Source organism: Rhinolophus sinicus, chromosome 15, assembly GCF_057876585.1.
Source record: "Rhinolophus sinicus isolate RSI-liver-muscle chromosome 15, RSI-T2T, whole genome shotgun sequence".
Classification (NCBI taxonomy): Eukaryota; Metazoa; Chordata; class Mammalia; order Chiroptera; family Rhinolophidae; genus Rhinolophus; species Rhinolophus sinicus.
The window spans coordinates 25,855,000-25,915,222 of NC_142515.1; the positions used below are offsets into that span (position 1 = coordinate 25,855,000).

Below are 60,223 nucleotides of genomic sequence, written 5' to 3' on the forward strand. Positions count from 1 at the left end.
AGTATTTTAATAGCCTTTTCAAATAGTGTGGATATTCTTCTTTGATACTACAAAAAAACTGACATGTGGCAGTTCCTTAAATGTTGGTTGTAATGTAGACTCTGAATCCGTATCAGTAAACTTTTCTAACCAGTTACTTTAAAATCCATTGGTCTATCTTGTATTTTGAGTGGATCTTCAAATTATGTACAATTTTGACCTGTAGATTCCCTGAAAGGGACTTGGGGACCCTCGGGGAGACCTGATCACACTTGGAGAACCAATGAGGTAGGCAACAAAAAAGGAGAAAAATGTAGAATTTGATAACATACTTAACAAGTTTGATCTACGAGGTATGTAGGCCTTTGCTCACGACAAACCACTCATAAACATTATTTTAAACAAATGGTCCTCTCCATCAGCTGGGAGAAATGTGTGCCTGGACAGACTGCAGACGCTCCAAAATGGACAGATGCCCAGCATGCCAGGTGTTCTACCAGCTGCCTGGGCCCTGGAACAGCCTCGTCAGGAAGAGGCACCACATTAGAGTGCAGCCTCCTCCCTCTCGGGCTGCAGCACCAGGGTAACCGAAAGGCTGGCTTCAGAGGGAAAGCTTCCCTGAATGACTGCCCCGGGGTGCAGCCACCCGCTGGGTACCATTCCTGTGAAGGGCTTCCCTCCTCCATCTCATTGTGGCTTCCATATCAGGGAACGTCGGGGGTCCCCAAGGCAGAGTGGCCAGGTAAAGACTGCCCGTCCTCCTCTTCCAGGAGGTTTCCAGCCTGGCCCCTCTGCCCCGCAGAGCCCCTGGAGCTGCCAGGTACCCACTCACCCTGCTCTCGGACCATGTGCAGTTCTTACATAACCAGCCGCAGGAACAATGCCTCTCTCTGTCCAGCCCAGGCACTGGAACTCCAAGAACAGCACCGACGACCAGCTGCCCAGGGAACCAGCACCTTGTACAACCACCTGGGGAGCTCCAACATCAGCCCCCTCGCCAGTGCCCAAGGCCACACCTCCCCAGGAGTGCAGACCCTGCCAAACCTGGAGGGGGCCTGACGGGTGAGCTGGAGTGCAGAGATCAGAATTGCTGCTCAGTCCCAAGCCAGAGCCAGAGCCAAGGTATCTGAAGGAGCTTTCAGAACATACACCGCATTTTTACCCTAAAGTCACAGATCCCTTGGAGATCTAACATTCCTAGGTGCCTAATTATGTGCTGACACGGCACAGGGGGCTTTCTTTCCATGCATCATTTTGTTTGCCACTCACGATAACTGCCGAGGAAGATCCAGTTTACAAACGAGGAAGTGGAGGTTCAGAATGGCGAAGTACTTGCCCTCACTTGGTTTTGAACCTGGCTTTTTCTCTCTGCAGAGTCCAGGCTCTGGCACCATCACGACATTACACTGCCTGACACTACAAGGACCGGTCCTTCGCCTCCTGTGTGGTCATCAGCCGAGCCTTTTTGTGCTAGGGGCTGGGAGAGGAAAAAGGGGAAGGAAAGGTCCTCAGCCTGTTCTACCTGGACCCAACTGGGGCATCAAAAGATATTCTGTCCCACCCCCGAGTTCATCTGCTGAATTTTCTTCTGCCTCCTCTGCCTTGTATCTTCTCCTCACAACTATAGATCAGATGAACCAGGGCCTCCGTCTTTTGTATTTCTGTATCCCCATCTGTGTGTGTAGGTGCTCCATGTGGTGAATATTAAGAGGGTTGGTCCTTTGCCTCTTGTCACTACCACTGCAAGGACAGATCCATGGGAAGCCAGAAGCCCTGGAAACATTCATGAGAATTGGGAGGCAGGGAGTAAGGGCAGGAGTGGAGGGACGCCAGTGCCCCAGCTCTCCTGCGCCAGAGCACTGAAGCCTTCCTACAAGACACCTCCCCAGAGTACCCTCCCCAGCAAAGGCTGGGAGGCCAAGTCTCAGGTTAACCTCTCAAGCAGCCACCCACCCTGAAGCCTCTCGGCCAAATCTCCTCCCACAGGAGAGCCAATGGAAGGCAGGAACCAGACAGAAGGAAGAGCCCCCAAATATGGAGCTCCTGTAGTTAGTGGCCTCCTTTCTGAGACCTCCCTGAGGCATCTGAAATATCTTCCTCAATTTCTTCCTCTCAGCTACCAGAGAAGGTCCACTCTCCTCCCACTGCATTTCCTACCCTGGGTTGGAATTTATCGTAAGGCAGAGAAGTTAAACCCTGGCTTTTGGAGCCCAACACCCAGATTCGAATCCCAGCTCCTTCACCTACTAGCTATGTGACCAAGGACCAGTTACGTCACCTCTCTGAGCCCCCCATCGCCATTAAGCCTGCAGACTCAGAATCCAGACGTCCCAGTTGGATCTGGGCTCTGACTCTAGGACCAGACTACCTGGGTTCAAGTTCCGACACCAAAGCTTACTTAACCTTTCTTAACCCCTTTCAGTACCTTTATCTGTAAAGTGGGGGTATTAATAGTACCTACCCACCTTACAGCACTACTGTGTGAATCAAATGAGGTAATTGATGCAATGTGCTTAGAACGGACTTGGCACACAGTAAGCACTCAATAGTATTAGCTATCATTAGAAATAGCAGTTGATAAGGTTATAAAGTACTGTGCAGTATCTCTGGCACTTAGAAAGAACTCACTAAATACTAGTTATGGTTAGCTTCGCCCCACTAGGTTACGATATCCCTGGAGGTGGGTTTTGGGTCACATCCATCTCTGTCTCCCCAGCAGCCAGCAGGGTGTCCAGCTAGCACGGTGTCCAGTACCAAGGAAAAGCTCAAAAAATGCATGAGGACTGAAGGGTAAAGAACTGCTCGCCTGAACCAGCAGGATGTGGGCAGCCAGGAGCCTCCTGCCAGGAGAAGGGAGAATCGAGGTGTCAGGAAAGAGAAAACAGAGTGGAGGGGGAAAGGCCGAGACGGAAAGATAAGCAAGTGAAGTGAGTGAGAAAAGGAACAGGAGAGGCTGTGGAGAAGAGAGATAAGGAGGAAGGATGGAGAAGGCGAGGGTCGAGCAAAATGCCGAGAGAGGTGAGGGATCCCCGGGGAGAGGCGCAAGGCAAGACCGAGGCTGTGGCAGGGGAGCCGTGATCTGGAGAGGGGCGCACGAGCTGGCGCTGGGCATGAAGTGCGGGAGCCGGGTGGGAGGGGCCGAGGGGGCTCCACCCTGCCACCCTGCAGCTTTGGGGCGGAGGCCCGGCGTCCGGAGATTGGCTGGGGCACCGCGAGGCCGCAGCTGGAGACCAGAGGTGGGAGGCGCCAGGATCACTCTGTGCGCCCAGGAGCTGAGCGAAGCCTTCCACGCACTTGGACGACCTCGGGCGGCTGCGGCTACAGGGGAGCGTTGTGGCGGCGGGAGCACGCGGGGCAGCTGGGGGCGCCGCGCGGTGAGCGGCGGGGACTGCGCAGCGATGCGGGCGGCGGCGGAGGGCGCGCAGGCAGCCGCGCTGGCGCTGCTGCTGGGGGCGCTGCACTGGGCACCGGTGGGCGGCCAGGAGTACGACTACTACGGGTGGCAGACCCAGCCGCTGCACGGGCGCTCGTACTCCAAGCCGCCGCAGTGCCTCGACATCCCCGCGGACCTGCCTCTCTGCCACACGGTGGGCTACAAGCGCATGCGGCTGCCCAACCTCCTAGAGCACGAGAGCCTGGCGGAGGTGAAGCAGCAGGCTAGCAGCTGGCTGCCGCTGCTGGCCAAGCGCTGCCACTCGGACACGCAGGTCTTTCTCTGCTCACTCTTCGCGCCCGTCTGCCTCGACCAGCCCATCTACCCGTGTCGCTCACTGTGCGAGGCCGTGCGCGCCGGCTGCGCACCGCTCATGGAGGCCTACGGCTTCCCCTGGCCCGAGATGCTGCACTGCCACAAGTTCCCCCTGGACAACGACCTCTGCATCGCTGTGCAGTTCGGGCACCTGCCCGCCACCGCGCCTCCAGGTAGCGCCGCCACTGCAGCCCCCGCGCGCTCCGATGGCCCTGGGTGCCCATGAGCTGGGCCTGGGACGGGTGCCATTCCCCCAACCCCTTAGCACAGCTCTGGGAGCCCCCCAGAGGTGTCACCCCCTGTACACACACATCCCCCTCCTTCGCTCAGCCCTGAGCACCCCGGGGACTTGTTCCCACAGCCTCCCAGCCTTCCCACTCCCCCGTGGACTGCCAGAATAGTGCCTCCCTGCAGCCCTGGACATTCCCACTGGTTCTCCCCATTCCAACTCCGTTCCTAAAAACGCTCGGGGCTTCCCTCCTAGCGCCCACCTTCCCAAGCCACTGGAATCTCTGGGTGGCTCCAATGCTGTCCCCTCATCCTGGAGCATCTGGATCAATGCCTTATTGCTTCTCTTATTCCAAGAATGCCTGGGGTCGCTAAACAATGCCTTTCACCTCCCCAACAATCCCGGACCCCAAGTCACCAATGCAAGCATCCCCACCCCATGTTGGGACCTTAGGAAGGGAGGAGGGCTGAGGGAAGGAATGTAGTGAAAGACTGAGGGCTAAGTGCACTCCTGGGCTAGGATTTCCATCCCCCCATTAAGAGTGCCTCGGAACCCTAAATTCTCCCACTCTCTTCCCCAATTCCCCTGGCTGGGAGACCTTTCGGCAAAGCTCAGTGCAGAAGAAAGAACAGATTGCCTTAGGCGAGTTTCTTGTCTTTAAGCCTCAGTTTTCCCATCTGTAAAACAGGGGGGGGAAACCCAGATTCCTAAAACCTATGACATCCTAAGTGCCACCTCCCACCCACCCCGAAGTCCCATTATCCCTAATTCCTCCCTAGTCTCAGTCTCCCCTCACTATGCATCTCCCCACCCTTCCCCCATGTCTGCCAAACTACTTCCAAGCAGAGTAACCAGGAGCTGGGTACCAGGTAGGAGGATAAACGGTGGCACTGAGCAGTAAAGCTTTGCCTAAGCGGTTAACATAAGAGTCTAAGGAGCCCTGGATGCTGGGACTTCCCCAAAGGGCAGCACTGCTCTTATTTTTTCCTATCTGACCTGGCTCCCAAAAAGCAACTGGACACCAGTATGCCCACCCCCACCCCCCCCAGTGCTAACCTCACCCACAGTCTCAGCCCTACACACCATGCCCTCTCTGGAGAGTCTCCTGAGTCTCTCCTGAGAGTCTCTGTTGGGTGGGGGTCCTATGACTGGGGAGTGTTGGGAGAAGGGAACGCCCCACACACACACATACATCCTTGTGTTCGAAATGGGACTGGGAAGAAGGGGAGAGCCAGCTCAAGCAGAGACAGTGCAATCTCCAGCAGGGATTCCAGCTGGTTCCTTTTCTGGTTTTCTTAGAGCCCAACCAGCCTAGAAAGCAAGGAAACCCCAGGCTTGGACTCCTGCCTGTTGGGGTGCACACCTGGAGACAGAGGCACAAGACAGCAGAGGTCAGGTGCTGTGCAGTGGCCTCAGGACCAGAAGCAAAAGCAGCCTGAAGCGTTTGTGTGGACAACAGATAAAATTCAGAATGTCTCATATAAAAATTTTCCTTTGAAACATCAGAAGTTCTGGCAGGGCTAAGCTGCCCACTTTATAGGGGGGTGCTCCTCTACCACTGTCCCTACTCTGCCAGCATCACTTGTTTACCCTCCTTCCTGGACCCTGTGTTCCCAGAAAGACCCTGCAAACTAGCACTAGCCTGGGAGTCACCATCCTGAATTCTAAGCTCAGTTCTCACTAGGTTTGCAGACTTGGGTAGCCACTCTGGGCCTCGGTTTCCTTTTCTTTAAAATAAGAACAATAATACCTACTTCAGAGGCTGAGGACAAAACTTAGAAGACAGTGCACAGCATGATTGCAGCTTCCAGGGTCAGGGGCAACCGTGCCCACCTGGGCAGTTTGTCCCTGCACTACCTTGTCTGTTTTCATCCTCACAACTACTCAGTGAGCAGGTGGTGTTATCACTGCCATCATCCCATTTCCTGATGAGGAAGTGGAGCCTTGGCAGGGTGAGGTGGCTTGTCAGTGGGGGAGCCCATACCCGAAGTGGCTCTTTGGACTCGAATCCCCTCACCAGCCTCCCTCAACCCCACCCCTGCTTCTCTCTTCAGTGACCAAGATCTGCGCTCAGTGTGAGATGGAGCACAGTGCCGACGGCCTCATGGAGCAGATGTGCTCCAGTGATTTCGGTGAGTGTGGAGCCCACGCAGCCACTGCCCTCATGCTACCCCCAGCCTTTTCTCCATGATACGCACACATGAATACACGTGCCCACACCCATCACTGTCAACCCTAACCATTATTGCCTCGTGGTCCCCTTTTAGGATCTGATGATAACCATGAACCTTCTCTCCAGAGAAATGCACCTCTTTTTAACGTCATCTCAGGAGCTTCAGAAGCGCCTCGAGGCCTTGATCCATGGGCCTCAGAAACCATGCCTGGCAGGGCTCCTGCAGCTCTCCCTTGGCACTATCCACAGAGGGGCTTCCAGGGCTGGGTTCTCTTTGGGGGAAGCAAGCTTAGCCCCAAGACTGATGCAGGTAGCAGCGGGGGAGATGGGCTCTAAGACGGAAGTGCAGCCCTCTCGTCCCTGGGCATCTCTGCTGAGTCCCTGATGCCCTCTGGCCAGGGAGCTGTGGTCACCGCCCCACAGCTTCATCCTGGAGCCTCCCCATTCCTGGGGCAGCTGAGCCAAGTCCGGTCAGGCCCTGGCTCCTGCATGGACCACACAGCCCAGCATGTGATCTCTGCCAAGTCAGCTCCTGTTTTGTGTTTTGGCCTCCCTGTCTATAAAACGAAATCCTTACTTCAGCGGGTCTTGTATGTCATTGGTCTGTTTGGAAAGAGAATCCCACTATTGCCAGGTGTGTGTCCGAGAGAAAAAAAGACAGGAGGTAGGGGGAGAACAAGAGAGAGAATGAAAGGGATTTTATACCAATTTCCTTCCCTGGGGGACAAAGTTAGTCTCTGGCTTTTCCCTGGCTGCTTACAGAGAGGGGGGCCCAGAGGCCTAAAGAAGGGGGAGACCTGCCCAAGTGACTCCCTCCCAAACTCAGGACTCCCTGTCCCAAACTATATAGGCTCTCAGCAGTCACCCTGGAATGCCCTGGACAGTCACTCTCTGACCACTCTCACACTCACACGCCCACACACACCACAAACCTATTCTCATACACAAAACACAGCACCACACACACACTCCCACCCACACTACACAGTCTCACAGATTACAGTAGTAGTGTGTTCACACCAGTAGTGTGTTCACACCAGTAGTGTGTTGTGTGTTCACACCAGTAGTGTGTTCACACCAGTAGTGTGTTCACACCAGTAGTGTGCAGCACTTCCCAGCCCTGTGCTCAGTGATGCAGTGGGTCATGGTGGGGGGGATTTACCCCATGGAAACCAGCGCATGCTGCAGAGCAGGCCCCCTCCCCAGAGCCAGCTGTCAAACACCAGCTCACCACTGCTCCAACCACAGTCACACCATGCGTGCACAGACACACACACACACATGCCCCCCCATACACACTCACCATACACATACACACACATTCATATACACACACACTCATACCCACCCATATGCACTCCATACAATACACACACACATACACACTCATACCCACCCATATACACTCCATACAACACACACACACACACACACACACTCCTACCCACCCCATACACACTCCACACTCCACATACACACGCGCAGCCAAAAATCGCATTCAGAAGCATCTCCAGAAATCATGCAGTCCAGCCTCCCTCCATCACAAGGACCCCTCTCCACCAAACCCTGCCTCTAATTGATCACCCACCCGTCGTATTTCCCTCCCTGGAGAGCCCAACACCCCGCTCCCCATCCCTGCACTTGGTGTCGTGGAAAGGCCTGGGCTCTGGAGTCAGCCAGACTGCTATTCAATTCAGGCTCTAGAATCTGAGCAGGTCACAACCTCTCCAAACCTCCTTTCCCCACACCCCCTATACCTCCAGGATGAAACGTGACAATGTCCATGAAAGTCCAGCACATGACAGGAGCTTCATAAATATTAAAATGTACACATATAAGCTCCACCTCCCCAAGCCTCAGGCACAAGTACCAACTGTGGGGCCACCAGCATCCTGACCATTCTCACGCTGTCCTCTGTCCACCCCCCACATACAGTGGTCAAAATGCGCATCAAGGAGATTAAGATAGAGAATGGGGACCGGAAACTGATTGGAGCCCAGAAGAAGAAGAAGCTGCTCAAGCCGGGCCCCCTGAAGCGCAAGGACACCAAGAGGCTGGTGCTGCACATGAAGAACGGCGCGGGCTGCCCCTGCCCACAGCTGGACAGCCTGGCCGGCAGCTTCCTGGTCATGGGCCGCAAAGTGGACGGACAGCTGCTGCTCATGGCCGTCTACCGCTGGGACAAGAAGGATAAGGAGATGAAGTTCGCCGTCAAATTCATGTTCTCCTACCCCTGCTCCCTCTATTACCCCTTCTTCTATGGGGCCGCTGAGCCCCACTGAAGGGCACCCCTCCCGCCCCACCAGCCAGCTGTGTCCTCGCCCCTGGGGCACACTGTCACCTCCTGCCCCTGTGTCCTTGCCTCCAGTTCCAAGCTAACCTGGTCCCTGTGGGAAGGTGGTACCAGCACAGGCCCTAAGGGATGGGCATGGAGCCTGGGCTGTCCATGACCGAGGACTTCTGGGATGCGTGGGGACTTCCTCTCTTAGAAGCAGGGCTTTCTCACTTGGGGGGAAATCCCCAAGGTCTCAGAAAGTAGGAGGCAGGCAAGAGCAAGGGAAGGGTAGAGGGGCTCTGAGCCACCTGGGTAGTTTCTGGAGTGGACTGTGGTGTCAGCTCCCCTCTGCTGGTGGGAGGGCCTTGCCTGGGAGAGGGAAGTCTTGATATGAGGCTGCGCTACTTGGGGAACAGTTCTCCACCCCCACTGCCCCTTCATGTGTCCTCTCGTGGCCCCCAAAGGAAAGACATGAAGGCCACGGCGCCCTGCAGCCACATCTCCCCACTGCCCCCCCTCTGCCTGGTTCCCTTCCCCCTGGACTGGACAGAAGCCCAGCCCAGACCCCTTCCCACAGACTTGCTTCTCGGGGTTCATTCTTCAGCCCTAGTGTGTCCTTTGACCCTAATGACAAGTAAATTATTGCTACTGCTACGAGGCCATTGGTACTAGACTGGTGCAGGTAGGGGTTGGTTTTAATTTTGTAAGTTTTTAGTTAAATAAAACAACAGTTGGTTTTGACCAGGTGATTTCTTTGTCAGCCAGTTCCCCAGAGGTGGCGAGAGGGAGGTTCAGACAGGACTTTTAGAAAGAGCCCTTGTCGTAGCCCACAGCCTGTGCACACAGACATATGCAGAATGCCTAAGAAGAGCAATGCCTGTGTTTTCACAGAACCCCCCAAGAGCACACAGCAAGGTCACCCTTCTCACCCCCACCACTAAAAGGGATGGAGATGACCATCCTTTTGTCCCTGAGGAGGGCCAAGTTCCCCAGCCTGCTCCCACAGTCAGAAGGCTCCCACCATCCTGCAGTGTCTCCCCAAGGTGGGTGATGCCTGCTCCGAGGAGCCCAAGAAGACTGGGCCACAGGAAATACTCCAGAGCCAGAGGCTTACGCATGTCAACCTATCCCTTCAGCACTGACACCGCCGGCACTGGTCCTGACCTCTAGAAGCTGATGGTACAGACGGGTGGTGCTCTCAGAGCACCGGCAGGACGAAGACGCTCAGGCCCCACCCAGACCTGCAGTATCAGAATCTACATTTTAACTCATAAACCTTCCAATCCTTTAAGGAGCTTCTCCAAAACACTGGAACCACTCTAAAACAGTTAAGTCCGAATTTCTGGAGGGTGTTCAGAAATAAGCATTTCTAGATGATCCAACGGGTGAGGTGCAGCCTGGCCTCCTCTAGATCATCTAGATAAGCCCACAGCTGAGGCAGGAGGAGGGTGAGGTGCTGAGGTTACCTCAGGCTGGAAGGGTGCTGGCCCTGCATACAGGGAGGGGACCAGCTTTCATGCCTGAGGGGCTTCTTCAGTGAGCTCAGAGCAGATGGAGGCTGCTCCCTTGAGCTGGACGGGGCAGGGAGAGGAGAAGTGTTGAAAATGGAGGCAACAGGCTGCTGCCACTCAAGTGTTCAGCATTTGGAAGGGGGGGGGGTGCCCAGAAAGAGTCCCTGGGGGGTTTGTCAGCAGCTAGTGAGGGCCAGGACATGTGCCCAGAACAGGGAGCTGGGGACACCCCCGGAGGGGCTTTGCTCAGCAGTGAAGGCACAGCTAGGATGCCAAGTCCCGTCAAAACCGGCTGCTTCCAAGGCAATGAAGCCGTGTTCTCTTGAGGTGAGAAAAACCTTGGCTTCCAAGGCTCTGGGAGGAGCATGCTCCCTCAGAGAAACGGGGAGGTCAGAGGGCCCGAATCCTGCTCTGGGGCCAGTGTGAGCTAACAGGTGGTCTGACAGCCTGCCCATAAATCACCTCTCTGGGCCGTCAGGTGGCCTCGCCACAGGTCAGAAGCAGCAGAGGCCGGCTTGTTTCTCCTCACCTCTGAGGAAGCCACTGCCACCCACCCTCACCCAAAGCCTGCCCAGCCCACCTGGTTCCCTGAATCCGCCCCTTGTCTCCCAGCCTCCTACTCCGACCAAATATTTACGGACACTTCTACGGTCAACCAGGACCAGGGATTATTTTTCCACTGAACACACAGGACGGGGCCTCTTCTGGACAGAGCACAATACTGACCTCTGTCAGGTGCTGGCAGCCAGTGAGAGGGAGCAGACTGGGAGAGGCTCCCTCAGCCCAGCCCAGGTCACTCCTCACCCACGCACACAGGGGTCAGGCCCTGCTCTGTTCACCGGCTCTGTCCCCAATATCTGTGTCAGACCCCAGCAGCCTCTTCCCTGGCACCAAGAAGAATCCTCCCAAAGACCAGGGAGGCCCTTTAAGTCCTGAGCTCACCCGTCATTGCCTTCAGTCACAGAACGCTCCCTCCTGGCTGGTCTGGAGACAGGCAGCTGCTGCTGCCCAGCGAGCATCTGGGCTGTGAATCAGTGAGCGATTGCATCTGACTGGGTGGAACAGAAACCCCAAGAACCAGTGGGGCTTCCCTACACAAGAAGTCTGGAGGTAGGCAGGTGGGAGGTCCATGCCCCAGACTCTTCTGTCTTCCTGCTCTGCCAGGGGATGGCTTCTGTGCTTGTGGTTACAAAATGGTGCCTCCTCCTCCAACTTCTCAGCCACACTCCAGCCAGCACGGCCCAGAAGGGCTAAGAGCAAAAGCAGCATGTCAGCTGCCTCTGGCCCTTTTGATCAGGAAAACAGTTATTTCCCAACAAGTCCCACCTGGTAGATTTCCACTTCTAGCTCACCAGCCAAAACTAAGTCACGTGGCCAGTCCACGTTGCAAGGGAGCAAAGGAAGTCAAGTATTTCAGCAGGGTACAAATTCAGAGTTGTGATAAAGAACAGGAAGGATTTGCAGTAGGCTGCTAAACACTCAGGATTGAAAACCCAGTTCTGGGTTCCAATCCTGTGACTTAGTGACCGTGTGACATTAGGAACATGGGCCAGCTCATGTTAAGTGGGAAATGTTATGAAAAGCACCTGGAAACAATGCCCAGCATTTAGAAGATGTTCTTTAAATGGTAATTATTTTTATTAACCAAAGGCCTTGATCTAGCACAGTGCCCACACATAATAGGTGCTCAATAAATCCCTAATTGACTTGTTCATCAACTAAGAAACCACTACTGATAGGAAGGCAGGGAAAAGACAGGAACATCTTATCTAAAAGCCAGAACTGTCACTTTCAGAAAGGGAATGGAAACTACAATTGGAGGTTTGTTTCAAAAAATATATCCCAGGTGGTGTGTAAGCCAGTATAGGGAAGAAGACGTATAATACCAGTAATCAATAAGTATCAAGCCCATGCTGGGTGTCAGGCACTACTCAAAGCACTTTAACATTCTAATTTAAGCCTCCCAACAGCCCTTTGAGGTAGGTACTATTATTATCTCCATTTTAATGATGAGGTGGGTAAGGCTCAGAGAGGTTAAGAAACTTGTTGAAGGTCACACAGCTTGTACATAGTGGTGGTGCTAAGATTTGAGCCCATGCTCTTGACCACTGCACTACTGTCTGCAGGGGGGAAAGCCTGAGGACAGGCCAGGGGGATACAGGCAGCCAGGCTTCTGCCACCTTGCCTCACAGGAAGATTTCTGGGAGCCCTGCTCTGATCCCACTACGAGGGCCCGGACAGCAGATGAGGAGCCAGCCTCAAACTGTGGCTTTTCTCCCAACTTCCAGAGCAGCCCACCCGCCTCCCCCCCACACCCCAGCCCCATCAGCATTCAGCCTCTTGGGTCCCACAAAGGAAGCTCACATCCCACAACTGTTTGGTCGGCTGAAATCCTGGCTAAAGTTCACTCCTTGGGAAAGCCAACGTGGGGGGTGGTTGCTGCTGGAATGTGTGTGGCTGGGACCCAGTGTCCCAACCCAGACAGCAGGCTCTGCTGGGGCTGTGAAGAGAGCAGACGGCCAGGGGAATCGGGAGTCCCCAGCCCCCAGCTTTGCCAGAGAATGGAATGTGCTGCTCTGGGTGTTGAAACAGACCCAGTCAAGGAAGGGGAGTGGGGGCTGCTGGGAGCTGGCGGAGTTGGGGGGAGCTCCTGCCACAAGGCTGCCTCTGTTCCCCTGGAGGCTGAGCACACTTCGTTAGGGCTGGGGGTGGACAGGCCCCTCCTGTTAGCTCAGTGGCTCAGAAGTTCCAGGAGCTAGTGGGGACAAGGCAGAACAGGAGGGAGGTGACAGTCACAACTGCTATGTTCTCCCAAAGTTTCTCTTGTGAGGCATCTATAGGTACCTGTGGCACAATTCACATCCCAGCCCCACAGCTTACCACCACGTTTCCCCAAAAATAAGACCGGGTCTTACATGAAGTTTTGTTCCAAAAGACGCATTAGGGCTTATGTTCAGGGGATGTCACCCTGAAAAATCATGCTAGGGCTTATTTTCCAGTTAGGTCTTATTTTCGGGGAAACACGGAAGCTATGTGACCTGGAGCAAATGACTTAACCTCCTCAGGCCTCCACTTACCCATTGGTTAAATGACGTTATTAACAGAACCTAGCTTTGCAGACTGTCATGAGATTTAAATGAAATAACGCGCTCAACACGTTGTTTGGCACAAGTGCTCAATAAACATAGGTATTATTATCTTAGGGCCATCAGCTGTAGGATGGATGCTGGAGCCAGGGCCCCTCAAAAGGAGTGCCTCGAAGGTTCCACAGAGACAAGGGAATAAAAATGGAGCTTTATTTGGCTTCAGCTCCAAGGACAAGGTAATCAAGGACCACAAAGATCCTAGAAAGCATAGCCAGTTCCAGGTCTGCCAGGGCCACAGGAGGCGGCTCCCCACCACTACCAAACCACGAAGAGACAGGCAGAGCCCTCTACCCAAGCCAGGCTGTGGGAGCTGGCGGCCCGTCCCGGTCTGCCCCAGCAGGCACCAGGGTGTAGCTCATCCTAGCTGCTGTCCCCTCCTCCTGCATGCTTGGGAACTGGAAGGAATCTTTTAAACAGGCATCTGACTCTGCAGTGGACAGTCTGTCCTCCAGGCCATCCCACGTTCAGTCCTCTCCATGCAGTTGACCCCAGCCAGCCACATGTAAGGCACAATCCCATCCAGGTAAATCCTTCCGTGGTTTCCTACTCCCCGGGTACCTGCTATTTAAAGTTGTCCATCCCCAGCCTGCTGTCACTGAGGCCCTCACATGCACCTCCAGGGGACAAGGAAGTGGCCCCACCAGCTTCCCTTCTGTGGGGTTACGACCCCAAATGGTGGGAACCATGTTTCTCACGCCCGTGTCCCACGCCCCACCAGCTACTTGTGCTATAGTCTGCATTTCACCAACATTAGGCATTGTTTTCATTTTCTCAAAATAAAATGATATTGACTGCTTATTCCAACTATACTCTGGCCTCTCTCTGAGATTCTTTCCTGAATAACAATCTCAGATTATTCTCTGGTGTAAAGAAAAAAAATTGCTGTTCTAAGCCATCCGGAGCAGAGTTATTTGTTCTTTCCCTGAAGACTGCCAGGATGATGGTGATAAGCTAGCATTAACTGAGCGCTATGTGCCAGGCACTGCACTCCAACCCCAAATAAACGACCTCATTTAACCCTCACAGCAGCCGATGAGGTCAGTGTCACTACCGTGCCCATTTTACAGATGAGGAAAACAGCACAGAAAGTCCCAGGGACAATGGCCTTATGGCAACTTCCATGGCATGGCTACAGCCGATAGCAGAGCAGGGGCAAGCATGGAGCTGGCCCACAGCAAGCGTCCACCTCTAATGCTGCCGGGAAGCTCGCTGGCTAATGCAGCCTCTAAGTCCCCGGTTCCATCTAACGCCACAGGGAACATGCACCCTCAAATGGACAGTCACTTCCGCAGTGAGAGGCTGGACTGGGTGATCTCTGAGCAGGCTTCCTGCTGACCTACGCTGACACACACTCTCCACGAGAAGTGCGGGCACAGCCTCAGCAGCCTCATCCCTAGGCCTGTGCTATACTGCGGTCCCCTTTTGCTCAAAGGCCATTTTCTATTCCTCCATCTTCACCATTCCTCTGGCCCACCAATACTTTTTAAAGTGAACACGCTCATCTACAAAACCTGCCAGGACAAGGTCCTGCTGCTTCCTTGCCTCTCGGGCCCCTCTGGAGCTGCTGGGGCTCCCCCACACTAGGGGAAGTCCCTGGGCTTTGCAGCATCCCACCTAGACCAGACCAAGGCCGCAGCGTGCTGCAAGGACACCCTGGCACCTCAGTGTGAGTTGCACATACGTGGGGCTGCCACCTAACCCCGACTCCCTCCCCTTTTCACCACCCCAGGCCTACCATCTGGAAGGTAACAGTTCATATCCAGCCCTGTTGTGCAAAGTGCCACGCCAAACCTTTCACAGCCACTCCTTAACTTCCCTAGACCTCAATTTCCTTACCAGTAAAATGTAGAGACCAGCACCTGCTCCACAGGGCCGTTGTAAGATTAAATGAAATGTGTGTAATGCACTTACCACCGTGCCTGGCACCCACTCATCGCCCCACTGCTTACACCCCCCTCTCACAGCCAATCCTCTTTCTGGATGGCTCTCAGCCTCCCTGAGGACTGAGCCTTTTCTGCTTTCTCAGATGGATTAGCTAATATCTTTCCATTCTACAGACTGTATTGCTTAGCATTTACCAAGTTCTGGTCCTAACCAACCCCCGGCCCCCACAACTTGGTCACAAGATGGAGCCCCAAGGCAATCTGACGAACATGGACTGAGCCCGCCCTGTGCAAGGCACAGCTTTCCTCCCCCTGCCCCCGGCTCACACCCAGACTTCAGCCTCCATGCCCCCTCCAGCCCTGTCCTACAGGCACAGCCCAGGCTGTGGGGAGGGGAGAGGGGCACCCAGCTCTCCAGCCTGAGAGAGAGGGTGAGTACAAGGAACAGGACAAAAACATAAGAAGCTGAGGCCTTTTATTGACAATTCTCCATATACACAGAAGTCTTTTTAGTTCCTCTCCAGTGTAAATGAAGCACAGGGTACTTAACTCTCATCTCTGAACAGGATAAAGGAGCCCGAGGAAGGGGGTACACCAAGGCCTGCCTGGTTCCTCAGGGACTTGCACCTCGCTGGCCAGCCCTAGCTAGACTGGTCGGCCTTGCAAGAAAGCTGGCCTCAGATGGTCCTTATCTCCCCAACCTGCCGCCTCGGTCCCTGTTAGGGTATAGAAACATCTCCGCCTCCTGTGGGCTCTGGGTCCCAGGCAGCTCATGATTCTAGAGAAGCATCTTAGGGTAAGAGAAGCCCCCCGTTCTGCCCAGCCTGTCTCTTGTGCCACATGTTCCCAGGAACCATGCAATAAATAAATAAATATTCCCAAAGGCAGGGCAGCTCCAGGGAAACTAAGGGGTGGGTGCCTGAGCCCGCTCATGGCTTAGAGAAAAACAGAGGCCCTAAGAGTCCAGAAGTGAATATGAACTTATCGGCGAGAGGACAAGTGGCCTTATACCATAACTGAGACTGTCCTGCTGGGGAAGCGCCCTGGAATCGAGGACCCAGCGGAGAGACCCTACACTTCCCAGGTCCCCAAGGGTCAAGGGCTTCGGGACCTCTGCTCTGCTTACCTGGTGTCACACTGAGGGACGAGGGGCTGGGACAAGGGGCTGGGAAGAGGGAATGTGGCTCTGAGCCAGGTGAGGGGTGCCCGGGGCTCTGAGCAGGGGGAACAGAAATGATCTCAGTGCTTGTCACCTACCCAGCAGGGCTATGGACACCCGGGCAATGTGTGATTCTGGCTGACATTCTACAAATCCAGGCCTCTGCAAGGTGCGGCTGAGGTCCTTTGAGCTGCTGGGGCTCCCTACTAAGGTCTCTGTCAGGCCCCACTATACATGTCCTCCTCTGGGGGAACTTGGAAACTCCAACCCTGTTTCTAGAAGCACTTTTGGTCTGGTTAGCCCTGGCCAATCCTCTAGGTGGGGAAACGAGATCCTGATGCCTGGACGGATATTCAAACGGCAGAGCTGAGGCACAGCTCTCCCAAGCCCTTCTGCAGACTCTCAGAGGCCAAGGGCTTGGCCTGGTACCTACCCAACGGGAGGAAGAATCTCTTTTCCCAATTTCTGATCTCCAAACAGAATTCCCAACCATGGAGAAACGCCCTGATCCTGAAATCCCAATCTAGAGCAGTCGTGGCTCTCTGCTGCCCTCTAGCTTACATTCCTTGCCCAGCCCTGAGTCCCCTAACTCAGCCCAGGGCAGAACAGGGCAAACACGCCAGGCCCTCCAGAAGATCCTTTGCCCTCTGGGGTTTGGTAACAGCCATCACTGGCCATCCACAGGAGTGGGGAACAGCTCCAGAACCTGGCTGGGGAAAGCGAGGGCAGGTATGGGGGAGCCTATCTAGCGTCCAGGCCACATTTGCCCAGCACACGCCACATGGGGCTAACTAGGGGTGGGGAGAGTGGGGTCTACTGCTGGCCCAGGAACCGGCGCCCGCTTGGACCCTGTCCCTTCTTCTCACTTGCTCAAGGTCTGGTTACACGAGGCACACACAAACACAGTCTCTCTCTGGGCTTCGGGGGCTGAAAAGGAAGAAGAATTTGGTGAGACCCTTCCTCCTGCCCTTTGGCTCATGGCGCCAACTACTGGAACCACCTCCCCAGCCCCTGAAGCCCCACAGACCACCCGACCAGCCCACACCCTTGCTGACCCGGCTCACTAGCCTGCCCTGAGACTTCTCTTTTCAGGGGAACCAGGGACTTTGGGGGTAACCATGCCAACAGCAGGCCTCTCCCAGGTGTTCTATGAATTAAAAATATTTTTGCCACCAATAGAACGCCTTTAAAAATGTTTTTTAAATAAAGGAGAAAACTTTCCAAAATGTTTTAACAGTGATTATCTCTTGGTGGGAAGATTACAGGATTATTTTTCTCTTCCTTCCTCTTCTGTATAGTAATTTCCAAGTCTTCTAGTATAAGCATATGCTACTTGCGTGACCAGAAGGAAAAAAATAAAAATAACCCTTGATTTCTCATTGTAATATATTACAAACATCCTCCCTTTTTAGAATGTGCACGTGCATTTATCCTACATGTGCGCTGGCGCTTTCTTTTGCTGTACTTTTTGTTTTGTTCTGTTAATAATGAGTATGTACAGCTGTTACAGAAGGAAAAGACAGTCTTCTTATTTTGTTAAAAAGTGTTACCAAGGTCATGAGAAAAGGAATGAAATTCAGGACGTGGTCTCCTCTGGGGGCGGCAGGCGTGGCGCTGGGAGCCTTGGGGGCGTGGCTAATGCTGCTCTAGTTTCTAACTTCAGTGAAGCAGACACAGGCATTCATTATTATGCTTCATAATTCAGGTACGTTATACATATTCTTTTGCATGCATCAAATATTTCGGTTTTTTTGCTTGTTAAAGGATGACTGAGAAGACGTTACTACGGGCCAGTTTAGGATCCCATGTCCCCTGTGACCTCTCACTGACCCCTCACTCCTTTCCCAGGAGGAGGACCTCCTCAGAAAGTGGGAACCAGCCAGCCCTCCCCCCACCCTGACCTCCAGCCTGCCTGCACACTCACCTGTGGCCCCCATGGAGGACTTGGGCACCTTGAAGGAGCAGCACCGAGAGCAAAAGCTGTTTCCACAGTTACTGCAGCTTCGCTGCAGACGAAAGCCAAGGTCAGCATCAGATGTATCCCCCAGCCCCAGGCACCTGCAGACCCCAGCACCCACTCCTGTCCCCCAGCTGACCCCACCCAAGGAATCTGGAACAAGTGTGGGACCAAGGAGGTGCCCAGGAGGGACAGGACACCCTCGCGGAGACTTACCCTCTTCTTCAGCACTGAGAAGGTGGCCGAGCAGCCCGTACAGCTCCCTGACAAAGAGAGGCAGCAGCTCAGACTCGACCCAGCCTGGGCCTCTCAACTCTCACCTGCTCCTGGGTTTTCTAAATGGGGACACTCAAGAGCAAAGTCCAGATCCAGAGACATCTCCAGATGACACACAGAGGCCAATCCCTGTACACTCCTGGGGCTCAGAGGCTCCACCTGCAAGTCCAGCCAAAATAGAGACGCACCCAGCAGAACCTACCCCGTGGAAACCATGCCAAGCTGGCAGGGACCTGACAACCGGCATCCTTCAGAGGAGGCAGCCCAACGACCTCCAATGAAACCTGCCTGATGTGGCCCCTTGCAAAGTGTCCCCTTACAAATACTCCATCCACAGGTAAAGAGAGAAATGCCTCCTAAAACCCCAGACCCTGCTTTCCATCATCTGATAGCAGGAGAGAAGCTCAGAACCAGGCACCTTCCAAGAAGACGTGCAGGGCAAGAGGTGTAGGCACTGAGAGTAGCGGGCAGATGGGGTGAAGCAGAGCTGGGAGACATGATGCCTAAACCAGAAACAAGATGACAAAGCTTCAGACAATGACGGAGGAATTAGTGGCAGCTTAGAAAATGGCTAGGAGGAGGTAAGGCGAATATAAGAAGAAATGAAGGATGGGGAAGGAGGAGAAAAATCATTCTGTTAGAGACTATTTCAACGCAAGTAGGCCTAATAGAAGCTGTGCTCCAGGAAAATTAAAGATGGAAAATGATGGGCTGCAGCAAGGACACAGTCTGATGAAAGGGGTGCATGCAGGTAAGTAAAGAGAATCAAAAGGATGGAGGCAAACTGAGATGTGAGGAGGAGAGGAAAGGCCACACTGGGTGCTTGACGTCAACAAGCTCCAGCAGCAAAAGCAAACCCCGAAGAGAACCCAGAAGGTTCCCAGGGCTACCCCCCTGGGTACTGACTATGATTCAGTACAGAAATCTCCAGGCAGAATCGAGCCAGGGAGAAAAGGCAGGGGCTACAGTAGGCATGAGGGTGCTCCCAAAAGGGAACCAGAGAGCCCTGTGGGCCCAGAAGGAAGCTGACTTAGGTCCTGGGAAAGCCTGAGAAGGGATAAGGCTACGGGGCAGGGGCGGGGGGGGTAGGGGGTCCAGAACTTGGGGCCCAAAGGTCTCCTATGATCTGGCCATAGCAATTATTAGCTTCAGGAAGCATTGCTGTGCCTCCTCGTCCACCTGTGAGACCCTGCTTCACCTTCACACAAAGATCCCGAAGCTACACTGGCACCTACATGTGGCCCCTTCCTCTGTCCAGCCAGAATCCCCTGCAGTTCTTGCTAAAGGACACTCCCTGTGTTCAGGGAAAGGAGGGCCCTAATTAGAGCAAGGAAAAACCTGAAGCCAAGGTGCATAAGGTGAATTCCATGGCTGTCAGTCAGCTTGTGGCCCCAGCAGAGAAGAGGAGAGCTAAGAGCACAGTGGCTGCTGCTGGCTGGTGGTGCCAAGCCAGGACACAGGCTTCTCCTAGACTCTGTCCCCACGCTAAGAACTTGGGCAAAGCAGCCCATCTCTGCTCTCCTTAGCAAGCGGGCAGGGGCGTGGGGCTGGGGAAAGGAGCTGCTCAAAACACTGACACTCTGGTCCACGTCTGGGGAGTCCTCTACAATGGATGGAGAGCCAGGGCCAGGCACCCAAGGCCCCCTCAAGATAAATCCCCGAGGCTTCTCCCAGGGCACAGAGCCTGGAAGTCACTCCCACCAGAACACAGAGGACAGCCACCCCGTCTTCCTCCCAATCAGCTGACACCAGGCAGAAGCAAGGCTCTTCTTCCCAAGTCACCCACTCTCTGGGCTTCAGCCGTAACTCTACCTGGCTCCGCTCCCGCTTTCCTGATCCGAGGCAGGATTCTCAGCTGTGCTAACGTCAAGTCCACCCTTCTCCAAAGCTGTCTTCCTTGACTCATCGCCACCCACCCTCCTGTAAAATAAGGACTGGCCCATCTATGAACCTGGCTGGGGAGAAGAGACCTCAGGGCTCTACCGACCCAGACGAAGATCCTGTTTGCTTCACCTTGCTTCCACCTGGACAGGAAAGATCCAGGCAGGCTCCTAGGGGCCTGCAGGGCAGGCAAGGCCTCTCAAGGTAACCGGGCCCTTATTAAGCACTTACTATGAACCGGCCAGCACTGTGCTAGCTCTTACTGAGCATGATCTACTTTGATGCCTAGAACAACCCTGTGAGGTAAGAACTGCTCGTGCTCCTTTTACAGAAGGGGAAACTGAGGCACAGAGAAATAATTTGTTCAAAGACACTGAGCGGAGAGTGGGAGCTGCACCAGGCAGTCAGACTCCAGTCCGTCCTCTGCCATTATACCGCACTGCCTTCTGAGGTTCTGCCCGTCTCAGGACTACACCTCTCTGCAGTGCTGGGGTGGCGTTTCCGGAACCGAGTTCCTTATCTTCCCATGAGCTAATGCTCAATAAGGACAGAGGGAAGGACAGAAGGATAAGAGGGAAGCCATGCTCACTCTGTGCGTTTGCTTCCTTCCCAGGGTCCCATGAACACAGCTTTAGTCCTGGCTCTTGTCACAAAGCATACCCACAATTCCAAGATTTGGCCTTGCAGCCACGGTGCCCATGCCCCGTCCCTGTCCCCTGGCCGTACCAAAGTTGTTGGTGGGGTACCGCTTGCGGAGCCGTTCTGTGAGCCGTGACACCTTGCTGCGTAGCACCTCATTCTTGCTCAGGAAGCCGTTGTCCTGCAGGGCCAGCTCATCCTCTGCGGGGCACGGGGCACACTCATCATCCTCCTGTGGGAACAGCTCATTCCAGTCCTGCCCACCTCGTGGCGGGGCTCCAGGACCCGTGTGCAGAGGCACCACTGGCTACTTGTGGGCGGACCCCACCAGGCATGATGACAACTGGCTTGGCCACCCTCCCCCAGCCCGGCCCCGGCCCAGCTCACCAAGGCTCCCACTCACCAGCACCACCAAGTGGGTCTCCTGCCTCCCAAGATGCAGGGGAGAAGGAAAGAAAAGAGAGAGACAGATAGCAAGACGCTGCTAGGAGGGGCAACCCCCAAGCAAAAGGAAACACTGAAGTACTGCTCTGAGTTCTGTCTGAGCACGTCCCCAAGGGTGATATTAACAGAGGTCCCCATAACAGGATCCCAACATCAACTAAGCCTGTGAGAAGCTGTTTTTCAAACTGGGTGAAATTAATTAAGTGGGTCATTATTTTAACAGAATAGAATAAGAAAATATCCTTTACAATGTATTTCTCAGGAAACTTCTGTTTCAGTTAAGCTTTACATTTACCACAGACATAAATGTGAAGTGGGCCAAGATGTCCCTGTGTCCCTCGCTGTGTGTTATGAACAGACATGTGTGAAAGCCCATGCTATATATGCTCCCCACCACCACCACTATCAAGATTCAGAGTCCACAATCGAAAGTTAGCGTCTCACAGAAACCTTTCAGCAGCTGAAAACGTAAATGCCCACATGGATGAGACCGATGTAAGAGGCAATGGGCTAGGTGTAAATCACAGGCCCGGTGAAAAGGCCCAGGATCCCATTTCTTGTATCTCAACTTCCCACTTTACAAAGAGACATAAAGAGAAATGATTTCCTACTTTAAGGAAACAATAGCGCAAATGTGACAACAGATGACAACCTCCGCTTGGACACAATGCCCGAGAAAGGCAGGGCGTGGTGTGGACTATGTGACTTTTCTCAAGGGGACAGTCACTCCTCAGCTACACCGACCGATGCAGACTCAGGCCAACCAGAGCTGCTGATTGTTCAGAAAAACTGAAAATCCAGAGTTTTCATTGAAATCTCCCCATTTTAAAATGTTGGCTCAAAAAAATATTTTAAAGTTTATATGCCAAATAAAATACATCTGCAAACTACCAGTTTGAACCATTGTCTTGTTTAACTCTCTCTGAGCTAGCACTAGGCCGTGCAACCACTTTCTCCAACCAACCCGCCCTGCTCCCAACAGGGACATGCTTCAGACCTCATTCTGCATAAGAACAGTCAGAGACCCATGGCAGTGCCCTCCCCCAAACGATGTGCCTTGCCTACATCAAAGGTGCCAAGTCCACAGTCTCCAGCCAAGGTGTAAATGATCCACCTCCCCCAGCAGGGCATTTCCCAAAGGCTTCCGGAGCCATCCCTGCCGAGCACCCAGGACAGACGACTAGACCAATGACAGTATGGGCGATTCAGTGGCACCCTTTCTTCTAGTGAGTTCTAGCTCAGAGCAAGTTTCACCTTCTCATTTGGATGTTGAGAATTTTTACAACCCACACTTAGGATGTGAGAAGCCACCCGGCTCCAGGACCATCTGACTTCTGGCCTGGTCAGTAGAGAGCGCAGGGTAAGGGCCACCCACCTCAATGGCATCTTTAAACTCCTCGTCGGGCTCAGCCTCCTCCGCCTCCTCCACACTGCCCGGCGTGAGGTCCTGGGAAAAGAGACTCTATTACAGGAGAGGGATGGCAGCCCTGCTCCCTATGGTAGAGGCCACCTCCCCTGAGCCAGCATCCAGGTTCCCCAAAACATCTGTTCCTGCCCCAGAAGAAATGGCACAACTGCAAGAAGGAAGTCATGAGAAAGAGGGCACTCTCTGCCAGAGCAGGGGCAGGGAGATGGGATCACGACCATGAATGGACCTCCAATGGCTGCACAGCATCGTGGTTGAGAGCACGGGCTGAGTCCTGGCCCCACCACACTTGGGCAATGACTCTGTGCCTCTGCAGATGAGAATAATCTCCTCCTCAGAAATAACCTGTACCTCATGGGGTTAGTATCTATAAAGCACTTGGAACAGCAGAGTAAGCACTCAACAAAGAACACAGTGGCTATTATTATTATTACAAGTATTATTATTAAGCACTTCAGAGAAGACGAGGCCTGGGAAGAAACAGGAACTACACACAGGCCAGCCCAGGAGCTGTGGGGTATGAACAAGCTGGTAGCAGGAAGGCCCCAGAACCTGCCTGCAGCAGGCTCTGCCCTGATGGTGGGGGGCGCTCACCTCTGTGGGTGTGGGGGCAGGCGTGCAGTCCAGCGGAACTCCCTTCCCCCCAGCACCTTGCGGTGGCGGTGGGCTCTGGAAGGCACCATCTTCCTGGCTGGGGTGCATCCGCCGCTGCAGAGATGCCCTGTACTCAGACACCACTACCCAGGGCAGAGGGCAGGGTGGGAGGCAGAAACAGGATGGAATGAGTGGCACTTTGGGGGTACCCACTTCTGCAGCTGGCTGCATCCTCCTCAAGCACCCCACTCACTGCTTCAGGAAAGAGTCACCCTCCTAACTGAACAAGTCACCTAACCTAAGCCTCATAAACAAAACAGATACCACCACCCACCCCATGAGATTGCTACAGAGAGAGTAAATGTAGTAAGTGCTCGATAAATTAAGGGCCTCTGTAATTAAGTACCCAACCACAGGGAGGAAAACAAGTACAGCAATCACCCAAACATATGCACAGGCTTCCGTGACTCAGGGCCTCTCCAGACTGCCTCCCTGCTTCACAAGCCGGACGACAGACAGAGACTCGGAGCACACAGAGAGGCAGCAGCAACCCCTGGAGGTGGGTGGCAGCAATGGGAAAACATCCCTTTCTCATCTCCCAGAAGCCACCGTAAGCAGTGATTCACCCGCCTCAGAAAGGCAGAGGGACTGCTACAGCCTCCCCTCTGCCCCACTTAACATCTGACAGGCACAGCCCAGGAGAGCCCTCCAAGGAAGGGCCCTATTGTGGTGCTGCCCCCTTGTGGACGGCACCGCAAAAGGTGATCAGCTGTGGAAACATCAACAAGGGGCCTCACCAGCCCTCAGAGCCAGCCAGGCCCAGGCCCCATCTCCCGTCTCCGTCAGGCTTTCCAGGGCTTACCTCGGAAGAACTCCACATTCCCCAGAAAGAGTGTGCTGTTTAAGAGCGCAAGGACCCAGCACAGTGGCAGCAGATACAGCATGCAAACCGTACCCAGAAGAGCCCCATAGAACCTGCATCAACAGAGAGGAACCACAGGATCAGAAATTCGTAAGATCAGCAGGAAACCGATTTGGAGCACATCCACATAGGGGTCTGGGCGAGAAATAGCTCTGGCCACAGTTAATGAACCGACAAGATCTGCTAAGCAAACAAGGGGACAGTAAAGTGAGGAGGGAAGACTTACAACTAACTACCAAGAAGTCACCGGTTGCTAACAAGTCACTGGTGAGGCCACGCGGTTGCGGAGGCTGGAGCCACATAAACTGGTTTAGCTCTCAACACAACTCAGGCTCTAGACTCTGAAGTCTAGAATAAGACAGACACGGCTTGGAATCCAGCTTTGCCACTTCTCGCTGTGTGCCCTTAGGCAAGCCCCTTGGTTCTCTGAGCTATACTCCCTTCCCCTGTCAGGTGGGGATTGAAACAGTGCCTGCCTCCTAGGGTTACTATGGAGAGTGAAATAATACACGGCAACGGTTGAGCACAGGGCCTGGCACAAGGGGAAAACTAAATAAATATTAGTTGTCTCTATTATTGATATATAAAGAGCCTCAAAAACATTCCTTCCATTTGATCCAGTACTTCCATCCTAAGATAAAAATTTCAAAAGATTAAAGCTAAACCCATAAAAATGTTCACTACAGGGTTAGTAATAAAAAGTAGAAACTGACCTGAAACTAGTATAAAAAAATGAAATGAAAATAAAGTAGAAACTAACTAAACATGTAACACAATTGTTTCATAAATTATATTATATTCACCATCTATATTAATCTGACATTACAAATAATTCCCAAAGCCATGTAGTAACAAAGAGATCCATTTATGATATAATAAGTGAAAAAGAAAGGGAAAAAAAAAAGGAACCTCACATACACTACGAAGCTTTAGAAGCAATACGACACTATCAAGCTCTGTGACAAACCCTAAGATTCAATCCAAACATGAGATCAGCTGCTATATCAGGGTGGGAGATTACATGGCGAGTTATTTTCTATTATTACAATATTTTTACCACACCTAAGAGAAGGTATTTAAACCAAAGCAGTGCATTTGCGCCCACAAGCCTGTATGCACATCTGCACACAAGAGCCTCAGGGACTCTCTTCCCCTGAGCTAGGGGCACAGGGGCCCTCTCAAGGCAGCTGGCTTTGCCTGGGGCCAAAGTCACCAATCCCTCCAGGGCAGCGGTGGCGGGCGCGGAGGGGGCCACTCACTGTGAGGACACGGTCGGGTTCTCCCAGTGCAGCACGCGGTAGGCGGCCTCGCAGGTACAGCACAGGCGGCTCAGGAAGGCCTCCAGCTGGATCAAGCTGCAGACACAAGGGACGTCTGTGAGCCGCACACCCTGACCCACTCAGCCAAGGGGCCTGACAGACACAGTGGGCTAGGGATGGCCAGTCTCTTCAAACCCACTGGAGGGGCTGGAGAGCTCAGGGAGTTTCAGTCTCCTCTTTGGAAGCCCTGCTGAGGTGGAAACGGGACAGTGGTTCCTGCTTTGGTCTCTTCCAGTTACTGAGGTGGGGCCTTTACTTAACTGGGCTGCAGTTTTCCTCTATAAAATGAGGAACAGGGTACCTACCTCACAGACACACTAGAGCTGTGAGGATAAATGGCAGGAGGTAGGAAGAGCAATGTGTCTCCATCTGGGGTGTAAGGCTGACTCACTTGGGGAGTTGCTGTTTTTTTTTAATGGATGTACCCCAGAAGCAATGAGTACATGCTTGTACAATGAGCTCCCAGATCTTGGTTTCTGAAGGACTCCTTGGAGAAATGGCTGATTCTAGAACTAGGATAGGGAAAGTATTATATAAGATGAATTTGAACCTCCTATTGCACCCTAAAGTAAGGAGGCAGGCAAAAATGATGGGGACAAACCAAAAGAACACAGGAGCCAGTTCAAAGGGGCGCCTACTAGCCAAATCTAGGACAATTTGAGATCAAAATAAATAACAGTAATGGATTATAACCCACAGAATTAAATTTAAAATTTTGAGTTCATATTGATAACACGTAAGAATTATAGTAGGATACTAGCTAACAATGACAATTAGAAAATCACCTTTGCAATCATCACACGAATAAATTGGTGAAGGCAAGACCCATCAATGGATTTAAATGTAGTGGGTAAATGTTTGATGAAGAACCAGGTATTTACTTAGTCTCCAAGTATCCCCCCTCAGATTACTAACTCTAAAGGGTCAAATGGTCATCTTACAGCGGCGAAACCCTAACCAAGGATCAAAGTCTGTATCTCCCCTAAGGAGACAGACGGACATCATGTACCTCCTGACACGATGCACTGACAGCAACACAATGTCATTTGTCATTCCCTGCCAGAAACGTATAACCTGCAGCTAATCATGAGGAAGCACACATCCCCAAACTGAGGAGAACTCTACAAAATAATAAGCTTGGTCTTTTAAAAACTGTCAAGGTCACGAGAAACAAAGACTGGGAGGAACTCCTCCAGGTTACAGGAGACTAAAGAGACACTAAAAATGAATGTCCTATGTCATTCTGACTGGATCCTGAATCAGGGGAAATTCATATAAAAGACCTTATTCACACAACTGGTACAATGTGGTTATGAACTCTGTATTAGATAACAGTACCAATGGTAATGTTATCAATGTAAAATTTCCTAATTTTGATTACAGCACTGTGGATATGTAAGAAGAGAACGTCCGTGTCCTCAGGAAAGGCTGAAGTTTTGGGGGTGAGCAGGCATGATGTTTACAACTTACTTTCAAATGGCTCAGGAAAAACCAAAATACTGTGAGTGTGTAGAGAGGGAGATGCAGCCTGTTCTGAGTAAAGAGCATATGAGCTCTTTGCGTTAGTCTTGCAATTCCTCTGTAAGTTTAAAAGCATGTCAAAGTAAAAAGGTTTTTTAAAAACCACAGATACCCAAGCCCCGCTCCAGATAACTGACAGATTTTCTAGGAGAGGGCTGTGGGGACGGCATGGAGACGGCCTCCGGCCTCCGTTTGTTTTGTAAGTTTTTTTTAAGCTCTGCAGATGCCTCTGCTGCCCAGGGAGGGAGGAAACCCTGCTGTATGTCAAGAGAGCCCAGTCCAGGGAGGGCTCAGTAAATGGCAGCTGCCACTGAAGTTGTTACATTAGTATTATTCAACAGTCTTAAGGTGCTCCCAGAAGTACGAGCTCTGCCACATTTAGGAAGCTTCTCCATAGTGCAGTGACGATGACTAATACCTACTGAACGCTTCCTGGGTCCCAGACACTCGGTTAATCTTCCCAACCACCTATGCGGTAAGCCTATTACTACCTCACGTAACAGATGAAGAAGCTGAGGCACAGAGAGGCTGAGCAACTTGCCCGATGTCACACAGAAAATGTGAGGGCTGGGATTTGAACCCAGGCAGTGACTCACACACGCACATGCTTAGTCAAGACCACGTCTCTCTAGTGGGAAGAACACAAGCTGTGAAACAGCTGGGTTTGGATTCTCATCCCAGCTCAGTCACTTGCTGGTTGCATAAGCCCTTTCCTCAGCCATACATGGAGAATTAATAGTAGCTACCTCCCGGAACTGTTAAAAAGATGAAAGGAAGTAACAACTGTGGTTTGCCTACTACCATGCCTGCCACCCTCGGTGTGATGGGAGGTGTCACTGTGACTGTCCCTGACTGTCCCTCACCTCCCTGGCCCTTTCCATACTCACAAGCTCTTCACCTCAGCCACAGCCTCGGGGCGAGACAGGCGGACTCTCTGCAGGTCCTCCTGCCTCACGCTGTGATACTTCCTCCGCATCAGCTCAGACTCGGGCAGCCGTGCACGGCAAACCTCCTGCAAGTAGCCCAGGAGGGCGGGCACCGAAATCACCAGGGCACCCACCGAGTACCACGCACCTGTGGGATCAACAACACGAGGTCAACAGGTAGCAAGGACCAGGAGCCTCTGTCCACCTAGACGCCCACATGCTCGCTCCCTCACCTCTTCTAGGGCTCTGGCCGAGACGTCTTCCCTGATCACCCTGTAGGAAACTGTCTCCCTCCTGGCTCTCCAGCCCCTTCACCCAGCTTGATTTTACCTCACAGAACGCATCACCACATGACGGATTATAGGTATGGCCGTTGCCTGTTCCATGAATGTAGGCTCTTGAGGGCTAGGACTTTGTTTGGTCACTGCTGTAGCCCCAGGCCCATTTCTTTTAATATTAAAAAACCTATGCTAGCACACAGTAGGTGGCTCATGCCTCAAGTGTTGCCACTGAGAGCTCCCGAGGACTAGCATTCTGACCTTTGTACCTCTGGGGCTGACTGGACACCTTTTCTTTGGCTTTTAGGACACCCTAGACCACTGTGGATTAAGAAATGGTCAAGCTGAGAGAAAATCCAAAGAAGGAACTTTAGTACCCCCGAGGAAAGCTAACAGAGCACTGAGCACAGAGTAAATGCTTGTTAAATACCTGTCATCTGAACTGACTTACTTCAGAAATATATTCAGAAAAACCTAACAACCTGGGAATGATATCTGAGTTTTCATCAGGCAAAGAAGAGCCCTACTGAGAAACAAAATGAGCTCTTATGTGAAATGGGTTTATTTTCAAGCCATTGAATCCATATCTCCATAGGAAACAAGGGAGACCCTTGAGAAATGTGAGTTCAACAGAAGAATGAATACATGAATAAAGGACCCAGCTCCTCAGAATATTCTGTCCCAGGTCCTACACTCGTTTCCCCTGAGGGGTTTCCTTTTTCTGTCGCTACCTGCCAGTTACAACCAGAGAAAGGGCTGGCTCACAGCATAACTTGTCATAAAAGATCCTCCGGAGACATCATTACCTGAGACCCCTACAGCCACCCACCTGTCCACACATCTACCTCACAGGCTTCAAGCCAGCCCCTCACTGGTGGTGACTTCCCAGTAACACTTACCGGGCTCATTTGCTGAGCCAGAAAAAAATCAACAAATATGAAAAAAATCCTTATCAGCTCACCCCCCTGGTCCCCTCACCCCATGCCATGTCCCAAAGGACCCCGGAATCAGTTTGGAAACCAATGTGGAAAAAGGACAATGCATCAGTATTCAGTCAAAAAGGAAATAATAATAATACAGTAATCTGCCGTTATCCACAGGGGATATGATCCAAGACCCCCAGTGGATGCCTAAAATCGCACGTAGTACTGAACCTTACGTGTACTACGATTTTTCCTATACATACATGCCTATGGTAAAGTTTTACTTATAAATTAGGCAATTTCATGGATAGAAGATTCATTCTTACTGTAGATCTTAGTAACCTCAGCATACAATTTTTTTCCCTTAAGAACTTTCACCTTTTCACTTAAAGGAAGCACTTTATAGCTTCTCTTTGGTAAATCTGAATTGCCAGCATCACTACTCTTGCATTTTGGGGCCATTATTAAGTAAAATAAGGGTGACTTGAACAAGTACTGCAATACTGCTCAACAGTCGACCTAATAACTCAGGCAACTACTAAACAACTAATGAGCAGGTACTGTATACAGCGTAGATACGCTGGATAAAGGGACGATTCACATCCCACGCAGGGCAGAGTGGGAAGGCAAGAGATTCCATCATACTATTCAAAATGGCACACAATTTAAAACTTATAAATTGTTTATTTCTGGAATTTTCTATTTCATATTTTTGTACCACGGGTGACTGCAGACAATTGAAACCATGGAAAGCAAAATCGTGGATAAAGGGGGAACTACTGTAACATACTGGCTGCTTACTCTGTGTCAGGCACTGTGTTAGGTGTTATACATAGATTATCTCATTCCTCACAACTACTTTCTGAGGAAAGCACTGTTATTATCTTCCCTTTAGAGGTGAGGAAAATTAGGCCTCAGGTCACACCAGGGGCCCAGCCAGGATTCGAGTCCAGAGTCTCTCCAGAGCCTGTGTTCTGCCATCAAGCAGACACAGAGGGAGGCCAACTCGGGGCACGACCAGCGGGTGGCTCCTTCACACAGGGCTGCTGCTCAGAATTCCCCCTCATACTCATTCACAACAAAACCCCGGCCCATGAAAGGAGTTCTTACCCTCATTCAAAGTGAGGAACAAGATGTTGAGGCCCAGGCAGGTCAGCAAGGAACACAAAGGCGTCTGCCACCTACAACACAGAGAGTCCCAGTCACTAAACACGGTCACTCCTCCAGCGGGGACGGGGGCTGAGCCAGCACAGGTGGGTCATCAAACCCAGGAACAAGACGAGGGGGCCTGGAGCTCAGGTGTCAAGAGGAAATGAAAAGTAGGCTTCTCACTTGATAGGCGCCTGAGAGACGAGTTACAGTCCCACATTAGCCCCTGGGGTGAGAAAAGGCATCCTCTCAGAACTAGAACACCTGCAGAACTTTCTCCAAGAATGCAGAATAATTCATAACATTATCTATTAAGAAACCTAGTTAATAATGTGTTTTGTAAGGTTCTATTCTCTTTCAAAGTGACAATGATAAACATTCTTCTTTAAAATGTTCCTTTTCTTATTGAGATATAATTTACATATAACATATTCTTGTTTACAATTTCGTAAGAACATATATTAACTGCACAAGATTCATCTAATACAGAAATCGGGAGAACAAAACATGAAGCATTTCTTGGGTCCCATTTATACTTTCTCGTCCTAGTTCTGTGATTTTGAGCATTTGTTTTAAACATACATTAACTCAAAAGGAGAAAAATAATAAAGATTTTATTTTAATATATTAAAAAATGAAGATGAAACCAGGGTGCAGCATTCTCTCAGCAAACATACCCTCAGTAAACTGGACAGATGGAAGCAAACACAGACCCAAGCCCTACTACTACCAGCTAATGGCAAAGCAGAAGCCCCCAGTGAGAGAAGAAAGACCAGAGACTCGGGTTGCGGAGGACAAACACTGCTGGCTTGAGTCCTTCATAAAAGACATTTAATAGGGAAAAAGGAACACAGACATACGAAGCCACTGACACCTATATCCTAAAAGGCAATGTCAGTATATTTAAGGTCAGCCTTCAGAGAAGAGAGGCAAATAGAAAATAAACAGGTAAGTTGCTGGCAAGCAATGTATTCAGAAACATAAACGTATTTTCTTTTGCTCCAATTGGGGTATTTCAGAGTTACAAATGAGGCTAACTAATTTATGTGCTGCTTTTGTGTCTTAATAAAAGTTAAAGTAAGGGAATAAAATGACCTCTCTCTGCCTTTCTCTTAAAATTCAACACAACTCAAACTGTACCACCCAAATTAGGCCTAGTGGCAGCTACCACGGTAAAAGCAAATGAAAAGTCAGGTGTCCAGCCAATCCCATATCAGAAATAAAAGCATCACACAGCGACTGAAGTCACTTTCATTTTAAAGCCTCTCGCATTCTGCCTTCACTGACACTTTGGACATGTAGACCCACCTCTTGGAGTAACTGATCCCAGACGAGCGGAGTCTTTTAAAAATCTACGGCAGCTCTAGGCTTCAGACCTAACAGCCAAAGCTCAGGATTAGGTCCCTCTTCAAGTCAAATCCTCTTTACTAAGAAAAGAACAATCAAACGCACGAACTAATCTGACAGCCACTTTCACAGACCAGTGCTCTGCCTCCCAGCGGCACCGGGACCGCGAGCTCCTGAGGGCTTTTTAGACCCAGTGCTTCTCCTCCATCCAGCTTTAATCAATCCCACCACATCCTCAGATTTCTAATTTCATAAAATGGAAAAACCCTAACACATTAGTACCAAGAAGCACTAATAGACCAGGGCGCAAAAGGAGAAGGACAGGATATATTTAACTTTTGTGCTTTGCCACAAAAGGGCAAAACACACATATGTATGTACATACACATACATAGATATATACATACGTCTGCACTCATACATGTGAACACACACAGTGGAAAACACCAGTGAGCACAAGCCATGCTCTCCAGAGCCCGCCCACTCCCCTAGGGAACATCAAAGTTAATTTCAGATAATCAGTCATAGCGGGATTATAAAATGAGCCCCTCCTCATATTATCTCACTGTCCCTGCACCAAAAGTACAGTGATCTAATAGTAGAGAACATGGGTCTGGAACACTGACTAGTTCATCTGTAGGGATAATGCTATAAATTAAAGGGGTTCTGGGAAGAACAGGAAAAATTTAGGACCTTGGTCAGAAAGTTAAAAATAAACCTGCCACTAATTCCACACTGAGGTAAGAATGAATACTCAATCACACCCTTAGAGGTTAACCCAGTTCCATTCACCCTGCCTCCTAGCTGTCTCTCTCAAGCATCTTAGAGGGTTGAAGGTCTGTATGAGAATCTGATGAAAATTAGAAGCCTCTCCCTATACACGTGTGCCCACACACAATTTTTCATTCAGTTTCCGAAGATTCATTGACCCCTAAAGCTCCATTCGCAGGCTCCAGGTTAAGAATGTCTACTCTTTAGGACAACCAGGTTTTACGAACTCCCACTGAGATGCAATATTAGGAACACCTGACCTTTGTTTAAAAAATTATTTTAATTTGAATCTAATCCAACCTTTAAATGTAACATCCAGTCTGCACCATGAGGAAGCAACCAGACATATCAAGGTAGGAAATTCTCTAGGACAGTCAGCTGAGGCTCTTCAGCAAGTCAGTGCCATGAAAGAGGAAACCATTTTAGACTGAAAACACTTAAGGAACATAATAACCCCATAGAATGCAGAGTCCTGGACTGGAAACTGATTTGGCCAAAAAAACTGTAAATGACATTCTTGGGACAACTGAGGAAATCTGAATGTGTACTGAGTATAGGATGATATCAAGGAATTAATTTTGTTAAGTATGATGTTACTTTGATTATGAAATAAAAGTCCTTATTGAGAGACAAACTGAAGGGATTAGAATGGCCTGTATCTGTAATTTAAAATACTTTAACATGAGGAATAAAATGAGCTGAAAGGAGAAAAAGAAAATCATGGAGGATGAAAATCAAAGAAGAATAGGAACAAAAAGCTTTTGAGATCCATCATCCTAAAGGATTAGTGTAAACAGTACCTGCCTATGCACAGGTATCTATATTCCTTTAACTTATGGTCAAAATTACATCCTAATTTTAATATTATTATGCTAATATTGGGAGAGAAGAAAAAAAAGGCCTGCTCTAGATATAGAAGGCCGGATGTTCAAGGTTGCTGGCAGTCCTGAAGCATGAGCTTATTCAACCACAAAGAAACCCTGGTGAAAAGCCATATGGTTCCCAGTGCCTGCCTGTCCTGGTCTGGGCCTGAGACACATGGTCGGCCTGGAATAAGTCCAGAGGCCCAGTGGACCACCCAGAACCGTTCTTCACTAGGGCAGAAAGGACAGCGCAGCCACTGCCTAAATGGCCAGCACAACTATAGTGCAGGAAGGCAGGAGACCCAGCAGGTCAGAGCGACTCTACAAAATCTATATACCTGAGCAAGTACCGGACACCGTCACCTGCGTCCTTCAGGGGTTCCAGGTAGATCTCTAGCCTCTTGTAGGATAGAACCAAGTTGAAAAGATCAAATGCCGGGGACTTGGTAGGGGCAGGTGGAGACTCCAGGGAAGCCTCAGGCATCACGCTGGGGCTCGCCTCTGGCCCACACCCCTCACGCTCTGATGTCTGCATCCTGTAACTATAAGAATTCCTGTCATTTGCATCATACTTCCAATGCCCAATACACTTCTTGCATTATTTTATGTGGTACCCGAAATAAACCTGTGAGGGAGGCAGGGCTACAGGTGGGATGCCCATTTCACAGAGGAGGAAACTGACATTCAGCAAGGTGAAGTGAATTACCGAGATATAAAACCCTGCTCTTCGGACTCTCCACCTAATGTTCTTTTTCCCACAGACCCATCAAGAGAATAAACTGTAAAGACCAAGCACACATGGTTGCTGAAGGGAGGTAGCCTGAGGTCTCAAGACAAATGATATCCTGAAATATTTTTCTCCCACTCTTTACCTGATCAATTCATCCTTCAGGCATGTGGCTTAAACATCACTCCTTGCTCTGAGAAGTCTTTGCCAACAACCCCAGTCTGGACTGGGAGACTCTCCTCAGTGCTACCAAAGGATCCAGTGCTCAAGTGTAACAGCACTTGTCACCCCAAAGCAAAACTCCCTGATTAGTTGCCAGTCGGCCCCTCTGAACTTTGAGCTCCACCAGGTCAAGGGCTTTGGCTTTCATTCACCACTGTTTCTGCACACAGTGGGGGAGTAATAAAAGCTCTGAATGAGTGAACGAACTGCCCATCCTCCAGGCCCCCAGTGCTTTCTCCTGCCCCGCCCCATCTTCTAACCCTTCCCTCTCCCTTCTGTTCCCCAAAACTTTCTGGACCATTACCCTCCCCTTTTGCCCCCCTTGAACTCCACGGGGCAGATATGACCTTCTGTAACGCCCCATTCCCATCTCCCTTCTCTGATGAGAACTACAGGAAATTCTCATCCTCTTTCCTAATTTCAAAGTCGTACCCAAACGCTAAGCAGAAAACAAGGGGGCGGAACTTCCGCGCACAGCAACAAAAACCAGACCCTGGTAATGGGCTGCAATCTAACGGGGCTCAGTGGGTAGTGACAAAGGAGCCACCGAGAGCCCAAAATCCTTGCAGGCCGACCTTGGACGAAAGGACCAGGGCGGGCACGAATCAAGGGGAGGATGAAGCAGGTCAGCGCCGGCAGCGGCCTGGATCACGACGTCTGCAATACGAGGGGCCTGACCGGGCCCCGCGGCCCAGACCAGGAAAGGCCACGCCCAAGGTCGCTAGGCCAGCAGGTGGCAACCCTCGCGCCGTCCAGGGGCCCAACTCCACACAGTCCGCGGAGACAAGGGATGGGGAGGGGATGGCACCTAACCTACCCGGACGCTGGATTGGTTGGGGGAGGGGCGGGGACGGGCAGGGGCACTGATAGAGCCGCTGGGCCCCGGAGCGTTGCCTCAGGCCCGCCCCACCCCCACACCGCTCCTCTTCCCAGGGCTGCTCTGAAGTCCCAGGTCCGAAAACCTCCTCAGCTTCCCCTGCCGCGGACGCTTCCTCGAATTGCTCTGCGGCGGCGTGACCGTGACGTCATCGCGCCCGCCCCGCCTCCCGCCCCTCTCCCGGGTTTAGCTCCTCCCGCTCTTGCACAGGTAGGCGCTCTCGTCAGCTCTGCGCCTGCGCGCTTTTTCTCCCCTCAGCCCCGCCCTGACAGAACTGTGTTCCTGCACGACCGCGGTTCTCAAAATCCTGCTGAGCTCTGGTAGCAAACCCTTTTGGATCCCAGCTCCTCGCTGCCCCGCCTCGAGCTGAAAGATTCCTTCAGAGAACAGTTGGAAAAAAGCAAACTGAAAAATTTACGTCTGCAATCTCCTCCCCCAAACTTTGGCGCTTAACCTCCCCAACTCGGGACTGTGAGCCCACAAAAGGCAGATACCTGTATCCCCGTAGGCCTAGCATAGAATGTAATTCCGTTTAGTGTTTCCTAAGTAGCTACTGGGTACAGGGGCCTGTGCAAGCCTTTTCCAACTCAATCTACTTCTCACCTTCTTACTTGGTTAATCGCCCTTAAATCACGCATCCGATGGCTTTGCATTTATAATAATGCTAGCGCTTATTTACTGGGGATTTACCTGCTGCCAGGCACTGAACTGAGCTCTCTACAGGCATTGTCTTACCTAGTCCTCCAACAACCCTATTAGGGTTACCGCCATTTTACAGATGAGAGATCTGAGACATGCTAAGGAACTTCATCAATCACTCAGCCAATATGCAACTGGAAGCTTGATTTGAACTGCATGGGTCATCTGACTCCCGGCACCCCCAATTATACCACCACGTTAGTCTGCATTTACTGGCCTTATCCCCTGCTACTCCGTTTTGGGAGTCTGTTATCTTCAGCCCGCTGAACCCCTCCATTGCTTGTGCATTGCTTTACTTGTGCTGTGAGGTTGGGGAAGAATGTCCTTCCCCCATTCCTGCTTTGGTCCAAATCCAACCCATTCATCTAAGCAGGAGTCCAATGTCTGTATCCCTTCCCGGATTGTCCCAGCTGGTTGTAATCATTTTGAAACAGCCAGAATAGAGACAGATAGAATCCCACATACAGCAGTCTCCCCAATGGTGGGGTGGAGAGTGGGGGGGAATATGTTCCAAGACCCCTAGTAGGTGCCTGAAACCCCGGCAGATAGCAGCAAACCTTATATATACTGTTTTTTCCTATACATACCTACCTATGATAAAGTTTATAAATTAGGCACAGTAAGAGGTTAACAACAACTAATAATAAAATAGAACAATTATAACAATATACTGTAATAAAAGTTATGTGAATGTGGTCTCTCACTCTCTCAAAGTATCTTACTGTACTGTACTCATCTTTTCACTTAAAGGAAGCACTTTGCAGCTTCTCTTTGGCATATCTGAATTGCTAGCATCACTATTCTTGCACTCCGGAGCCATTATTAGGTAAAATAAGAGTTTCTTGAACACGAACACTGTGATGATAACCCAGATGGCTAAGTGACTAATGGACCAGTAACATACAATATGTATACACTGGACGATGGGATGATTCACTTCCCTGGCAGGATGGAGCAAAACAGCGCAAAATTTTTTCACGCTACTTAGAATAACACAGAATTTAAAACTTATGAATTGTTTACTTCTGGAATTTCCCATGTAATGTTTTTGGACAGTGATTGACCACAGGTAAGTGAAACAGCGGAAAGTAAAATCGTGGATAAGAGAGGACTACTGTATACCTCTACCTATATTCAGGAATCCCCCTAATTCAGAATGGGCTTGGCTTTGTGGCTGGCCCAGGCTTATCTACTGGACTCTGTTTCTTCTCTTTAGGGTGAGTCTAGAGGAAATATAGAAAGAAGAATTTTTTTTTCTTCAATAGCTTAACAACCTGAAATTCCACCATCAATAATTTACTCCAAAGGTAAATTTCAGTGTCTTTGTGACCCCTCCTCCTTGGGTCTGCCTGGATCACTGACATTAGGCTGGTTGTAGCTAGTAGTATTATTGGTTCTCTCTTCTGGCAACTATAGAATTGAAGGATATTATTCAAGAACTCTTAGACATTATTTAGGGGAATCACTGGAGGATACAAGAAGTTTCTAAAGACCGAAAAGGGACAACAGTCATGGCCAACATCAATGAACAAAGGCTTTCCCCGGTAATTAGAGACTGGTCAGCTGGACTCCTGTACACTTTCTGAGGTCTGACTCGGATTTTTTGTAATCGAGTTCTCCTAGTTCCTTCTTTCCCTTCCCCAGCATTCTGAGTCTGTATTCTTTATCTCAAATCCTGGTGCCACTGATGTTTTCCCCTGGATAGTAGATAGGTGGAAGAAACTAAGGGAGAAAATGAAATAGTAAAAGAGGATAATACCTTAACTCAACATTTTTCAGAGGTTAGCCTTTGCGTCTATAAGCAAGGGTATGTATGGCCCACATAATTGACTCATGAACCTCCCTGTGGCCTTATTACAGGGCAATGCTGGGTAGAAAAGCTGGAAAAATAGGAGTGGGAAGAGAGAAGGGAATGTCTAAGCGTGCCTTCCTCCACCAGATGGCTCCCTAGCCCACTCTTGCACAGACCTTGTGGTTCCTGGCTGTGGTCTCCATGCCACCATTTCCACAGCACAGGCACACCATTGCGCTTCCATTTATTGCGCTTCAATAACGTGTTTTTTTACATATTGAAAGAAAGACCCTCTACCAGGAAAAAGATTATGACTTGCTTTATTGCAGTGGTCTGGAACCAAACCCGAAATATCTCCAAGTTATGCCTGTATACCAGATCTTTTCATGCTTTTAGCTGTATTAGTTTTCATGCTTCTAGCTGTAGAAGTTAATGCTTGCAGTGTAACTAATTATTTCAAAACTTAGTGGCTTAAAACAATAAATACACATTATCTCACATTGGTTTTTGGCTTTTGGATGGTTTGGTCAGGAAATCATGAGTGATTTGGTGGTCAGTTTTGGCTCAGGGATTTCATGCATTTGCAGTCGGATGTTGGCCAGGCCTGCCGTCATCGGAAGCCTTGGTGGAGCAGAAGGATTGGCCTCCGTGATTACTTCCTCACGTGGTAGACAAGTTGATGCTGATACTCTCATGCTGACAGGCTGCAGGAGGTTTCATTTCCTCTTCACTTAGGACTCTCCAGAAGACATCTTGAGTGTCCTCATGACATGGCATCTGACTTCCCCTAGAGCAAAAGATCCAAGAGGGAGCAAGGCAGGAGACCACAGGCCTTCTGTGATATATCCTCAGAAGTCACACACTGTCATTTTCACAATATCCTATTGATTTTATGGGTCAGAGCCACTCAGCATCCCAGAGCATAATGGGAGGATTATACAAGAGCAGGACTACCAGGAGGTCAGAATAATTGGAGCCATCCCGGAGGCTATCTTGGATGCTGGCTATTATGTGTTGCTTTGTCAGCTTAGAATACCCTTCCCCCTCCACCTGACCTCCTCTCACATCTTTCAATATCCAACTTGAATGTCAAGAACTTTGTGAAGCCTACCCCAAATAATTCATCACTTCCTCCTCTGTGTTTACATAGAACTATGTTCCATCTCTATTAATCACCTATCACCTTGCATTTTAATCTAGTTCTTGAATGTGAGAGTTTGCCTTACTCTGAGTTCCTGAGAGCAGGGAGACTGAGACTTAACATCTTGACAGCCCCAATTTCTGCAAAGTATATAGCTTTGGCATAGTAAATACTCAATGAATGCTTGTTTTAAAATAAAAGAATAAAACATAAAATAACAAGTATTGGTGAGGCTGGGGATAAACTGGACCCCTTGTGCACTGTTAGTGGGAATGTAAATGATGCAGCCTCTATGGAAAATAATATGGCAGTTCCTCAAAACCTAAACATATTTATTAAACATAAACATTACCATACGATTTAATAAGGCCACTTCTGGGTATATACTGAAAAGAATTGAAAGTAGGTTCTCAAAGAGACATTTGTACACCCATGTTCATTACAGCATTATTCACAATAGTCAAAAGCAGGAAGCAACCCAAGTTTCCATTAATGGATGAATAGATAAACAAAATGTAGTATGAACATACAACGGACTCTTTCTTATTCAGCCTTAAAAAGTAATGAAATTCCAACGCATGCTACCACATGAATGAAACTTGAGGACATTAATAGTAAGTGAAATAAGCCAGTCACATAAAAAAACAAATATTGTATGACTTCACTTACATGAGGTACCTAAAGTAGTCAAATTCATAGAGACAGAAAATTTAATAGTAGTTGCTGGGGGCTGGAGGGAGGGGGCGAGGGGAGTTAATATTTAATGAGGAGGGTACAGAGTTTCAGTTTTGCAAGATGAGAAGAGTTCTGGAAGTGGATGATGGTGATGGTTGCACAATAATATAAACACACTTAATACCACTAAACTGTGTGCTTAAAAATGATTAAGATGGTAAATCTTGCCAAAATTAAAAAAAAATTTTAATGAAAGTATGATGGGTAAACAAAGTGTGATATACCCATTCAATGGACTATTATTCACCATAAAAAGGAATAAAGTATTGATACATGCTACAACATGGATGAACTTTGAAAACATTATGCTATGTAAAAGAAACTAGACCCAAAAGGCCACATACTGTATGATTCCATTTATATGAAATGTCCAGAATAGACAAATCCATAGAGACAGAAAGTTGCCAGGGACTGGGGAGAGGAATGGATGGGGAGTGGCTGCTAACAGGTACAGGGGTTTCTTGTGGGTTGATGGAAATGTTTTGGAACTGGATAGCGGTGATAATTGCACAACTTTGTGAATATACTAAAACCACTGAATTCCACGCTTTAAAACTGAGAATTTAGTTTAAAACTAAGAAGTTTTGTTATGTTGTGTGAAATTTTATGTTATGTGAATTACGTTTCCATTTTTTAAATGAATGATTAATGAAAGAAATATATGACTGGTATATATTTTTAGATTCTCTTTAATATTTGGATTTTCTCTAATATTTAAACTTAATATTTGAGTATAGATTGGGATTAATAGCTCACTGCCATTGCTCTGAAAAGTGTTTAGTAAATACATCTCTATGTTTTTGTACCTGGGAAAGAAGTACTCATGAGTAATGAGTTTTCCAGCTGTGAGACAGTGAGTTGTCAGACAAACAGCAAGGAAATGAATGCCTGCAGTTACATTTTTACTCAACAGCTCTTGGCAGCCATGAAAACAACCATTCATCAAACATGGGTGCAAAAAAAAGTCTTGCAAAGCAAGGCAATGAAAACCTCAGCAATAAAACCTTGTGGCCTCCCATGAAAGAGACAGTTAACTGTCCACCAAAAAGTCCTGTTCCCCCTTCCATGGTTCAGAGGTCTATCTGGGCAGCAGATACCTGGCCAGCCCCCTTGAATATAGACTGGATCATATGAATCCCCAAAGGAGGTGAATGGAAGTGATGTCACTCTAGAACAAGCCATTAAAAGTCAGAAATCGATTCCTCCTTCCCTTCTCCCAAATGTCAGCTCAATGCAGAGGGTACAGCTGGACTGCTAAGTGGAAGGATCCTGAGTCCCTGAATCATCACAGAACGGAAAGCCTTTCACTAACGAGGAATATCCACAATGAACAGTTACGTGCGAGGAACAAGTAGTAGATTGACTGAAGTGCTTTACGACCGGTGTGTCAGAGCGCCCCCTTAAGGACTCATGGAAATAGCAGCAAGGAGAACCTGCATCCCACTAGAGGGTGGTAGATGCAGCTATGAAGCGAGAGGGACTGCCTCTGGGAGCATGCCCTCACCTCAGTGCTAAGGAGGGAACATCGCAGACTTGCTGCCTGCAAGATCCCAGATAGCCACCCAGTTCAAAGCAAGGGTCATGGAACAGGGAGGGCAAAGGGTCTTTCAAATTAGGAGCCATCATCCTGCTGGCTTTGCCCAGGTGCTCTCCTTAGATTCTGGACACCTCCGCAGCATACCCTTTCTTAGCCCCTTGGGGCCCAGAGAAGCTCAGGCCCTCCTCACCTCTTTCCAGGTACCCCCACTAACCCTAGTCCCTGGCGTTCCTCTCCTCAAAACTGGCTGCAATGCAGATACAGTTGCCCTAGTACTCCCTCCCTTCCTCCCTACTCTAGGCTGTGTAGGGCTAGAAAGAGCACAGACCGGGGTGAGCCACTTCATCTCCTAAGCCTCTATTGCGTCGTCTGTAACCCCCCTCCTTAAGGGTTTCAGCATGATTTCTATAGGAAGCAGTCAAGGAAGTAACAAAGTTAACCAATGTGAGAAAGTTAGAAAGATTCCAGAAGGACCACAAAATTCTTGCAGTCCCTGACTAGTCATATGAACATTTAGAAAGGGTTAAATTATATTTATTGAACACATAGAATTATATATTTGTTAATTTTAAAGAACAAGTTGCAGAAGAATCTGAATGTATATACGTCTGTGTGTGTGCATCCGTGTACATTTGATTAGTTATAAATATTAAGGAAGGAGAGTTAATAGTTAACAATGGTTTCTCTCTAGGGCATTAGATTAGGATGATTGAATGTGTTCTCTTTTTGCTTTGTACACTTCTGAACAGTTTGATTATTTAATGGGTATATATTGCTATTACATTTTTATGGCTATATATTGGCATTTATTTTACATATAACTACTGTAACAAACAAAATGATAAAAATATAAATAAGCAGTACTAACCAGACCTTTCTCTCTTTTATTCCTGCTCTCTCCTTTCTTCCCTGAAAATGTTAGTGGTTTAGCTCTTTCTCACCACAATCACCCCACCCCCTCCTTAGAAAAGCAGGAAAAGTAATAGACATAAATGAGCAAATCTCTCGGATTCTCCAGGCTCAAATGGGTTCAGTCATGTTTTTGAGCAGGAGTGTCTTATTTCAAAGCGCCCCCAGCATAAAACGGAAAATGTCAGATTAGACCATTCTTGAACACCTGCTCTCCAGGTGGGAAAACCAAACTCCACCTAAACTTTAGAGCCTGCCAGAGGCCCAGAGGGGCTTAGCAACCGGCTGCCTTCCAGCCCTTCCTGTCACTGCCTGAGTGACCATGGATAAGGTCCTTCTCTCTGGGGCTCCACTTTGCCTGTTGAATGGGTGTCAATGCCAAACTAAGACTGTTGACAAGACCAAATAAGGTAATGCAAGCAGCACATTTTCAATTGCTAAATTCTTCACTGAGCTGAAGTAGAGCAGGGGCTTACCAGCTTTTGCATAAAGGTAGGCCACTTTTCATTTTGGATGAAATTCATGAATAGAATCAGAGAGAATGCGGTAAAGGAGGGCCCTTGGCAGCTGGTGGCATTTTCCACTACTCTGTAAATCCAAACCATGAAGAGGGCACTTGCATACACACGCCTGTGTATGCACATGTGTGTCTATGTGTGTTTGTGTTGTATGTGGGGGAGGGTGCTTTGAAAGAGAGTGGATGTGGAACACATATAGCATCGGAGCTGTTGTTCTAAACGGGTTTTGAGATTTGTCAGTAGGATCCTATGTCCTGGCAGGCTTCAGGCCCAGGGCATAGTAGGGACGAGCCAACACAGAAGGCTGTTAACTGCCCTCCTACCCGTTCCAGAGCACTTTAGTTAGCAAGCTGTGGCTAAAATCAGGGAGACAAACCAGGTGGGGCATGTCCAGGAGCCAACACCAGAACAGGTAGTGGTCTGCAGGAAAAGAACCAGAGCCTGGGCTCCAGGAGACCCCACTCCACCTCTACTCAGCTCTGGGACATCAGGCAAGTTGCCACTTCACCATGGGGTTCATTTCCCCGTCTGTACAATGACACGGTTGGACTAGAACAGAACCCTTCTGGCTCCATGAGCATGGTCACTCTGCGCCTGCCCCTCAGGCAATGATGCTTCCCAAACAGAGGGCCCATTGAAAGCTGGGAAAGGAGTCTCTGGAATTCCCTCTGCACAGGCAGTTTTTTCACCCCCTCTGGTTCCTGTGTCCTGCCCTAAATGTGCTAGAAATCTGTGAACTCATTTTTCTTTCCCTTCCAGAAGAAAAGAGGGAAGCCGGGGAGGCAGACAACAGGGCAGTGTGGCATAATGAGAAGATGGAGGGAGGTGGGGGGACCTAGAACAGGTTACTGCAGTGGCCAGAAGACACGAACACCATGATCAGACAAACCAAACTTTATTCAGAAAAGCATGTTAGTAATCACCACTAAACTATTAAATGAGGCACATGGGTCCCCTCTCCCTACCAGCCCTCAGCCCTCTCACTCACACCCTCTCTTTTGGCCTTTGTATAATAGTACGCTGGGAAAAAAATCTCTCTTGGGTCCATAAGTGGTCCCAGACTTTGGGTTGGGAGCAACCCACAGTGGTCTCAGGCAAGACTGCATCCTGGAGTCCAAAGAGAGAGGCCAATGAGATTGACTCCAGTATCCAAAACTTCTGGGCCAGGTCAGGTGGCCATTCCCACGGCACAGGGCCTTTAGGGCAAGGAGAGAATGGTTGTGGGGGCCATCTTACATGTCCTTCTCACATCTGGAGAAGCAGCTGAAGGCCAAGCGGAAGGCACATCTAGGAGAGTCAGTGAGCACCGGAATGTTTCAGGCACACCTGGATGGTAAGTTACCATGAAGGCCAAGGAGAGATCTGCTCCTGAGCAAGGTCACCCGACCACAGACAGAGCACCATGGGCTGGGGGGCTAAGAAGACATCCTCAGGGGTCTGGATCTGAGCTGAGGATGCAGCTTAGCTAATGGTCTTAAGAAAAAGGAACAAAAGCTGGAGCCAAAACCCATTGTTTAGTGTATAGAGGCACATGGCTCAGTTCTAGGTATTTGGAATCTTGTGCTCAAATCCTAGCACAAGAATTGGGATTTCTCTTGTGTTAAGGCAAAATGAATCTTCACCTATCTTGGCTATTCCATTGGATGGTGTTGATAGGAAGCTGTTGAGCAGAGGTCGTTCCCTCTCTCCATTCCGAAACTCTGTGCTGGCCCAGGTCAGAATGGTGTTGCCCATCCAAAGAAGCAGGCCCTGGGAATCTCCACAGCCTCAGCAACATGGAAACCTGCAACAGGAGAACCAAAGTCCCTGGGTTTCTGAGGCACTCCCAAGATTCCCACCAAAGCCCACCGCCAGGATCTGGTGAGGGACCAGTTACCCTGCCTGGCATATGGCAGCAACATGCCAACCTGAGATACTGAAGGGCTCACTGTTCTGGGATTTTCCAAAGGAGAGAAAACACCAAAGATAACCACAATTTTAATCAGTACAGAGTAGTTTTGCAAGATGAAAAGTTCTGGAGATGGCTGGTGGTGATGGTTGCACAACAATGTGTATGTACTTAATGCCACTGAACTGTACACTCAAAAATGGTTAATTTTATGTTATGTATATTTTACAATTTAAAAATTTTTTAAATAACCATGTTAACGGTATCTAACATGTATTGACCCTCTACTATATACAGTATAGCCTGGTCCTGAAGCGGCCAAACTGCCAGGGTTAAAATTCTAGCTCCGCCCTTCACCAGCTGGGAGACTCCGGGCAAGTTACTCAACCTCTCTGTGACTCATTTTCCTCAGACGGAAAATGGGAATAATAGAACCCACCTCAATAGGGTTGTTGAGAGGATGAAATGAATACATCTAAGCGCTCTGACCAGAACCAGGCAGAGAGGGTGAGATAACTGCTATGGTGACAGTGTAAAACTTACATAAGTGCCCTTTATTGCCACCCAGGTCTTCATAGCTACCACAAAGAAACCTAACACCTCTTCACCTAAGCCTTGAAAACATGTCCACAAAGACACATTCCGGCCTCACCTATTCTGGTTTCCATTCCAGAGAGGGGTGATTTTTTTTTTGAAGAGCAGACCTTTCAAGGATTTAGCAAAAAGGTTGAATTGTCACAACTCTTTGGACATTGTAGTTATTATTGTCCCACCTCCAAGTTGCTCTCTGAAAAGAAACCCTCTAATTTTTAGAAAAGGAGGAGCTCTGTGTTTTTTATTCAAAAGCCTATACCTCTCCAAAAATCCCAGTGTCTTACCTTACAGAGGCTGGGCCAGCTGTTCACCCCCGCTCCAGAGAGCTTTCTTCTCCTTAGTAAGTGTAATTGCTGTCAAGGTCGATGCCAGGATCTCTTGCAGGTGATGTTCCTTTTGACTTGGGAAGCCATCTGAATAACCTTGGCTTCATTTCCCAAAGAATGTAAAAGAATGTTCAAAGCCACCAATTCCCAGGCCTCCCAGGGCCTGGCAGGGGCAGCTATTTTCCCTCAAAGGCTGGGCCCTCCCTCTGCTAGAGAAAGTCCCTGGGAAAGAGAGAGGGCACCCCATATCTTCAAACAGACCACAGCCAATGGGTTGGGCCCCTTAGGAAGCAATGAGAACCAGGACAGCACATGGCTGCCAGGAACCTTAAGGTGGCAAAAACTGATCCAGGCCCAAGGGCAGTAAACACTTATTACTCTGTCTTCTTTTACAGAGAGACTTCTCAGAGCCTTTGATATGCTTGTGACTCTCCAAAAAGGCGAGATAGCACCTTTGACAAATCCATTTGGCATGGAAACCCTCTTTTCCGAGGGGAACTCTTGAGCCAGGATCGCTAGGAACACCCACTGCTTCAATGTAAACAGCGCTGGATTGGGACGGGTTCTAAATCTCATTCTGGCTGTTCTTATGAGCAAGCTCTAGGGCTCCATCTGTAATAAGAGTGGGGCTCACCCTAACATTCCTTGGTGGTCGTGTGTAATCTCTAATGCAAAAAGATACTGGAAGGTGGGAGTGGAGCGGAAGGCTGTGAGAGGAAGGCTGGGAAGGCAAGGCCTGGGAAACTAGTGTGATTTGAGGCCTGGCCTCCATGAACCGTGAGGACAAAGGCGGAGCAGGCAGAGGCAAGAGTACAGCCCATGGGCCCTTGCCATCCATCTTGGCCTTTGGAGATGGACCCCACCCAAAGACATCAAAGCATGAGTCGGGAAGGACTGCGCAAAATGCCCTCACAATTCCAAGCTAAAACCAAACTCATCGTTCATCCCGGGACCAGTGGAGGCTTGTCCCCCGCTCCCCGCGGCTGCGTGTCTGCTTTTTACAGCACTCGAAGCTGGAAGAGGGGCCAGGGTAAGTGGACGCTCTTCCCACCGCAGAGCTGAAGGGAGGCGGCAGGGGCGCAGCCAGAAGACCGCTTCCAATTTGGGAGCCTCCCCCGGATCTACGCGGCGCCTGTCCACGTCTCTCCGCAGGGAAGACGAGAGGAACCTCGAGGTGTGGCCTCCGGGAAGCCAGTCTGAGAGTGCGCATCCGCCCCTTGGAGGTAGCCGGACCTGGGTCCCTGGAGACAGCGCATCCGGCGCAGCGGTCGGGACTCGGCGGTGGCTATGCAGTCCGATGGGAACTGCGTGTCGGGATGCTTGGGCGTGGGCTGTGCGGGAATGCAGGGCAAGGGAGGGTGCCGGGGAGCACAGTCGCGGGGCGGCAGGAAGGGCTGGGGCACAGGTCTCCGCAGGGTCCCCCGCCCCGCGGCGCAGTGGCCTCACGCCACCTCCTGCTCGCCCTGGTAGCGGCGACAGCAGCCGTAGAGCGCTGAGAGCAGGTAGAGGCCGAGGCAGAGGCCGCCGCAGACGGCGGCCGCCAGGAAGGCGTGGTAGGCGCAGGACATCTGGTAATCCTTGAGGTTGCAGTAGCTGTGTCTCTGGGTCTGGTCGATCATGATGGCTGTCGCGGCGCCATACAGCGCTGCTGCCAGCAGGTCGTGCGCCACGTTGACCACGAGCCAGCGCGAGCCCAGAACGGGCACCAGCTCGTGCTTGCCCAGCAGTGTGAGGAAGTAGAGGCCCAGGGTCAGCAGCCAGAAGAGCACCGACACGAAGAGCGCGAAGTGCACGGGGCCCTGGTACCTGCTGGTGGCGATGGTAATCCAGAAGGCGGCGCCAGCCAGCAGCTGCAGCACCCGCAGCACGCCCAGCGGGCCGCGCAGGAAGGCCCTCTGCAGGCGCACCGCACCGCGGGCCGCGCGCGCCTGGGGCGGCGGCTGGCGCGGGGGCGGCGGGAGCATGGCCCCCGGGCGCGGTGGCGGCGGCGGCGGCGCCCCGAGTAGCGGAATGGCGGCGCCTTGCTCGCAGGGGCGACCGGGCCAACGTTCCCGCTGCGCCCGCCGCGGCCTCCTCGCTCCTTCCTAGTCCTTCGCTCTTCCTCTCCCCTGTTCCCCACCCTTCCTCCCCTCTCTCCTCCCCCCAACCTTTCTCTCTCCCTCTCTCCACCCCTCTTACCCGCCCTTTCCCTTCCCCTTCCCCTCCTCGGTCTCCACCCCCACTAGCTCCTCCCGGCTTCCTGCCATCTCTCTTTCGGCCTCGCTCACTACCCTGGCGCCCCTCTTCCCCGTCGGCGCCAGACTCCTAGCTCACATTCCTGACTCCTCAGGGCAGGGCGGAGGGCATCCGCACCCCTCCAGCCAACCGCGGGACTTCCGCTCTATCCGGCTTGAGTGAAGTTTGCCACATCTGGGGCCACCCTGCTCGCCCTGCCTCCCTGGCTCCGGTCCAGCCTTGGAAGGGAAAGCTGCCTTCCGGAGCATTCTTCCAGTATCTGGCTGAGTACCGTTCTTTCTCCTTTCTCCTGTTAAGTGCCCACCGTGGCCTCCCGGCTTTGCCTTGACGCCTTAGCGCAGGAGGAGAGCAGTGCTGGTCTTGAATTGACATCCATTCTCACCTGGACATCCGGCGTATCCTGCAGCTCCCACCTTAAACTTAATCCTGTCCATAACTGGGCTCAGACTTTGTCTCAGCTATCCGAGTTCTCCGTGTCAAAGAAAGGGACCATCAACCACCAGAGGCCCCACTGCCCCTCTCACACGCCACAAATCCAAGTCCCACCAGTCTCATCACTTTTTTTTCCAACCCTCCTTGCCACTGAGTCTTGCTTAGATTAAAAATATGCTGCCCAACACAGCCAGGATACAAACTCAAGCCTGAGATAGTAAAGCCCATGTGCTTAATTACTAGGCAAAACGGCCAGTAATGGAGGCTTAATGCTGCTTCACATTACTGTTATCGTGCTTTACATGTATTCTCATTTGAGTCTCAAAACAACCCAGGCCAGGTGATATATACAATTATTTTCCTCATTTACTGAGGAGGAAAATGAAGCCTAGAGGGGTTAAGACCAGGAAGCCGGCCATTGCAGCTGGTCTCTTTTCTTTCTCCTTCTGATGCAACCTCTGTGCACTGTGGCATCTTTATAAAACACGGACCTGGTTGTTTATTACACTGCTTCCCCCACTCACCACAGGATAGGGGTCTATCTCTTCTATCGGCATACTTCCCAATGTGGCCCCAACTGACTTCGATTTCCTGACTTCCCACTTCCTTTCTTTACCTATCCTACCTACCACCCAGCATGCCAACATCACCAAACCTTGTTTCCCAAATAAGCTTGGAATGCCCTTCATTTCCAGACTCCACTTAGCTGGCACAGTCCTACCTATCTTTCAATGCCCAGTTTAAATGATCCTCCCTTTGGTCCAGCCTGTTGATGGCTGATTCTTCTAGGCTCCCACTTAAAGCATCCCTCTGCAATAGTTCTGAGTCTGCTATCTCAGAACAATTGGTTATTACACCTTATCCATCTTTGCCTGTGCCTGGCACACAGGAGACTCAGTAAATGTCACTGGAGTGGATGTAGAAACAACAATGAACCTGAGAGGGCCCTCTGACCTTGAGGACTGTGCATGCATCAGAGCCCCAGCTAATCCTGTCCTGCAGAACTAGTCCGTCATCTCCTGGTCACAAGATGAGTAGTCCAGGACCCCTGGCCTGGCTGAGCAGGTCCCTCTTCCAGCAGCCTGGCTCCCCTTGGAGGAGAAAAACTATGTGGCTTCTCAGGGGGCTCATGCCTCTCACTGCCCACATAGCCCCTACCCTAGCAATCTCTGGATGCATATTTTATATAAACAGATGGTGATTATAACACTCATATCTGTGTAAGACAGCATGGTATAGACACTTTGGTTGCAGGCCCTGGAGGCAGACTGCCTAGCTATGCATCACTGCTTCATCACTCCCTAGTGCTGGAACCTCTTTCTGCCTCAGTTTCCTCATCTGTGAAATCCTTCCATTTAGCAAATGGCTCTTAAGCACCTATTAAGTGCTAGGCTCTGTTTTAGGGATTAAGGATACAAAAAATATATGTGATCATTATTAACTGAATGCTTGCTATACAGTAGGCACCATGCTAAGCCCTTTGTATTCATTGTTCTACCTAATCCTTTCACCCAGTCTATAAAATAACTGCTGTTAGCAGGTATTGATTCACTGATGGAGAAACCAGGGTTTGGAGGGTTAAGGAAGTTGACCATGTTCACAGGGCTGATGGGTGACAGTTTAAACAGGAGCCTCGGTGTGGCTGACTTGAGGTCCACGTTCAAAGTGCTTTTACATACTTTCCTATATTTTATTCTCAGCTGCTCTTACAGGGACCCAGCAAGGTTATGTGACTTGCCCAAAGAAACAACCAGTAAGTGTCAGTGTGGGGACTCAAACCTAGGTCTTATGACCCCAATTTCGGGGCTTTTCCTTCAGCATCGCTTAGCAACCCGTGGAGTGCCAGTCTTGTGAAGGGTTGGGGCTAAGACAGGCAGCTGCAGGCTTAATCTGGGTGCTGGACTGATGACAGGGGGTTAAGCCACACAAACTACTACTGTGAGTGGGGAACCTAACAGGAATAAACATTTAGAGGCAGGGAGGAGAATCCTTCCTTCTAAAAAAGGCACCTGGAGATTTAAGGGTGGAGCGCCACCTGGTGGGCACAAACCTTCAGCCTCACCAGCCAAGTCCTGTTCCTTACAGGAAGTCAATACAGTGGCTTTGGGGAGATATTTTTAGCCTTTGGAATCCTGAAGACATTCCAAGAGGCGGTCCAGAAGACTCTCTGCCAAAGCATAACCATGCACAAAGATCTTGATTGCTCCAACTCAACAAATATGGTCTAAGCAACTCCTGGATGCAAACAAACTGGGTTTGGAATGCAGGAAGAGGACTAACTCCTAGCCTCAAAGTGTTTGCACTTCGCTGGTAGGGGAGGGACAGTTGTAGACACAAAAGAGAGGGCTAGATGAGAATTATAAGGAGAACCCGAAAGGGAAGGAGAGAGTATGTGTGATGGCAGAGCTGGGGGAAGCTGCAAAAACAAAGTGTCATTTGAGGATGGATAGAATTTTGACAAGCACAGATGGGGGATGGGCTTTGTTGGGAAGGCGGTCCACCATGGGTTCTGAGCATCCCTGGATGTTATCACTGGGTATGCCCAAAACGCAAGGCCATGGCTGCTCTTTCCCCAGTGGTTTCTGAGTCTTGTGTTTGCAGCCAACAACTTTGAGGGATGAGGGAACATCTTCTCCCAGAGAAAGAGCAGGCTTGCTAGTTGCTTACTATAAAAGTGGTTTTGGTAGAAAGGGACAATGGTGCATTTCCCAAGCTGGATGTTCCTCAGCTACGCAAACGCCTTGCATATGTAACATCCAGCTGGGCCCCTCTGTGTTTTCCCATGAAACTTGAGAACAAGGGAAAAAGACGTAACAATGACACTCACTCTGCTTGCTGTGCCAAGAGGGGTAAATCCTTTGTCTCTGGCTTAGAAATCCCGGGTCTTCTGCCAGCATTTATGAAACAACAGCAGGCTAGCTTATTAGCCTTGTTCTATGCAGAGGAAACAGTGTGAGCAAAAGCAGGGCCTAGGTTGTTTAGAGGACAAGGAGCAGTGATTCTTGATGGATACTTTAAGTTCCAATGTAATGAGTTTCAACATGTCCAGAGGGGAAGGCAACTTGTAACAAGGAGGAACATGTGCCCAGCCTGAGATCCCAGGACCATCTCTTACTATCCAGTCAATTTTCTTCTGTTTCAGTCTCTGGGCTGCTATAGCACTCTCATTTGTGGGCCAAGTGACTCACACCTCTAGGCCTGTTCCCAAGGTGGCTCCCACCAGGCTGTGGGAACAGGGGCCCCTGGGGTGGAGGGTGGTATCCCCTGTGGGTGGAGGTGGGTGGCTCTTGAGCTTGTTAATTCAGCCCCCAAGGAGTACCTGGCCTTTGCTGAGGCCATGAGGCAGCCTGGACTCTGGGCACCTTTGTGCCGAGGCAGAGCAAGTGTTCATGGGCTGACCTGGGCAAGTGGTAAAGGCATTCGACTCTGGCAAAGCTTAGCCCTCACCCCCCAGGGAAAGCTGGCCAGGACCACAGCAGGAGCCACAGGCACCCCCTGAAGCTTATCTTTGTGTGAAGCCACCCAGCACGCTGGCTGGCAAGGCTGTGTCCTTAAGGCTAAGTAACTACGGGTGACCAAGGTAGGCGCCCTTGAGACCACATCATTAAGAGGCTCCCATGAGATGCTCAAGATTTCCTCCTGCTGGGACCTGTGAAAGGGATGTGCAGACCCCAGCGGACCACATTCCTGGGGGAAAGGAGGGGCCTCACCTGTGAGGATGGACAGACACCCCGAGTCAACCACCAGTCTGCCAGTCAGCCTTGGATAAAAGTGGCAGTGGCTCAGTATTAATAACCAACATTTGCAGAGCACTTACCATGTTCCAAGTGCCATGCCAGGTACTTTCCACACTACTTTCATTTACTTTCCACAATAGCCGTGTGAAGTAGGGGCTATTAAAACCACCTCCACTTTAAAATGAAAAAACTGAGACATGGGAAGTTATGTGACTTACCTAATGTCACATATCTAGTGGAGAATGAAATTCAATATTGATTCCAAGTCCAGGCTTTTAATCACTGCGTATATCTGGAACTTTGGCTTTCGTATGGGGGGAGACAAGACATCAGAGTTCTGCCCCTGAGAGGCAACAAAGCATGGTCCCAATTTGGTGGAGATGGTCAGCAGGTAGGGGGCCAGGCAAGAAGCCACGAGAGTGGGTGTAGTTGCTATAGGCCTCAAGAGCTGCAGAGCCCGACTGCATATGCTGTTTCCATTGCTCACTGCTATGTGAGGGGCTGCAAGAAAGGGGGATTTGTCCCCCTAACTGCCCAGCCCACCCACAGCTGGTGCTTTAAAACAGGAAAAGTGGACCCCCAGGGCTGAGCTGGAGCCCAGAGTCCCCATCAGATGATGCTCTGCGCTGGGTGTTTAACCTGCACCACCTCTTTAGCCCTTGCAACAACCCTGTGAGACAGGTAACTCATTACCTTCACTTGACAGTTGAGGAAAATGATTCAGACAGATTAAGTAGGAACTAAATTTAGATTTTCAGACCACTAGACACATTACACCTGCCTTCGATTCCCTGAATCTGCTTTAACTGTGAACTTTTCTCTTAAGTCCAGTTTCATAAGACTCTTCACAAGACATTAGCCCCTCAAACCATATGGCAAAAGCAAAGGTGGTCTCCCCTCCACTACCACTTGGTTTTCCAACCTCCCATTACCACTGGGGCCTCTTAAAGAGGTGGTGAAATCATGGAGATTTTCTTTCTGCTGCCGAGAAAACTCCCTTCCCCAAACTAGATAGGTAGAATAGGACACTGCCGCCATGACCCAAACAGATCAAAGATCACAGTAGCCACTAGAGACCCAAGAGGACCTTGCCCTGATGTCATGCAGGGACTCTGGTCCTGCTCCCCCACATAAGAACGCAGGATAGGGTGAGGCCAAAAAGGAACACCAATGGAGCCATAGATAGGGGAGTCATTCCACTATATTCTTGCTGGTGGCTGGGTTGGAGACACAGGAAGCAGGAGCCACACAATCTACAACCTGCCATCCGCTTCTCTACGAACCAACCGACCAACATGGCCACGGCAGTTATATCAGTGGCAAATGGCTAACCGGTAACAGCTGATGGCCAACTAGTCACAGCTGATGGCCATCTACTACCCGAGCCAGCACCTTTCCATGTGACGCTGAGGGCCTGGAAACTGCTCTCTGGGACTCTGTCCCCACACCTGACCCATCAGAAGATGCCAAAATGCCAACATCATGGCATTCAGGGATCAAGAGAAGCAACAAGAATCTTCAGTGAAGTTAAAATGCTTTGGGGGGCCTTCCTTTCCCATGGCAGCCTTCTCTCCCACCCACAGCCCCTGTGGGAGTGGTGGCTCTAGATAGTATATTTATACTATAAGGCCCTGCCCCTACCTTATGCCACTGCTGACCCAAGCTGGGCCTATCAGATTCCTTCTCCTGGGATTTGGCTGAATGGCATTCCTGAATAGAGCTAGTGCTGGGGTAACCAAAGCCAGTGCATTAGGAAAATTTGTGGGGAGTAGAATTTCTGAGTAGGCAGAGGAGGTTGGTCTGTGGAGAAGAGAAAGGGACAGAGTAGAAGAAGTAGGGGACAGAAGTAGGCAGAAAAAGATGGTCTGCAGGGAAGAGTCAGGGTTTGCCAGAGAAACTGTATATATAGATATAGATATATTAGATATATTTATTACAAGAAATTGGTTCATGCAGTTAAGGAGGGTGTCAAGTCCCAGATCTGTAGTCAGCAAGCTGAAGACTCAGGAGAGCTGATGGTGTTGTTTAGTATGAAGGCTGCAGTCTCAAGGCCTAGGAAGAGCTGATGTTTCAGTTTGAGTCCAAAGGCAGGAAAAAAAACAATGTCCCAGCTCAAACAACCAGAAAGGGTTTCCTCTCACTCATGGGACGATCAGCCTTTTTTATTCTATTCAAGTCTTCAACTGATTGGATAAGGCCCACCCACATTCATGGGGGCAATCTGCTTTACTCATTCTGCCAATTCAGATGTTAATCTAATCTAAAAACACCTTCACAGACAGACCCAGATTAATGTTTAACCACATATCTCGGTGCGCTGTGACCCAGTCAAGTCGACACATAAAATTAACCATGATAGGCAGCTATGCAGAGACAAGGGATGATGATAACTGCCTATGATTTGCTCCAGGCTGTTCAGCTGGACTTCATTTCTGTGAACTCACTGTTGGTTCACAGTAACCCTCTCCCTACTTCTTTACTGGAGCTAACTTAAACAGATTTCTGTTTTTTATAACATCACTGTAATGAAGCAAGTAGAGTTTGGAGCCTAATTGCTGGGGACTGAATCCTATTTAAACTCTGTAGGTTTTTTGTTTGTTTGTTTGTTTGTTTGTTTGTTGTTTTAAATGGCTGCAAATTCTTTGACTCCCCTTACAATCAGAGGTCAGGTCTGTGTCCCCTGCCCTTGAATCTGGGCAGGTTGTAAATTGATTGTAAGTAACAGAATGGCAGAAACAACCCTGTATAAGTTCTAAGTTCTGTCAAAAAAGTCAATATAGCTTCTGTGTTGTTCACTAGAACTCACATTTGTAGCCCTGAGCCACCATGGAAGAAGTCTGACTACTCTGCAGCTCCTTTCCTCCAGGTCACACTGAGAGACCACTGAAGCACTCCAGCCAGCAGTTCTAGCCTCAAGCTTTTCCAGACTAAGTACCAGGCATATCAGAAATGAGCTTTCAGATGTTTCCAATCCCCAGCAGTCAAGTCAACCTCAGTGTTCAAGACTTCCAGCTGAAGTCCTGACATTGTGGAACAGAGGGAAGCCACTTCCACTGTGATTTGAATTCCTGTGTCTCAGTCATGTTTTTCATTCTCTGTATTTTATGATGTTTTGACATTTTGGGACCTCGCAGATCCAGAGAGGAACTGCCCCTCCTAGGGATAGCTAATTTCTAGAGGTAATAAATAACTTGCCAGTGAGCACGCTTTTGACATGCAAACCAACAAATCTTGAGCCCATACTCTGCAACCCCTCTTCTAAATTCCGATGGCTTTTACACTCCAGGCGGCAATATTCCTCTGCCTTAATCATCCCAGGGCCAGGTACCAGGCAACTAGAGACAGTCTCTGTGCCCCAGAGATCTGCTGGAATTACCCAACCTAGCCATCCTAAATCTGCCTAGCCTGCTTACTTTGCCTGGCTTGTTCCTTCCCACAAAAACTACAATAAACTCTCATGCCCGTGCTTTCTCTTGCTCCTTCTGCCTCCTGACTGACGCTGGTGATTCCGCCATGTGGTCCTGCACAGCACGGCATGGCTCCTCCTCTGGGGAACTGTGAGTAACAAAAGTATTTTTTCAATAGTGGTTGTCTCCTGATCTATTGCCTCACTGTTTCTGAATAAAACCCAAACCCCAAGTACATTTAAAATTCTGACCCACCGAATTTGTGGACATAATAAAATGGTTGTTTTATGCTGCTGAGCTGTGGGCTGGATTGTTATGCAGCAGTTATAACTGGAATACATATGACATCCTGCCAGTTTCTTAACCTCAGCTTCTTCACTGGTATAACAAGATTAATTGCAATAGTACTATCTCCGAGGACTATTGTTGGATTAAATGAGATGTAAAGTGCTTAGAGTTCAATGTGTGTTAGCTTATTATCAACATTGTTTTCTAAAAGAGCTTTGACACCCGGTTCACTGGTTCTCAATGCATCCTTGGTTGGAAGACAAAAACCCGCTCTCACTTGAGGTTCTTCTTCCTTCTTCACATTCCTACCAGTCTTGCCATTCTCCACTGTATCAGTCAGAATGCAATCAGACGACAGAAACCACACAGGAATTTGAACAGGGAAACTTCAATATAAGAAATTATTTACTATAACAGGGGTTACCGTGCAAGAGTTTGGGTGTAAGAAGTTAAAGAGGACTCTAAAGAATACAGGAAAAGAAGACATAAGGAGCAGCCACTACCCCTCGGGCTGAGATAGACCCCCAAGAAGAGCCCTTCTCTTCCCAGCCCCGCCCACTAGGGCCAGGATTCAGACCTCCTTAGAGGATGTGGCTGTGGCTCACTGGATGGCAAAGAAGTCGCTGAGGCGCTGTGCTGGTAGAACTTGCTGGAAATCAGCCATCTGGGTGCTGGGGGAAATTGTTTTCAAGGAGCTACTGCATGCACCTCATAGCTTATTGTAAAGCCACCCAAGGGAGTGCAAGGGAAGCTGCTAGCCACTGTGCTTTGCTGGCCGCCATGTGCTGTAGGACTCAGGTGCTGAAGAAGCCGCCAACACTGCGGGAGCCTAGTGCCTGGGAAGCCACATGTGCTCCAGGAGGGGGCACTGGAGGTGCTTCCCAAGTTCAAGGAGTCTGGTGGGAGGAACACGCCAGAACCAAGGGGAACTTCCTCATATAGCGTCGTACCGGCTCCATCTACTGACAAAGCTGAGCATTGCGCCAAGTGGAAAAGAAATCTACAGGACTGTGCTTCAGTATCAAAGCGATAACTGGCACAGTCCACCCCTTTGGAGACTCAGTATCCATACGCAACCTTCTATATACATTTGGACTTTCATACAACAATAAAACAAGTCCATATTTCCACCTAATGAGATACAGCTATCATTCTTATAAGTGAAAAAGTTCTCACCCTCTCGAAAATGAGGAGATACAGTCTCAACACTCTATACTAAGTACATCTCAGATTTTCTCATATTCCTGTGGAATATACTGTTACCTAATGACTAAATTGTAGCATTAACTTCCAAGAACTTACATGTAAACTTACATATAAGACAAAAATGGGAAGAGAGAGAAAAAGAAAAAAGGGTTAGTATGTGCAAAAATGCCATATATACATAACAAACAGAGAAAATATGCAAAACTACCACAGTTCTTGTTTTTGTAATTGGCCACAAAGCTGTTTTAGTGGTCTGTAATGATTTTCTAACTGCCTCGTTACTTCTACATTTATTAGTTGGCATTCTACTATAAAGAAAGCCTTTCTCATCTCCTCTGTTTACTTATTTATTCATTTCTATTACTATGGACTTATGTATTATTTTACTAATTGGGTTATAGTCTTTTACTGTTATATTTTATTTCGATACTCTGCAGTAGTTAATGGGAACCCTTATAAACTGATTTCTAGTTCTTTTGCCATCTGCATCATTCTTTGAGTACTTCCTCATTGTCTGGCACAAGATGTTCGAGGATCATCTTGAACTTTCTCAGCCCCAGTGGTAGAATCAATCATTTCTCCAAGGAGCCATGGATCCTTTTGTGGAGAATGGTATTGAGAAATCAATATCTGGGTGTTAAATGTGCTTATTTCTATTGGGAGCATTATTACTTCTAGGCTCTCTCAGCAGACACAGCTGGGGAATGTGTATGTTTGTGTGTGTTCATGTGTATTCATACACATGTATACACATACATATACCCATATATTACATACACATACATTTATAGCTAGATTTACTTCTAGATCTAGTTATCTCTATATTAAAAACCATGACTTCATACTTCTATGGACTGAACTGTCTCCCCAAAATTCATATGTTGAAGCTGTAACCTCCAATGTGTCTGTTTGTGGAGTCAGGAAGTAATTAAGGTAAATGAGAGTGTCCATAAGAGTGGAGCCTTGATTCCATAGGAATCACGTCCTGATAAGAAGGGACACCAGAGAGCTTGCTCTTTCTCCGCTATCTGAGGACACAGCTATCTGCAAGCCAGGAAGAGAGCTCTCACCAGAAACCAAACCGGCTGGCACCTTGATCTTGGACTGCCCAGCCTCCAGAACTGTGAGAAAGTAAATTGCTGCTGTTAAGCCACCCAGACTGTGGTACTTTGTTATGGCAGCCTGAGGAGACTAAAATAACACTGGCCTTTAATTCTAATCTACATGAATGGTATTTTTATTTGTTTGTTTGTTTTAGTGTTTCTATAATGTACCAATTGCCTGTAGGACCTTGCTATTTTTGGCCTGTTCTGGTTCTAAGTTCAGAGAAGAGGGCTGTTATGTGATATCCTAAGCAGAAGAGCACATTTTTATAAAGCTTAGAACGACCAGGGTCATTTATCAAGAAAAACAGAACTGACTCAAAAGTCACACTTGTTGCTTGTCAGCAGAGTGTGAGTTTCCTCTGCTTTCCCCAGAACAAGACAAATAGCAACAACAAACCCATGAACAAGTCTCAGCCCCACTGGGTGACCATTTGTAATTTGAACAACTGCAGGATAGAGAGGGAAAGAGTGGAATGCTGGCTCGGCGTCTGTATATCAAGTGCTGTGCCTCTAGCACCTCATTTCATTCTCACAGTAATAGAGAGGTGAGGGAGATTATTCCCATTTTGTAGATGAGAAAATACAGAGGCAGAGAGGTTAAGTCATTTGCCTCAGGTTGGATAGATAGAACCCCTTTCCTAGAGTTGACTCCTCTAAAAACCAGTACCTTGCTGAGCCATATTGGAGCCTGGGGCAAAAGGAAATATGTGCACCCCTATATGCACTTATCAAAATATCCTTCATATTCTGAACTAAAAAGAGAATAAAAATCATGACCATATATAAAGTCTTGTGTTGCCCAGTCTGTTCCCACACTATTGTCAATCCAAAGCCAACTGATAGGGGACGCAATGACTACCTGCCTGGGAACCGTGGGCTGATTGCAAGTGACTGTTCCTGTTGCAAAATGATGCAGGGTCATAAAACAAACAGCCTCTTTATTTTAAATATTGATCTTTTGTTCACTATGGATGTTTTGCATTAGTTTTTATTTTAAAAAATATTACATTAAAATTTATCTTGATTACTACTGAGGTTTTTGGTTCTCCTCCCTTACATATTGCACCCAATGAGTTTTTCTCACTCGCCTCACCTTAACCTAATTTCTGGTAAAACCAAGTCTTGGCCTGAATTACTTCAGGGCTCCATTCCCCAGAGTTTACCTTCTCTCCCTGTTGTAGGGGAGGGTGGATCCCAGATCCCCCACTACCGCATGGCCCACACAACTGTGGAATTGACCCATTTTAACATCAGAAATACTGAGTCATAAAGCTATAACAGAAATGGTTCCATTGTGTGGTAAACACATGGTCACATGCCTGCAAAAATGTTTGGAGACACCAGATATTCTCCACCCAGACTTAGTCACATATGACCCAGAACCCACAAGTTCCCGACTCCTACCCTGGTATGCTCATCTGAATCATGGCGTCAGAATACCTAGGCTCTCCAAGCACTGACATGTCAAGAGTTTGGCCTACTTGTTGCTTAGAATGGGGTAGAGGGAGTCCCTGGTTCAGAAGCCCCGCCTCCAGGTTTAGGAGTCTGCACAGTACCCTCCTTAACCAAGCAGTTGACTGAAAGGCTTTGCAAGCAATACTGTCTATTGGAGATGAACACTGCTGATTTTTGTTCTTTTTAGTATTTCCCCAGGGCTTCAAGAAAAGCAAAAAGGAACTACCTTTCAAACTCTTTTAATTACAGCTAAGCACTTGCTGATGTTGTTTTTGTGCAGGACAGAAAGAGGAACTGGAGACCAAAGGATGAAGAACAGCTCCCAAACATCCCTTTCACCTGCAAAAAGGGACCCATAAAGCCTCGCGTGCTGGCTCTTACTCTTTCCCCCTCGGAACTTTTATAGGAGAGAAATCAAAATTACTATGGTTAGCTCTGTAGTGAAGAATAAGTCAGGGAAACCTAACTGCCTATTCCTGGGCGCCCTTCCTTAACATTTGTGAACCCGTCCACAAAAAAGCCCCTCATCTCCCAAGGAAGTAAACAAGCATTTATCAATAGCAAGAGCCATACTGAACACCCTGCGCCCATTCCTGACCCCTCCAAGTTCCAAGCTCTAGCCAAAGTGACCTTCTGAAAACACAAATTTGTCATGAGGATGAAATGAGCTAACATTTGTAAAGTACTGACTGGCATTAGTGGCACATAGTAAGTGCTAGACAATGTCTATTTAAGAAATACATATAATGCTATTCCCCTCAGAGGATCTTCAGAAGTAATGGAAACTTCTCCACTGCCTGCCTCTGCCTTCTGCTTCCCCACTGCTCTCGCTCCCTTGCTAGCCCTACTCCAGGCCTCATTTTAAGTCCTCCTGAGTCAAGCTACCTCCTGGTCTTAGCACACGCCAGTCTCTCTTCCTTAAACGCTCTTTCCCACCACTCCTCTTCATGTGGAGACTTCAACTCCCTCGTACCTCAGCTTAAATGTTACTTCTGTCTGCCAGGACCTCCCAGAGGGAGTTTAGGTTCCTCCATTTTACTCTCTTAATTTAAG

The 60,223-nt window shown here is 49.5% G+C and overlaps 3 protein-coding genes across 6 annotated transcripts; 1 reads left to right on the forward strand and 2 right to left on the reverse strand.

Moving 5' to 3' along the window:
- The first annotated feature begins 3,194 nt into the window (after positions 1-3,194).
- Positions 3,195-9,145, forward strand: SFRP5 (secreted frizzled related protein 5). The gene is made up of 3 exons (XM_019724834.3): positions 3,195-3,900; positions 6,011-6,088; positions 8,065-9,145. The coding sequence occupies exons 1-3, from the start codon at positions 3,378-3,380 to the stop codon at positions 8,409-8,411; spliced, it is 948 nt and encodes a 315-aa protein (XP_019580393.1). The 5' UTR covers positions 3,195-3,377; the 3' UTR covers positions 8,412-9,145.
- A 6,257-nt stretch (positions 9,146-15,402) lies between these two features.
- ZFYVE27 (zinc finger FYVE-type containing 27) lies at positions 15,403-35,288 on the reverse strand. 4 transcript variants are annotated; one of them, XM_019724828.3, is made up of 13 exons: positions 35,106-35,288; positions 33,678-33,881; positions 30,320-30,390; positions 27,970-28,156; positions 25,502-25,597; positions 24,183-24,295; positions 23,321-23,463; positions 22,676-22,747; positions 21,260-21,280; positions 20,944-21,088; positions 18,277-18,323; positions 18,028-18,109; positions 15,403-17,030 (listed from the first exon to the last, which is right to left on the reverse strand). In XM_019724828.3, exons 2-13 carry the CDS (start codon positions 33,872-33,874, stop codon positions 16,966-16,968), a joined length of 1,239 nt encoding a protein of 412 aa, XP_019580387.1. In that variant the 5' UTR covers positions 33,875-33,881; positions 35,106-35,288; the 3' UTR covers positions 15,403-16,965. The 4 variants fall into 4 exon arrangements, with proteins under 4 accessions (XP_019580387.1, XP_019580388.1, XP_019580389.1 ...); XM_019724829.3 differs by having other exon boundaries at positions 33,678-33,875; positions 35,106-35,239; XM_019724830.3 differs by lacking the exon at positions 21,260-21,280.
- An 8,087-nt stretch (positions 35,289-43,375) lies between these two features.
- On the reverse strand, positions 43,376-47,414 carry MARVELD1 (MARVEL domain containing 1). Its single transcript, XM_019724696.3, has 2 exons — positions 45,263-47,414; positions 43,376-44,279 (listed from the first exon to the last, which is right to left on the reverse strand). The coding sequence occupies exon 1, from the start codon at positions 47,266-47,268 to the stop codon at positions 46,747-46,749; it is 522 nt and encodes a 173-aa protein (XP_019580255.2). The 5' UTR covers positions 47,269-47,414; the 3' UTR covers positions 43,376-44,279; positions 45,263-46,746.
- Between the last annotated feature and the right edge of the window lie 12,809 nt (positions 47,415-60,223).

Coding starts and splice junctions, on each gene's coding strand:
- MARVELD1 (XM_019724696.3), bottom strand. CDS start 47,268: ATGCTCCCGCCGCCCCCGCGCCAGCCGCCGCCCCAGGCGCGCGCGGCC.
- SFRP5 (XM_019724834.3), top strand. CDS start 3,378: ATGCGGGCGGCGGCGGAGGGCGCGCAGGCAGCCGCGCTGGCGCTGCTG. Junction 3,901..6,010: donor GCCCGCCACCGCGCCTCCAG/GTAGCGCCGCCA, acceptor TTCTCTCTTCAG/TGACCAAGATCTGCGCTCAG. Junction 6,089..8,064: donor GATGTGCTCCAGTGATTTCG/GTGAGTGTGGAG, acceptor CCCCACATACAG/TGGTCAAAATGCGCATCAAG.
- ZFYVE27 (XM_019724828.3), bottom strand. CDS start 33,874: ATGCAGACATCAGAGCGTGAGGGGTGTGGGCCAGAGGCGAGCCCCAGC. Junction 30,391..33,677: donor GGTGTCCGGTACTTGCTCAG/GTATATAGATTT, acceptor TCTGTGTTGTAG/GTGGCAGACGCCTTTGTGTT. Junction 18,324..20,943: donor GTACCCCACCAACAACTTTG/GTACGGCCAGGG, acceptor TCTCTTTGTCAG/GGAGCTGTACGGGCTGCTCG.